The sequence below is a fragment of the Macrosteles quadrilineatus genome, unplaced genomic scaffold (genome assembly GCF_028750875.1).
Source record: "Macrosteles quadrilineatus isolate MER2022 unplaced genomic scaffold, UCM_ALF_1.0 Scaffold_5__1_contigs__length_97177068, whole genome shotgun sequence".
NCBI lineage: Eukaryota > Metazoa > Arthropoda > Insecta > Hemiptera > Cicadellidae > Macrosteles > Macrosteles quadrilineatus.
In genome coordinates this window covers 67,263,153-67,316,914 of record NW_026542598.1, presented here as the reverse complement: position 1 = coordinate 67,316,914, position 53,762 = coordinate 67,263,153, and the positions used below count along the sequence as shown (strand labels likewise).

The window sequence follows — 53,762 nt, the reverse complement described above, 5'->3', positions numbered from 1 at the left end:
CCGGTTTGTTCATGATGCTCTTGTGCTATTGGTGCTTACTATTGATTTTCGTGACCCTGGAAACTTTATTCGCTCTCCTATTGTGTCTGGTGGAAACTTCACGTTGGATCGGTTATTTGGCAGTGCTTCAAGTGGAAAAGTTTTTACTCTCTTTCATCTTGAACTACAAGCAAAGTTTCGTCGACGACTTGGTACGGGATCGCCTGTAGGAGGAAAACTCGATATGCTGCAAAGTTTGTTGCGTTTACTATTATTACTTCGCAACTTTACTGTAAAGAATAACCGAAATTGCCAGCAACATTGTGAGAGTTAACGGATTCGATGGGAATAAATTAGGCTATTGGTTTTCAAATTTAAGTAATTAAATTCCGGATAAGAAATGTTTAATCTATGACGCCTAGCATATGTGATAAGTGAGTTATTTACAACAACATATTTCTTAGTTTTTTTTTTAGCTTACAAAAATGTTATTCCTACGTCAAATCACAATGAAAACAACCTACAAAATTTGGACGGAACACATTCGTTGTACATCTAAAATCCAAGGAAAGACATAGCCAGTTTTACCTCTTGTATTCTTCTACACATTTTCGTTATTCTTTAGACCAACTATTTGAGATTTATTATTGAGGACTTTAAATTATGTTTAGAATACCGTTATACAACATTTGAAAGTTATTAAAACATTGACATATTTTATAATGTTAATTTCCTTAACAGAAAAAAATATTTACCAAGAGGCATTTTTTATGTTTAAATATTGTTTTGGAGCACCAGAGTATTAAAGTGGAACTAAAATGTTGTCTGTCTGTCATTACAAGAAGGAAAACGAAAACAACAATGTTTTAATTTTTATAACATATCAAAATTAAGCTTTGATAATAATTGAGGTGTGTAGACATCCAATTTCCAACTCAAAGTCGACAAAGTTGTAGTATTTATTGTATCACATATAAAGTCAACAAAGTTTTAGCCAGTCTTAGAATTATAATGTACATAATTAAATGAAGCCATTTACAGCGAGTGCTGCTCTCAATTGACAATCTATAATTTCAGAGACCTTTTCCATGGTAAACTGGAATAACTATAGCAAATTTTGATTCCACATAAATTTAAGTATCGAATACTATGGGAAAACATACCATTTTGACTTTTGTTAAAGCATACTTTATAAGAGGTGCATTCACATATGCTCTTTTTGAACGAAAGATTGGTTTCAGCTGGTCCAGATGTCCACCCTGTTACTATTGACTATTGGATACTGAAGTAGACATCCCATCTGTAGGGACCAGCTGTCGCCAATTTCTTTATTAATATGAACTTAGTTCAGTGAGACAGTCACTGATTGCGCTAGTGTCTACAATTTTACTTCCTACTTTATCTTTTTAGGACCTACTGAGATGGTTGACTTGTCATATAAGATGACAAAGATTATAATAAGTGGTCCTTACAGTCTGGTTTAGTTAAAAAGTCCGCAAATTTGATATAAATCAGTATAATTTAAATTAGCACAATCTGTTGGTGGCTCACTATAAATACGTCCATTTGGATTAAAAACCGGTGACAACTTCATGGGGATGGAATGTCTAACTATCAATATTTTAAAGTTATGTCCAAACGACGATGTTTTAGCTCTCATGCAGATGACCAAATTATTCTAAAGATGATAAACAAAATTTAGCTTAATGGAGATTCTCTATTCAATGTGGGGAAGTGTGAGTGTCACATTTTTGTTAATCATAACGAAACGTTCTCTACACTTTCACGGTTTCACGCAGTCACCAAAGACAAGTAAAGCAACTATTACAAATTCCAAAGCACCCGGAACAGAGTGTTACACGATAACAGCATCATGATTGACACGAACATTGCGCACCAAAACATGATTAGCCCAGTTGCGCCCGCTGTAATCCCAAGGTCGCCAAGGCCGCTAACGATAGTGTACTGGAGGCTCCAGCGGCCAGCGATACACTGGAGCTGCAGTGCTGGAGTCAGTCGTCGGCCGACCGCTCCAGCGGAACAGTGTTCAGTTCAAGTTCCTTCACCTCACAGCTCGCCGCTACACTCTCCGTACATACCATAACGTGAGTATATAATGGTACAATATCACCAAGAGTAGGTTAGCAGTTGTTATGTATTTTGTAATTTTAATATGTAAATTTCGTGATAAAAAAATAGTTTGAGTTCAATTTAGGGTCGTTTTTAATTGAATTATTATTTTTTTTACTTTTTTTCTTTCTTTATTTTACCAGGCAATGTTAGGGCCACATGTCCCTCTCTTACACTTGACCTGACTTACTGTGTTGTCTTAATATGTGACCCTTTTGCTCGTTATTTTTAATTTTATTTTGATATACATTGTTTTATTTCTGTTTGCATTTTTAGTATGGTAACTTACAGTTACACATTACAATCATTGCAGTTTTTCATGTTTTACTACGTTGTGATAAAATTTGTGTCTTTTGCTATTTACTTTATGTTTTATTTTACGTAGTTTCATTACGGTATCTAACACAAATAAAATCTACACTTATCAGTTAATTTTGTAGTTAACCAGTTGTTTTTAACTAGTTATTTTGTGTGTATTTTAAATTCGATGACGCTATAATCTTGAAAAATAACAGTTTTATCATAAATCTGCTATTATAAAGTAATTCAAATGCAATTGAAATTTTAATTTAAATCTTGCACCTGTTGAGTATTTTCTTAACTTGCATACTGACAACATGTTTTAGCAATACAGTATGCTTTAATTACAACTAGAGGTCGTCAAGTGGTCGAAAACTTGATCAAAAATATGTACTGTAATACACAGACTTCCTTACTTTCATACCACGCTGTAAATGAAACATGTGATGTAATTTCTTTAATTTGTTTTGAACTTCTGTTTATATTTTGTTGTTATTTCGTAACCAGCATGGCAGCCCATAAAGCCCAAGTTAATTTTTGATAATTCCAAATAAATTTTGTATGCTTATTCTTGAGTTTATTTTAATTTATAAAGGGATTCTGCATATCAAAAGGAAAATATATTTCGAACAGTATGCGTAGATTTTCCCTGAGATACACACGAGCTGAGAAAAAGGGTTTAAAGAAACATGCTTGCCTATTTATATATAGATAGATAGATTACTTAACTTCTTTGTAAATTAAAGTGTACATAACAAGTGGATACATTAACTTGAAGTAAAGTTAACAGTTCGTAAATGTAATTAAAAATGAATTCAAGCCCATTTTTAAGTGCTTTAATAACTACTATTTTATGAGGCATCGAATTCAATATAAGAAGAGATCAGACTAGAGAAACTTGTGTCATCTGCATTAAAAACATTTCAAAATTAAAATTAAAATGCTGTTTTTGAAATATTTATGTGTGTATAGTTATGTAATTAATTTAATTATACATATCTCTTTGGTTTTAATCTTGGAATAATTATAAAAGATATTAACGAATCTAAATTATAATTAAAAATACTGTGTCATTTTATGAAACAAATTAGTAGGCTACGTTTTTTTTTTACAATTGTTTAAAACACTAAGTAAACAATAAATTGTATTAAGTCTTGAATGAACTTATGGCTGTGAATGATACTTGCTTGTGTGTAGGCTACTTCTATATATTTATTCAATATAATTTCTATATATTCAATCTTAACAAATCCACCAATAGTTTCAAGGCAACGTTAATTTACTATGAAATATAGTATGTGCGATTGTTAATCTAAATACGTAGTTAACAGGCAGAAATGCTCATACAGTTAACATTTTAAAATAAGGTTTTGTAAGGTTTAAGAGAGATAAAAATAACTCTTCTTGCCGAAATAAGGGTAATGTTACACAAAGCGGTTCAATAACATATTGGAATCCAGCCAAGTTCATCGAGGCTTGGGATTTTCTGAAACATTTGAGATTACCTTATACTACCTCGTTCAACTACATTATAACCAGATGAAATTTTAGGTGATAGTGATTGCAGGGGTAAATATATTTAAAAATTACTGTGTTACTACAATTCCTGTTATATATTTCTGTTCTCCAGTCATTACATGTAGATGATCTAATACCATAACTGTGTAAGCAGTGTGTTGTTAACTAGCAAAGTGTTTCATCACTCTGTATTCGAAAATAACCCATTTCCATACAGCTGAGATCTACGAAACAAATAGTGAACAGCTGACTATTCCTGACATCTATATTATAATTACGCAAGGCAATTTTTTTCGTCAAAATTGTAGGCGACTGGGAAGTCGTAGAACGACGGGAAAGGGCTCAAATTAAAGGTCTCGATCCCGTGACGGGGGGAAAAATAGTAAAATTTCCAAAATTTTTACACAAAATTAGATATTACCTAAAATATTCTCCATAAGAATAGCATCAGAAGCCATTTACTGCTGATTTTTGTTTACTTCAATACAGCTGATAGTGATTTATCACTAAGCCGGTACGCAATATTAACATTTGGATTACTTATTTGCCAGTCAATTTTACAATCAACTGTATACTATATAAAACCAGGGATAACGTTACCTTTACTTTACACTAATTTCGATAAACCTTTAATATCGTATAAACTTAGAAATAATAACTGGGTCGGGATGCTTTAGCGGTTTTGACCAAGAATTAATTAAGCTTATCTCAACACACATTTATTTGCCTTTTCATATTTGACGAAGACAATTTCCAAAAGTCAAATCAGGGAAGCCTTTTTATCATCATTAACCACAAGACCAAACACCACAGCTCCTTAGTAAACCTGTATTTATTCACAAACAATTATATGTTTGCTTTTATTTTTGCACGTAATCCGTGTACGCTTGAAAATAAGTTGGTAACACTTAAAGATATTACGACTACGATCAGCTGGTGCAGCCTTTCCCATTTCGTTCAATGTTTGGATTTAACCTTGCCTAAAAACGTGTTGTACAGTGTTTGAAAGACAAATTATTTATATGATGTGTAGTAACTGTATGAAAAATATAATGTGTAACACGAGTGCAAACTTCATTTGCTGCACTCGAGAAACTTTCCACACTCGTCTACTGCTTAGCTCGTGCGTAAACATTTCTCTCTAGTGTAGCAAAGTGCCACTTCGCCCACTAGTTACACAAATAACTATTACACAACCATGTGATAGGATTATTTAATATAGATTATTTATTCTAAATCCATGCAAATGATAATGAAACGGATTTTCCATCCCGTTGCGAAGCACGGGTACAGCATTTAGTATGCTATGTACAATTCTACAAATAAAATTATTAACAAGCATAACAGGACCCTCTTTATTGCGAAACCTTACCTCATACTGAAAATTTCATATCCGCGATAAGAAAAAAATCGGATTGTATGCAAGATTCCTAAAATAATATCCCTTCCTGTTCAGCACTAAAAGTTTAAATGACAACTATGTTGGGCTCCAAGACATATAACAATAGTTTTTAATTGGATACATAAGGAGGGAGATTAACCAGGAAAGTAAACTAGCAACGTTATTTTTTCCTATCAACACGTGTGGGGGGTCTACGTGTTCAAGTCCCGTAGTTCACAGTTAACTTGAAGCCACATTATCATGTAGTGATTCACTCATTGGCCAAACTATCTAGAAAACTATCACGGGCACGTCTTCGAAACACGAAGCTTTCTCTTAATTGGGAACCATAAACAAAAACTATAATCAATTTATTGGATATCCACACGATGATAGTTTTAAAACTTGTAAGACGATTAATGGAATTTGATTTAGGAATTCCATAGTGCTCTGCGATCCAAGAGTATCTCTATCATAAAGTTTCGAAGATTTTTGTAAATTGGCAAGTAAATCAGTAAGTAAAGAGAATGTCTAAAACGGATGTCAGAGGTTAATTTCATTAGTTTAGAAAGTTCGTTAATCTATCTAAATGTAGTTTGTAGTTTCTCTATACAAGATTGATACTTCTTAAGTTCTCTGGGTTTTTAGCAATGCAAGCTCGTTCATTTATGCCAATGCTAATTTACGTATCCTATTATTTACCCAATTCATTAATTTATCCAAACTAATATAACAAAAATTAATAATGTCTATCTCGGATAATACATCTGCAAAATTCTTAGATATTAATTATTGTGCTGACGATAACGCACAGGATTTCCAGGAAACATCTGAACCATAAGTCTGAGATCATTGTTTATAACACATAAATGAAGTAATAGGTGAATTAGTATTAGTTCTTAGAGAAAATAATGGAACTAATATAAAATATACTTTATAACTCTTATTACTTCATAAACTGTTTATTTTATATTTAACGCAAAAATGTAGCTAAAAAAAACGAACGAGTGAAAAATAGCAGCCGTTCAAAGATTCAAAATGGCAGATTCAAAAGTCTTTGATCGCCTACTATTTTTGAAAAGTTGTTATTTTGAGCTCAAATTTGCGGTATATTGTATTCTACTAATAAATAACTTTGATGTGCATATCGAACTATGTTTACTATTAAGATTTCCTTCTGACTCCTTGGGGGACGTCCCTATGATATGTAAGAAAACTGAGTTCCTTCAAAAAGTAATCACCAAATCACCTTGCCACCAAATCAGGTTGATTAACCTTGGTGGTTATTGTTTCGTGTACTGTAATATTTCTGAATTGTACAGTTCTGTGTAATATTGAAACAATAAAGATTTTTCTAATATATATATATATATATATATATATATATATATATATATATATATATATATATATATATATATATAAATGAATAAGCTTGAATACAGAATAAAAAAAAGAGTAAATTTTTAGGAGTCGTGTTGATGTACCAAATCGTATTGATTTATCTGTTATCATTCAAAACATATTAAACCCGAGCGGGAAGTATGTACACCCTGTATGAGATTTAAATTAAAATAGGACACTTTTCTGTTTCTTAGAGATAAAATTTGTTCAATAATGTAAAAAAACTAAAATAGCGGTAAATATCATAAAAATAACTATAAAATTTAAGCTACCAATTAAAATTACCAATATTGAATTACTACTAATATCAATACTAGTACGTTTCACGCTCTCATCAATGAAATTTATTTTAGAATCCAAAATGTCTCCCCCCCTAACATATTACAAACTGTTTATTCACGAGACTATACACACGTAAAACCTGTTCTGCCGTAGAAACGCATTCTCCAAGAGAACTGAAGTAGCCAGTAAAGCTGTGTAACACCTAATTTGCACCCAAATTGCTGTTTTCTTTCCACACGAAGACGATATCCGCTGCTAGATGGCTGTGAGATTCTTGCTCATCTCAGTAGTAGGATGAGATGGAAGCGCAAATAACACTAACATTACGTTGTATTGTGATTGAACCTGTGTACGTGTCCTTATACATCTAGTGTGGGGCGTAGTTTGATTCATTGATGGATTCATTCACGTGGACCATGTAGTCTTGGTTATTCACATCAATGCGTCAGGGTACTATTTCAAATTGAGTACAATTGCTATCATTTCATATTGAAACACCAGGGTGTGTAGTTTGAATTATTATTCATTTCACACACAACAGTACGGTCCACGAGAGTCTACAGTTGAGGGAGGAGCCTATTTACCACGTGACTTCGAAGGAGCCAATGAGGATCGCGCGTTGTTGCCAAATCTAATAATACCAGCTGATTTAAAAATATTGTTTAGTATAATTCAATTATTGGGCCGAGTGAATAAAAACAAGTACAGCAAGTAATTACTTGCGAGTAAATAATTGCAAGTATTCATCCCTCCAAGTAAACTCTTGTGAATAAAAGCGACTCTTTACTTGCAAGTAAATACTTCCTAAATGAGAGGGTATACTCACTGATCTGAGGGTATACTTGCAAGTATTTACTACTTCCAAAGTAAACTTTATACAGTACAAATACTTGCAGCTTATTTTCCTCAAAAACAAATTTGCCTTTCTCTACTATTGAGTAAAAAAGGGTTTACCTGTGTGCTCTTGCGTGTATATATATTCACTTGTCACTAGTTAACAGCACTGCTGAAGTACGTGTGAAACTATAATAGTTGATTGTGCATACGTTCACTGCAAGGGCAGTCCTAGACCTATATTTTTAGGGGGGGATGTTGCAGGGGTAAAATGTTAACATTATGTGCTGAAATGAAAGATTTTAAAGTTATTTTGAGGCATAAAAAGATAAATTAACCTAGGCTTGATGTACAAGCATCTCATATTATTGTTGAAGGACCAAGAACGTTGTTTAAGCATGTAAATTGTGAAGGTTTTGCATTATTGAGACCTGTGGATTTTCAGTAACACAGAGCTTGAACATAACAAAGAAATAGAGTTTAACTTCAGTTGAAAAGTAAATTTTTTTTAATCTATGTTTTTGGACTCTTGAATTAAAGATCCATCTTTTCCCCATGCCTTATTTTGTGGAAATCACTCAAATCATACATAATTTAAATAAGTGTATTAAACACTATACTGAATGTGTTACATGCATTTATCAACAAGTAAACTCAAACAAGCATGGGTTACTGATAACTTGTTGAAAAAACAAGTATTTACTCTTTAGGTATAGTAAGTATTTGCTCGTGGTTATTCACACCAAATTTTTAGGTTTCTGAGGGTATACTTCCTTGGCAAGGCTTTACTAACAAGTACAAGTAAATACTCGTGTTTATTCACTTCTCTTCAAGTAAATACTCAAATTATGGAAATCTAAGAGAAGTAAACTCTTTTACTTGTTTTTATTCACTCGGCCCATTGTCGTCAACGGGCGGTCGCACTAGCCCTGTCTTGTCATTGGCTGACGCCAACTGCAGACTCTCGTTGACCCTAGCATAGTGCATGTAGTCTTGAGAATTCACATAAAAGATGAATAGATAAAGTTGATCAAATTGATTTTGATTAAGATTAATGCAAGTAAACACACCGTCTGACATTCGAAATATATGACAAATGTGATAATTCACCTGCCTTGTATCTCAAACATACCCAAACAATTTTCGGGAAAGATTATTGAAAAAAAAGAATGATACGCAGTATTTTTACGAGCTAAGACTGTAGACTTTGAAATCACTGCCTTATGGATCTGTCATCGTCATGGATGAGTTGGAAAGACATTTTAGTTATATTTCTGACGATGAACGTACAGTAGAGAGTGTTTAATTATTAATTATTTATTTCTTGTCATAACTTAACTATTTTTCTTAATAAATTGACCCATTCATAAATTGTTGCTGATATTTTGGTATTCAAAACCATAATGCCACAAATATTTTCTAATTGACCTTTTCACCTTGGTTGTAAAAGTTAATTAAGTAAGGGGTTTGTTAAAACTAGATTGTTTAAAAATATACCAAAAACTGTAAAACTTACCATAAAATTAACATAAATATTTAGTCAATGTCCAAGTAATCAGACACAAAACAAAATTGGTTTGACAACTTACGACGTAACAGTCTACTTGTGTAGGATGAAAAAAGTAAAGTCAATAATTGATTCGTTAGTATCGTCTTAGTAACTCGCTCAGTTTTCTCGCTCATTTAACCATCGACTTAGCCCCAAACGACGTACCACTGCTGATACTCTCGTAGAGACATAACGGTTGGTATCAAGTTGACATACAGGTTGAGGAGAACCCGATATGTCTGGCTAAGGAACCATGGTCTGGTGGTTCGCAACAACAACAAACCAGTGAGGTGTGGTTAGACGCACGGTCAATGTGGTTGGGGAGGAAAGATGCCTTACGCTGCACAGAGACTTCCACTACTAGCATAGTTGGTGTCTCAGAGCTATGTCAATATGGGGTAATATTTTTACAATACTAAATGCAAATCGTACTTGTTTGGATGTCTTCTGTTGGTTAAAAAGTAATACTATTGCCAACCGTTGTCATGAAAAGCAACAAATTTGATGGATTTTACCAATTTCTCAACGTACAGTAGATTCATTGTTATTCTTTTTCAAGCCCACTTTCTTGTTATTCTGTGATTTTAACAGAATTGTGTTTGAAATATGAGAAACATGTAGCTTAAGCGACTAACTGGGAGGATGATTTCTGACGGACTCATTTGAATTCGTTTTAATTTTACAAAAAGAAGAAAAAAAACAAAAAAAAAAAAAAAACATAATAATCCACTCGGTATCACTGCCCGGGATCCTAGTCAGTTTTCTAGCAGTCTATTGGTTTACTAAAGCCGACTTGGCAATTTCATTACCTACTACAGCATTTTGGTTATTAAAAGGCAAACATATCGTGTTGTTAACCACCAAAAATAGTTCAAGAGAAACAAGAACAAATTCGTCAAAAATTGGATTTGTCTCTTCAAACGGCTATAGAAATATTTTAGCTCCCTCCCCTTTTCAGCTTGTCTGGATAACACTTGTTCCTAAAAAATAAATAAGAATTTAATTTGATTGTCATGTTTGAGTTTTTTCACCAAACAATATTATTTAAGCGAATGATTATCGAATGATAAATCACATTTGAATTTATTACTGTCTTGATAAATTATATCAATTGGGTATGAATACAATAAGTTAACGGAATAAGGTTTGTTTAGAATTCTTTAACCTAAACAATCTTCAGAAGATTTCAAATTCACTAAAGTTTCTTTTCTTCTGAATCGTTTGAGATTCTTTTTGGGACTGCGCCAAAGGTCCCATTGTCTTACTTTGTATAGAATGAAAGTGTCACATTTATTATCCAGCGTTTCCAGTTCCATAAATTCTTGGACGTAGGCTTTCTAAATGTTACAGAAGCAGATTTTTATGAGAATGGTGATAGATGAATCTCCTTGGAGTCAAATATTAAAAGAAATTGAAAGCAATTTTTCAAAGTTGAAAGATTCTGTTTTGAAGTGTTATAAAAAAAAATTTAATTTGAACCAAGTTGTCATATTGTAAATGGGTAATTTAATTGATGATGCTTTTAGACAACAGGTCTATATTCAAAATACTAAAAATTTGACCGTTCCCTAACTGGCTTAAACCCATACAAAAAAATGGGTCTTAAGGAAAAAATGGTGAAAAGTAAGTGATAATTCCTTGTAAGAAGTTAGTCAATAACTGGTTAGAAGTTGGGAAAGAGAAAGGTGACTTCAGTGAGCAACGATGATGGTCAAGCTAAACAAGTCAAGTCAAGTATGTTCATCACTTTGGGGGTTTGAAAATTTTTACTCGGCTACGTCGGGAATTCGTTGGAGACTATAGTTTTCGGAAAATTACGTATAGTCCAATCATATAAGGAATTTCCCGGGAAAAAATTCCCGAAGTTTTTTTATCAGTGGTTTCTTATGTATTTTTTGACGCTGAATCCGATTTTAAACTTTGCCACATCGCCAGAGGTGAGCTAACTTCAGAAATCGCAAAAAACTAATAAAATACTGTACTTGTTTTACTTTTTTGCGTATAACTCACAAACGGAGTATTTTTTTGCAATAACTGTCATTTACTAAATTTAAGTACACTAAATTCCCTACAATATACGTATAATAACTTTATTTCTACGATGTTCCAAACTGACGCTAGAGCGCGCTCAAAATTCATCATTTTCTTTTACCTATTGTAAAACGTAGGAAACACCATTATAAATCCTTGGATTAGACACCCGACGAACTCTATTTGATGAATATTGATTAATTTATCATTATATGGTACCATTAGGTCACATTTAGTGGTAAAGAAATTTAAGTGATGTTTATAGTCGGTAACCATAGCAATAAATAAATAACAAAACAATTTTCAATTTAAACTAGAGGACCCATGCTGCTCTGCAGCGTTAAAATAAATATAATATCCGAGGAATAATCAAATTTATGATTTTTGATTGAAAAATACAGTATCTTAATCGCTTAAATAAAAGCCGATATTTCACTGAAAGTTCTTAGACCAAAATATATAGGATTATATAATTATAACTGGTGAAATACATCTTAAATTGATGTAAGAATTTGAAAATAATCAAATTATATTTTTTAGTCAAGTAATTCAGTAGGTAAATATATGCCGATGCTTGGTGTGAAACCTGTGCGTGCATACCTTCAGTTTGAGACCTCAATCATGAAAATCGGTTGGGTAGGAGAGCCAAAACGAACTCGGCAAAGAGAAACCAAATTTAACTCCCATAAGAAATACATGGAGAGCAAATTTTGTTTACATATAAGCCGAGTGGGATTATAGATAAATAAATGCCGTTGCTTGATGGCGCGTGCATACCTTCAATTTGAGACCTCAATCATGTTAATCGGTCGGGTAGAAGAGCCAAACGTAGTCGGAAAAGAAAAACTATTTTTTTTTAATATATAAGATACCTTTGAAAATTATTACTATAAATCAATGTGTCAATTATAAATATAGTTTAATATGCTGGGGCTGCAGTATAGATAACATTTTCCCCATATATGTACATTATATAGATAGTATCTTTATAAAATGTACACACTATATAAAGAAAATAGACAGAGATGTTGACTGAAATGCTATAGACGAGCTTCTATTTATTAAATTAACATGTACAACTATAACTTTTATTTTCCTATTTTCTCCTCACTTGCCGTCTTTATTTTCTTGACTGGCTATGGGTCCTCGGATGTGGGCTGAGCTTTGAGATGGATGTTCTGTAGAAGGACTTGGGATGTTGTCCTTATCCAAGGGAACATCTTCTACTTCATCTCCTACGATGGTTGGTTCGGTTTTGGAGCAGTTCCCCTTACACTTCCCACATATTTTTGAGCAAAAGAGCCTCGTCGGCAGCCGCAGTTACCTTCTTGCATGAGCATGCTACCAGTTTCAAGAGAGCATCTGGGGCTGGCTCCGTAAGGTAGTAATAGGAACAAATGAGTTTGCAGTCCTTCTCCAGCCCCAATCCTCGGGTGACAACTTCTTTCTTGAACTTGGTAAAACACCCTCTGGGAGTGTTGTTCAGCTGCAGCATCAGTTGGTAGAAGAGATAATATATTACCATTCATATTATAAGCTGATGTAATACAACTCTTGAATCGCAGCTTATTCAGCTTGTTAGTGATATGGTTACCACCATACAAGGCCACCAAGAGTCTCTCCCCTGCCTCAGTAATTTCGTTTGTTGTTGAATTGGGATTATAAAACTGACAAAGATAGGTATAGAGGTCGTTATGTCTTATAACTGTCTTATGACTCGACGTCCGCTCTATTCCAACAAGGTAAAGTAAAGGCACTAAAGACAGTCAACAAAATAAAGACGGCAAGTGAGGTGAAAATAGGAAAATAAAAGCTATAGTTGTACATGTTAATTTAATAAATAGAAGCTCGTCTACAGCATTTCAGTCAACATCCCTGTCTATTTTCTGTATATAGTGTCTCCATTTATAATGATACCATCTATATAATGTACATATATGGGGAAAATGATATCTATACTACAGCCCCAGCATATTAAACTATATTTTTAATCGACTCTATGATTTATAATAATAATTTAATTTTCAAATGTATTTAAATTGAAAATTGTTTTGTTGTTTTTTTATGCTATGGTTACCGACTATAAACATCACTTACATTTTTTTACCACTAAATGTGACCTAATGATGCCATATAATAATAAAATAATCAATATTCATAAAATAGACTTCGTTGGGTGTCTAATCCAAGGATTTATAATGGTGTTTCCTACGTTTTCCAATAGGTAAAAGAAAATGATGAATTTTGAGCGCGCTCTTGCGTCAGTTTGAAACATCGTAGAAATAAAGTTATTATACGTATATTGTAGGGAATTTAGTGTACTTTAATTTAGTAAATGACAGTTATTGCAAAAAAATACTCCGTTTGTGAGTTATACGCAAAAAAGTAAAACAAGTACAGTATTTTATTAGTTTTTTGCGATTTCTGAAGTTAGCTCACCTCTGGCGAGGTGGCAAAGTTTAAAATCAGATTCAGCGCCAAAAAATACATAAGGAACCACTGAGAAAAAAACTTCGGGAATTTTTTCCTGAAAACATAATCTTTTTTCCTCATACGCTTGGACTAGTAACAAAACGTACACAAAGACATATAAATATAAATTTGAACTCTAAACACCTAAAAAAATGAGGTTGACTTAGTTTATACTTTTCGTACAATTTGAGTGGTTGAATAGTCATTGGTTAACATAACACCATTTTGCCTTAACAATAATTGGGTGATATAAAAAATAAACTTCACTATATACTTGAACCAATAAAACTAGTTTCAGTCATTACTCTGATCTAAATGCGTAAAAAATATGCCCTGCACCAAAACAAATAAATGAAGATAACAATTTTAAGATGGACACTATAACCATTGAATAAGGAAATAAAAGTTTATTTTATCTTTGTTTCCATTGTCTGTGCTATAACTAATCTGCTAACTCGTGATGTAACATTTTTTCAAGGTTTCTGAACTATTATAGTTTGTTGATAATAATGATAACCTAAATAGGTTCAATGCTGATCTGAATGACTCATACATTTTTAATATAATGATACTTAGACACCTTTACTAGCATCAATTGTCTATGTTCGTGCATGATAAGTTTGCTACGACACTCTATGCTATGCTACCCAGTCATGCAGCACTTTTCACTTTCTCCTAAATTGACTTCAATGAATTAAAATATGTTCACTACTGTTTCTGAAAGATGATAAATCCTGCACGATCGACACTGTTACTCAGTGATGCAACAATTTTCACTCACCATTCTCTAAATTTCGATGGGTTACATTCACTTCTGTTCCTGAAAGAAACATACATCGTCAATACCCAGGTTCAAACAAACAGTCCATTCATCCTTCCTCACGTCCGCTCTTGCTACCCAGTCCTGCAGTCTTTTTCCTCTTTGAATAGAGTTTGATGAACTCTGTTCACTTGTGTCCCTCTATATGTCTTTCATATCACCATCTCCAAACACCTAGACTCGTACGTCCTTCACGGCTGCATTCGTACATGATAAGTATTCTGCTACCCAGTCCTGCAGTCTTTTTCCTCTTTGAATAGAGTTTGATGAACTCTGTTCACTTGTGTCCCTCTATATATCTTTCACATCAGCATCTCCAAACACCTAGACCGGACGTCCTTCACGGCTGCATTCGCACATGATAAGTATTCTGCTACCCAGTCATGCAGGACTTTTCACTTTCTCATTCACCAGACTTCGATGAGTTACAAGGCGTTAACTACTGTTCCTGGATGACACATAAATCGTCATATCAGACACCCAAACCATTCATCCGTCCCATACGCTCGCGTATATTCTCCTCGTGATGGCTCGAAGGCGATCACGATTGCGTGTTTTTCACACGTCACCGATCACCATAATAGAGATATTTGTTTGTTCCACACTTTCTACGACAGCCCGCGTTCAAATTACAACTTGTTTTGGCACTAATTTAATAAATTCTTGGGATTACGCGCGCGATTTGAATCTGCGTTGAATTATGCGTTCGAAACCGATTTCTACGCTCGTAGCGTTTGGGTTTGTAAATAACGTGCGATTTTGATTCAAGCGTTTGGCGTTTCCTGTTTGGATTGGAATAGTGTTGGTGTGAAATTATAGTAGGACTAGCTAGCCTGGCCTCGCTTTTAAAATCAAACGTTGACATAGATAATGAATCGTATGACGAGTGGTTTGAATTGAGCTAATCCCCAATAAAGTTTCAACAACACTGAGGCCAATCTGCCGAAAGCCGTAAAGGAATTATAATAAAAGAAAAGCTCGTTGCCGTCAACCAAGCTTCTTAAAAAACCTTCTCAAAATAAATGTTTAGGGAAAATCTATAAATATGAGTATATTTAGATATATTATTAGCATAGTTTTATTCTAGAGGCGAAAAAGCAGCTAACGAATTGCAGGTTGCTTGTCTTCTTTTCTTACTAGTTTGGATAAAATGTACTTTCGTATTTTTCTTCTTTTGATACAAAAAGTACTTAAAATAATAACCCATCTGATTTGGTTTCATCCGTGTATTGCAGACAGACTAGCCACTCTCAAAATTCATCAACTGTAAAATTTGAGTGCGAAACTCGAGACTGACTATTTCAAAGCTACATTGTAAATCATTCATTCATGCTCTGTCCAAACATTTGGTCATTTATTGCAGTGTTACTAAAGAAGGCTGTTCGTATTCGATGAATCAATCAGCAAAATATGTACTATCTTGATTAATATTTTATATATACAGTTTTGTAAGATATGCCATTCATCTTACGATAATGCCATTCAACTATAATGCATAGTCGAATAGTGATGTCAGTATATCAAGTCTATAGAATGACTAGACACTAGGCAGTGATGAGAATGAACCATTATCAGATAGTCGAAGATTGAGTCGATAAGTAGTTTAGTAAATATCAACACGTAGGCCCTACTACCGTGGTTCGGATGTTCAGTATCAATATTTTTGGTGAGTTTAAGTTTTAGTATTTTATAATAGTTTTTATGAGTGAATGATCAATTATTTTTAGAGTATGCCAAAAAGGATTAATTATTTAAGTGTCATTTAAATGACTAACAGTTTTTTGTATTAATGTTTTCATAGATGTTACATGATAGAGGTGTTTAAGTTTGTTACGCTCTCTCTAGAGCGGGAATAGATTATTCCCGCTCGCTAAATCAGCTGATATTACTGTTGTCGTTTCTAAACCAATCCTAGCCGTGGATCCGGTACCGTACGTTAAATTTAAACATGTATGCAAATTAACATAACATTGAAAGTAAAAAGCTAAATGAAATTTGATATACATATAAAAAAGTTAATCTGTGTGTTATGATAAATTAATCATGGTGATAGGAAAGATCTTGTGTGTATTACAAGCACAGTCATTGCCGCTCTCGAAATGTTCGCCATACTCAGCTGAAGTTTCGTGCGGCCATCTACAGTTCTCGAACGACAATGAAGTACTTTTGTATTAATGTTTTCATAGATGTTCCATGATATTATACAGGTGTTTAAGTTTGTTATGCTCTCCTAGGATTTGCAAATTCAATGAAATTTCATTCTGAAGTGGTATTGTCAAAGAAATATCTTATCGTAAATATTTTAAGTGTGATGTTAAATTGTGACTTGTGAGATTTTGGTTTGATGTTTATATTCACCAACTCTCATCCAACAAGTAAGTTTTCTTTTTTCAGACTACTTTTATGACGAGTTTAAATTTATAACAGTTTTTAATCAAACATTCCTATCATAGTTGAAATTAACAACAACATATTATTTGGTACTTCGGTATCATACCAACCACACAGAAAAATCGACTCCAAATAAGTTTTTAATTAGTTTAAATAACAAAACATACATTACCTAAAAAATAGTCCGCCCTTAGGTTACGTTAGGTTATAATTATTAGGTTTGCTCTGTATAATACCAAAGTACTTATTAATTTATGAAACAACTTAACCACGTTCTGTAATACTTCAATGTTTATAATACAGTAATACTCGTACAATAATAATACAATAGGCCTACTATGAATTAGTTACACATTGAAAGAATATCATGCTAATTTGGATCCATGTAAAAGTACTAATTAAAAATCCATTTTAGGTCCAATAAATAATATATTTTAGTGTAAGGAATTAATGCGAATACGGTTATGTTAAGATGTAACAACGTTAATGCAAAAATAACTATAACCGTTTATAAAAAACAACACTTTTCTGAATGTTTTATGTCAAATCAGGTAACTTGTCCATATTTATTTTACATATGGACATTGGGGCCACGTGGCCCTACTTCATATTGACAAACGTATGTTTCTTGTTTTGGCGTACAAAAAGCAGTATAATGACACCACCGCACGTAATAACATCTTGGTTTTTATTTTCCTTACTTAGAGGTTTTTAAAAAACAAAGCACATGGAGTAAACTAAGGTACAACGATTTGTAGGTATACAATTCCTTGTATATAAAATTGCGACATACGACTATCCATCTGAATGTAATATGAAGATGGTCTTCGCGTTATTAGCATATTTGTGAATGCACCATCTTAGTTCAATATCATTTTAGGCAGTGTGAAAACTGTAATAAACTGGAGAACAGCCTTTCAGGGCTTCTCGCCAAAATTTTGGGGAGAAGATGGTTACAGGAATATTCGAAATTCTCATCAATTTATCAGAGGTTACCAAGGTTAGAGGTAACTATTAGCAACAATTAGCAGGTATACCATTCTCAAAGGTTCATATTCTACTATGAGTTACTATATTATTTACAGAACAGCTTGTGGGTTGGTTAAAGTTTCTACACAGGACTTGTTAGTCAGTGTTTGCTGACAGTGTGGTCGGTGAGTCAACAGTTTAAACTAACACAGAACGTCAATCAAAAGTTCTCTTCTTATGTTTTATGTATGTTTCAGTATACACTATTTATAAGTCACAGTAAAAAGGATATTTTGTTTGTCCTTCTAGAAGAAATTTACTAAACTCTACTGGTTGAATTTTTTATCCACGTGTAAATTGTGTAGACCGTCTAAAAAAATTGTGTTCAAAACTACTTTATATTAGCATATAAACGATGTATAACGATATAAACGATTCATATAAACGGATTTCTTTAAAAATATTATTAAATGAAGATTTGAATAAAATAATGGTTAATAATGGTTATAATGGGAGAAACTGGTGAAAATTGCATAACGGATAACCAATTGTATTTCTTAAAGAATTGCTCTTGGATGTTAAGCTGCTTTAATTTGAAAATATAAAGGATTACCAATTTAATCAAGACCTAATCTTAAAAGACCTTACCATTAGGCTATTTATAAATAAGCACAATAATATCTTTCATTATAGTTTAATCTCCTGGTTTGAAAACAGCTATACACTTTATTTATCAAAGTTTAACGTAGGCTATCGTTTCAAACAAAATAACTTCTCATGATTATGTGTCGCTGTTAAAATAGGCTACCATTAATTAATTCATCTGTAACATTAGAGGTCAATCAATATCTACGCATTTACATGTGCAATTACAATTAAATATTCTTAGAGTCTTTTAATACAAAGCTATCGGATTGAGTTTTCTTCCCTGTAGATGCAGTTTTATTTCGTAATTGAAATCATTGATGTTAAATACATGATTCATTTTATGGTATAGCAGTTAGTAAACCGTCAAAATTTTTAGTTTAGTATTCTGTTACAGTTTTTCCTTTATATTCACACTTATAAGTTCAAGGGCTTTGAATTTTCATTAAAAATATAATATCCATAGGACCCAGTTTTGGAGGCGGAAGTTTCTCCAGCAGTGTCTCAAATAGCAGGCAATCATCTAGTTATTGTAGAAATACCCGCGGTTGGTGAACCGGGAAATGTAGAGCATTGCCAAAAACAACCCAGATATACCATAAAAAATATTGTAAACGAGGAAATAAAATGGGTTGTACGTTTAAAATTGCGACATACGACTATCCATCTGAATGTAATATGAAGATGGTCTTCGCGTTATTAGCATATTTGTGAATGCACCATTTTAGTTCAATATTATTTTAGGCAGTGTGAAAACTATAATAAGCTGGAGAACAGACTTTTAGGGCTTCCCAACAAAATTCTGGGAAGAAGACGGTTACAGGTGTATTCGAAATTCTCATCAATTTATCAGAGGTTACCAAGGTTAGAGGGAACTATACACGTAAGTTTAAGATTTATTCGTATGATTACTAAAAGAAAAAAAAACTATTTAAAAAGGTCTTAAGAAACATAAAATCTTTCCAGACTATATAAATTAATTTCAACCCAGTGAGAAAAATCTATGTATCCCTATTGATTTTGGGTTTATCTTTTGACCATAATTTCGTAACATACATTCTGAAGAACTCTGATAACATTATAAGTTAATTTAAGTTTCAGCTGTCTTTTTCCAATTTTGATATTAATTACCAACCTTAATGACCTATCTGGTATTTTCCACTACCAAACGTCAATAACATACTCCTTGCTTCAAATACGCAATGATATTCTGTTTTCACAATCTGTTACAAAACATCTTAAAGTTCTCTTACGAGACCTCAGCAGACTTCGATCGAGAGGCTTTTCTAATCAGCCTTTTCTGGGTAGCATTTTCTAACCAATGCCAGGTTTCAAGTAATCAGATTACTATTGGTAAACAATTCGACTCTGTAATTGAAGAAAGCAAAAGCGAAGAAGTAACCGTGGTTGGGCCAATGTAATCCCAGTTTCTCTTGTAATGGACGCTTTGTGGTTTCTTCCCCAGTGGAATCTCTTCTATTTTCGCACTTTCTTTGACTTGGGTAATCTCGGAAGGAAATTCGCTTCGGGTACATCATGTAATGAATCCAGAACTTTCGTCGTCCTTCGGTAAACGTCCTCGTGTAATTCAATCAAACAGCCTGGGAAGCTGACTTGCCTGTAATTGTCTTTTCGTTTAATTAATATGATATTCTTTTGCGGTAATTCAACACAATTTGCATTACGGATTCACGGTGTCTCTTACGAGTACGATATCATTGGATTTTATGGTATTATTTTCACGTGTAATATATCTTGGAGACCTTACCCATTATAACGTTTATCATTGGTTGCGCAACGGTTAGATACTACATTACACGCATACATACATACACATTCATTTGATACATTTGATAATGTTGGTTTTTTTAGTGTGGCCTTGGTTATACGCATACATTTGATAATTTATGTACTTAGAAGGAGTATTTTATGAGGAGTTATTTATGAACTTGTACTTAGAAAGAGAAATCCCATCTATCGGTACTGAACTGCATCATGTTTTCACTCAAGATTTAATAACTGAACGAGCCTTTCATAGAGAATGCTAAGGTTGAAGTTTTTTTCGAAGTGGCATGTATCCATAATATAATTTTACACTAAAGTGGGATGAGTCAGATGATTTTTAACTTTTTAAGGGCTAAAACAGTTGATCACGTATCCAGGTTGAATTGTTAAACTTATCAACATCACCATCCTACAATACTAAGCTAATCTGGCTTTGTGTACTATGTAAAGTGGGGAATGAATTTAGGATGAGTGATGAGTTTTAATTTTGCTCCTGGCTGAATCCAACTAAATTAGTTTTGACAGGAAGGTTAAATATAGTCATCAATCACAGCTTAATAAATATTTATTTGTCCTACCACATTGCCATACCTGTACATAGGACGCAAAATAGCTCATTTCCGCTCTAGAGCGGGAATAGATTATTCACGCTTGCTAAATCTGCTGATTTTACTGTTGTCGTTTCTACACCAATCCTAGCCGTGGATCCGGTACTGTACGTTAAATTAAAACAAGTAAGCAAATAACATAACATTAAAAGTAAAAACCTAAACGAAATTTGATTTACATCTAAAAAAGTTAATTTGTGTGTTATGATAAATTAATCATGGTGGTTGGAAATATTTTGTATGTATTATAAGCACAGTCATTGCAGCTCTCGAAAAGTTCGCCACACTCAGCTGAAGTTTCGTGTGGCCATCTACTAGTTCTTGAACGGCAATGACGTACTTTGCGCTCGTAATACACACATAGCTATTACAATATCAGCCTAAGCTATTAGCTTTAAGTAACTACTGGAGTATGTAGCGAAAACATCAATATTCATAAATAAAGGATTAACAATACCTGCTTTCGACTAAAACTAACTAATTGTGTTACCAGAATAGACTTGAGCTCCGGAGGTACTCAAGACAGATAACAACTAAATCCCTCTCTGATGTAAAACATGCACTATCAAACGTGGACTGGTCAATAGTTTATCGACAGAAATGCACAGAGGAAAAATATAATACATTCCTAAGAACCATCGTGGAAATCTTGCAGACACACATGCCAAAGACCTACAAAACCTTAAAAAATGGCAATAATGGCATAAACGAATTCATTTATGATGACAATATAAATGAACTACGACAGGAGATGAAACACTCACACCTAAAATACTTAACAACAAATAGGCCTGAGGATAAAGCTACTTTTACAGAAACAAAAAAGAAGTATGACTCCGAAATAAAACTAAAGAAAAGGTCAAAAATATCATCTAAAATTGAAGAATCAAAAAACAAAAATAAAGAAATCTGGAGAATCATAAATAAAGAAAGAAATAAAAACCCATACAACAGAGAGAACATTATGCTTAGGGAGGGAAATGAAATCATCTCGTGCCCAGAAAAAATAAGTGAACTTTTTAACGACTATTTTATCAAAATCGGAGGCTCTGCTGAAAACTCCCACAACAACAGGGAAATATCGCAAGAACAAGAAGAAATGCAAACCCCTCAAGAACCCTCACTAGGAATTCTATCAAAATTCAATACAATAAACAAAACCGAATTAAACAATATATTTAAAACTTTTGATTCAAAAAATGTCTGCGGCTTTGATGAAGTCCCCAACTCTGTTATAAAATACTGCAAGGAAGAACTAATAAACCCCCTACTAGACATCATAAACAGTTCAATCCTAAATTCACATGTACCTGATAAAATGAAAATAGCAACAATTTACCCAAAATATAAAATACCCCCGCCGCAGCAAACCTGACGCCTAAGCGAATTTCCATTTGGCTGACTTGATTTTCAATTGATCTATTTAAATAACATTAGGTTTAACGAGTACCTAGGTTTGCTGCTACAAGGAAACTAATAAAGTGTGTGTTTTAAGTAAAATAATTATTGCTTAGTATAAAATGAATATATTTGCCAAGTTTGATCAAAAGATATCCATAAACAAGCAAACTACAACATTTTACAATATTCTCCATAAGAATAACATGGGAATTTTAAATTTACCATTTTTTTAGTTTTCTCCGTAACCAATAACCGTACAAAAACACTTTGATATACTGAATTGTTTGTTTTTTTAAGCTCTTTAAGAAGGTTTAGAGAAAAATTGGGAAATTTTGTGTTTTGAGGGTCAAAAGTGAGAAAAACCAATTTTTACCCCATAAAACCCCCCATAAAACCCTGTTCCCATGGTCCGATCATGCTGGATCGCGAACTCATTCAAGTTTATCCCGCCTTACACCTTCAAACCAAATTTCATCAAAATCGGATAAAAATTACTCAAGTTATCGTGTTCACGGACACACACATATATATATATATATATATATACATATATAAAAATTTGAACGAGTGGTGTTTTTGGCCTCTGGGGACATCAAAATGAAAAAGTAAATCGGTCCCGGGGCTAAGTCTTACCATGAGACCTACGGTAATAGCTACTTCCCTATAGGGAAATTCGCTAAAAGGAGAAAAAAATTTAAAAACAAACTACAGGCCAATCTCAATACTACCCACCCTCTCAAAATATATAGAGAAAATAATTTTTAACCAGATAATGGACCATCTAAACGAAAACAACCTCCTAACTGAAAAACAACATGGTTTTAGACCTCAAAAATCCATTACTACAGCAGTATTTCAATTCTGTGACTTTATAACAAAAAACTGGGAAGAAAATAACAATGTCATTGGAATATACCTGGATATAGAAAAAGCATTTGACAGTCTAAACTGGAAAACCCTTATAAGTAAATTAAATGCACTTAACATAAAACAGGACGCTCAAAAATGGATCAAAAGTTATCTCACAAACAGAAAACAACAAGTAGAAATAGGCTACATAAAAAACAACATTGAACTTAAAACCAAATCTAGACTTCAAGATATGACCCAAGGAATTCCACAAGGAAGCATCCTCGGCCCCCTCCTATTCATCATATATATGAACAATTTTCCAGAAAACCTGCCAACAGGAACGGACTGTATTATTTTTGCCGATGACACCACAGTACTAATCCCTCGAGATCATCACCTCATAACTAACGGAGGAATAGAAAATATTTTAAAACATATCGAGCAATTCTGCAAATCAATAGACCTTAGAATCAATAACGCCAAAACTGTTACAATAGAATTTTCCTGCAAATCAAACCCAAACAAAGCCCCTCTAGGTAACTCAAACCCAAACAGATCAGACCATACCAAATTTCTGGGAATAGAAATAGACGAAAACCTAAAATGGGAACACCATATCAATTCACTGCAACAAAAACTATCTACATCAATCTATGCCATGAGAAGGATAACTAACCTAACCGACTTTACTACAGCTAAAATTGCCTACCATGCACTCATAGAATCACACCTCCGCTTTGGAATAGTTGCCTGGGGCGCAGCAAGTACAGACCTTTTCCAATCAATTTTCATATTACAAAAGGAAGCAATAAGAACCCTAAATAATACCCACTATCAAGAACATTGCAAACCATTTTTTATAAAAAACAAAATTCTCACATTAACATCCTTATACTTGATTGAAGTGATAACCCAAACAATGAAACTGAATCCCACTAAACGATCAGAAACTCATAACTACAACACCAGGAAAAAAACCGATCTGAACCTACCGCAACACAGATTAGAAAAAACAGCAAAAACCCCAACATATAGAGGGATGAAACTTTACAACTTATTACCACATCGGCTAAAAGCTATTACAGACCCGAAAAAATTTGCTAACCAACTGAAAAACTATCTCCTCGAACGACCCTACTACAGTTTAAATGAATTCCTGGATGACCATACTTTTAACAGAAGACAATAAAAAACCAAGATACAACTAAGAAGATAAAGATAAAGAAAAAGATGACGCCTCCCCCATTCTTGATGACTGCGGAGGAGAAGAACAGCAGTAAGCAGTAAGTAAGTAAGTAAGGAGGAATGAAATGTGCTTAAAGATCAAGGGAAAATCAGCTTACGATGTAACCGCGATGATTTAAAATTATTACAGCTGAATAATGCGTACTTCAACGTATTGCAAAACGGCTAAACCTCTTTGTGCTGTTTTCACAAAGAAAACCTGTTATTATAACAGGAAGAGGTAGCCTATAGATCAAAACAAATGACGTCACTGGCCCGTATCTTATACCGTACTAATGACCGTAACGTCTGGTTTGACTATTTTGACAGACCCATAAAAATAAAAAAAAACATGTTTAATTTTGAGCCAGTAGCGTAATTTGCTTATGTTATTTAAATTTGATTATTTTAAACACGTCTATGGTAAATTTACAGGTTGGTAGGATCTTCGTAAGCAGGCCTATTGAAATGGTGCATTTCAATAACAAAGAAAACATACTTGCTGCATATTATTTTCTATAAATACTTATACATTATGACAAGGGATAATCGATAAAATATGTATCTGTCAATTTTCAGGCCAAATGTTTTGAGTTAATTAGGTAGTACTCCTGAGGTATTAGGTCTATCTTCATCGGACTACATTAAATTTTCTCTCTATACCCCGTTTAATTTGAAAGATTTAAACAAACAAAAGGCAATTCAACACAAATCATCCTCGCCAGTCGCCAGAAGACAGGCAGTGGAACGGACCTTTTTCAAGTGCTACCCTCATGCACATAACCCAATGATTGCCTCTTCTTTGTGTTGTTGTTGGTGCGCAGCTGGAGTGGCTGGGATGATCCCCAAGGACAGTCGGATCCTCGGACGTGAGAGCAGAACCGGTAGCTCGTGAGGGGGCGTCCCGCGTCGCCAGGCTGCATATTGAATGTGAAAACAACACGAGTCGAGTCGTGCGAGAAAGTAAATCGAGGAGGGGCGAAGAAAGCGAAGGTAACCCTTTCACTGGGTCATCTGCCGTGTGGGAACACATTTGTGTGTGTGTGTCCCAGCACCATTGTCCGATCGGTCAGTCCGACTTCACGGCACTTACATAACTAAACGACGACCCAGATCGACAAGATACATAAACAGTTTTCTCCGACCTTGATAAATGGCCGAGGTTCAAAAGTCTCGGGACAAAAGAATAAGTGCAAATCAGACTTGGCGTGACCGTAGCAGCGTGGCCTACTGACATTGACTGTGACAACTCTGATGAGAGGACGAGATTTCCCACTCTGATTTATCGTTCCGGTTAGTTTGTCCGACATGTTTTGTCATGTCCGTCATGTAGGTAATTGGCTGATGGGAGATTGCGGGGGTTCTGGTGTAGGTTTTGGTCAAAGCCCCACCAGAAGAGGTCTCCGTGGTCTTCAAGTGTACGATAACATGAGCTATACAAGCTATTCATTCGTAACAGATTTATTTTTCTGGCAAATAATTTAACTGGACATGGTATTATTTGCGAGTAATAATGTCTGTATAACAAATTAAAATCTACATTTGATACTGAAATAATTTATAATGTGATCCATGCTATATGCAAAAGAACTTCAATTATTATTTACACCACGTCAGAAGTTGATAGAAAAATGTTTTTGATAGAAATAAGTGGCGTTTATACTACCCGATGCCTGTATAAGGTATAGAGTTCACTATAACAACATACTTTCCACAGCTCAACAAATTTACAGCTAGGAGTGATGCGATTAGACTTCAACACTTATTAAATTAATGTCAGTGATCTAGTTGATAACTTATTTGAATTCAAAATATGGATCATTGATCATGCATTTGTACAGAAGGATAATTACAGCAGGAAAACCAATTGAGGTTCTTTGTTACTCTTATTGGTGGACCAGGGAATTCACACAAAACATTATTGAGTCAAAGTTTCAGATATTTTAAAATAGTTAACTGATCTAAATCAGGGTTATAGTAACTTACTATTGCTTAACTTACCGTTATGGCCATTTATGAAAATTACATTAATTGGTAATTTTTGGTAATTTTCAATTTTCAATTACCGTTTTGACATAGGTCAAAACGGTTGTGAAAACGTAAAAAAAACATTTTACTAATCGTGTTGTCGAATACCCACAATAATCCTTCAAATAAAAAAAAACTGGTTGTAATTGATGTTTAAGTTAGTAACACATTGCACTTGTAGATATGTCAATATATTAGGCGTTGTACACATTGTAACTGGTCGTATGTGATATTACTTTACTGTAGAATCATAAACACCTCGAGGTTCAATTTGCGGCCTCTGGAAAGGTCACAGTGATTTCTATTCCCATACATGGACGCGCAGATTAAAGAGCTTTCAAGTGTAAAAGTGATTAAACAAGACTCGCATTTGTCACTTGGATCCCAACCAAATTTTAAGCTTGTCCACATCAACCGCAACCTTGAACTGTTTCACCTTTGAACCATATTTCTCTTCCGGTGAAATCTCGACCACAAATCACACCTAGTTGGTTAAACTGACAATTAGAAAGTCACCACAAACTGACAATGAATATTACAAGGGCGTTGTTCATACCCACTCGTCAGATCTACATAATCTCTGGCACAATGGGTGATTCTACCAATCGGTCGTACATTTGCCAATTACTCAGCCTTAGCAGATCAGCAGATCAAGGAACGTGACTTTCTACTTGATAGAACGAATCCATTAATAGCACACGTCGAACTATTGAACACTCCCAGTTGTTCTGAGGCAGAAACAACGGGGCAGAGGGCGACTGAAGTAGAACGAGTGTGGGTGACTGACATGAGATGGAAGAGCTGGGTTCGCGTGTGGGATCCTGGAAAACCTGACAGGGACCAATCAGGAGACAGGGTCAGTAATGTTAATTCCTCAACATTTGGCTCCGACCTGGACTTTCATCCAGGGATTGACCTACCTTCACTCCTTAATTGTTGGGGGTACAAGGTCGTAGGGGACTGTTATATCGTTTAGGTGATGAACACTTTGTTGGATTGCACTATTTGAGACAACTTGAGTCTCTTCTCCGTTAAGTCACTCATATTATTGCTGATGTGGGCTTGAATACCAATGTTCAAAATCACAATAAGTACTGTGCAAAATGTCTTGAAATGAACCACACCAAACAATAACATAACAAACTGTCAAAACTGTCAGGTACCGGTAAGGCAAAAGAGTGAGAATCATGATTCTCTACTAATGTCATTTATCTATTGGCCATGCTTCTGTCAACGTTATTCAACGTGGAGATGAAATCCACTGGGTAATTTTATGTTTTAAAAATTGTACTTATTACTATGCTGATTACAATTTGATTCTAGCCAAATAATTAATTTCATGTTGATTATTGTGTTTTATAATCAATCTAGGACCACAAAAACTAAATATATTAATTTAGTTTGATGAGAGCTGTGTTAGTTACAGGGGATGCCAGGAGATGAAACGGTTTGGACTCTTGTTGGTCGTGATCCTGACCTGCAGTGACGTCACAGGAGACCACCACGACCCCGACTGTGAGGACTGCAATGAAAACGGTAAACCTACTATCAAATCATGTTGGTGGATATTTGAAAACCTTTTGGTAACGTAGAACGGGACTTAATATTGTTGATTTCATTTATCTTGTAGTTAGATTGCCAATCTAAAGAGATGTTTTGAAGTTTAGTTACTCATTTTTGTTAGCTTATAAGTTGTATAAGGGCCTAGGATGTGATAAACTGCTTACTATTGTACAATAGTAAGCCTGAAAAAAAATCTACCTCTGCGAGTAATAGTAATTTTTCACAATATAAAATCGTTCCTCGTACCTAGGTGTGGTCATAAAATTCAAGGGTCAACCATTTAAATACCAATTAACGTTTTAGTCCCCCAATTCACTTGATTTATGTCCTACCATTCTCTAAAAATAGGCATACAGTAATTTCGTCAATTACAGCTCAAAAGCCATCATGTAGATAGATGTACATAGATTTTAACTACTATTACTGAAATCTATATCCAATTACACGAGCAACTATTTTACAGGAGTTTTTTTTTTAGCAAATAAAATCTGCTTTTTGAATTGGTTTAAGTGTTCACTGCAAGAGGAATAAAATTTATATTATCTCGTTTCGTATTATTTTATATTCATAACTTTTTTAGTATGTACCGGTATTGAATGACTGGATCGACTAGGATAAGAATGCGTACACAGTTCAACGTACTTTGTGCAAATATTGAATAGATATATTGAAATGAAATGAAAACATTTATAGTTTTTCTACCAACTTTGTTTGAATTCTATCTAGGTTTAGAATAGGATTTGGGTTAGGAAGAGTGGAACTTGAATAAAAAAAAATGTAAATGACGTATATCTAAAAAAAACCATGTCTGTTTTTCATGTTATTTTTCAAAGAATACAAACTAAATTTCGTATACTTAATTCTTATTCAACAAATTAATTTCACTGTTAGGTAGTTTTTAGAATAGCTGAAATGATAAGTTGAATGCAGCCGTTATCAATGACTTGTAATTTAAAAATCTTTTAAAGTGATTAATTGTTGACTATAAACATGGTTTAAAGTTTCATAACACAGTTAGAAAACAAGATAAGAGTTCGCTCATGGTAACATTTAATTTAGCATAACACACGGGATTGGGGCTTGTCTCGGATGATCCAATGTATTCACTGTACATATTGAAGTGGTAGAGATTTGCTTCGCCTCCAGGACGTTTTAGGCTATGATTTTATTTCTTTTGTTTTTCCATCTCATATAATAACATTCACTCGCTGGATTCAATGTAAAATTGTACAACATAAATTTGTTGGGATTGTTCAAAGATTTCTTGTGATAGTTCAACAATTTCTCTATGATATATTTTTAAATATTTTAGTTATAATAATATTCAAAGTTACTTATAATAATATAACAAATACTTAATAATGTTTTTTAACTTACTAGTAATATAATAGTTACTTATAATGATGTAACAAATACTAACGTAGTTTTTTCATAATCAATTTACTTTTTTGGATTTTTTGTTTAGGGTATTTTCTACGCTAATGATAGAAAAAATGAATGAATTGATTTATTTTACCATGTTTGTTTCATGTTGAACACAAGCATCAATTGCACTTTCAGTATACCTTGTGATCCTCTTTTCTGAAGGTATTTAAACACCCAATTAAATAAAACCTCAAATGATTTACAAGAATTACAAAAATGATTGCTCTTAAAATTAATTGTAAATTCAAAAACACGTAACAAGGAAACACATGATACATAACCCTAAAATGTTGTGTAGTGGTTTCGTCTGTTATGTTCAACATCTACATTATCCGAAATAAATTGATGGCTCTTGGAGACCGATCTTACCAATCACAGTACAGTTTTCAGCGCTGTCCCTATTTGCTCGGCAGTTACTGTAAACACCGTATCGGCAGTTTACCGCGCATGGTTTTGCTAGGCGTGTTGTTACTCTCGTTATCAAGAATGCGGGGAAAGCTCGAGCAATCGAATGTGACAAACTGACAGATCGCGTTACCATTTGATTTGCTTGGATTCGTGATTGTGAAATTATGTGAACTACGTTGTTCGATATCACGCACTATATTAACACTATTTCCGGGTTCTTTGTTTCATAACGAAACAATGTTAAAATGTTTACAGGGCATGTTTGAGTTTTTGGTGAAAGAATACATGCAGCCTTTTTCTTAATCTGTTTTGACACAAACATATACGATTGGTGGTCTTGAGGTAAACAAAGTAAAAATATTGAGTGTTTTCTTGGATTAAATTTTGAAAACGACAACAAAAGATTTTGGAAAAACCTTACAATGTTTACTTGTAGTTACTTTTAAGCGAAGGAAAGGGAATGGTGGAAATGAAGTACAAAGTGTTCATAGATAAATATAGAATTTTTTGGATAATGCATGTTGAAAAATAACCCACACGATGTACAAAAAATCCAGGATTATCTTTAAGACCAACAAGGTGTAGATGAATTTCCCATTAGTTTTTACAGTATGAATTTTCAAATATTTTACAGTTTGAATTTTTATCGACTACTTAGTTTTATTTTACTAACTATTATCACTTACTTAGTTACTAATCGTATTTAAATCTTGTTGTTAAAAGGTAATAAATCCATCTAAATGTAGGTTTTTATGGTTTATCTACAGACATTACTGTATATTTTATTAGATTTTCTTTTTAAGTTACAAAAACATAGTAATAAACTTCCAAAATGTACCAAGTTTATGGAAGTAGAGTTTCGGATGTTTGCAATAACATTGAGGAAACCGAGAGTCATTTAAATGCGAAGGGTGGGCTCAGATTATGGTAATATGATTGCGGGGAAAGTTTAATAAAAAAAAGGAAATATGCCGTGCTTTTGGTTATGGAATTGAAATTCATATACATTCATTGTATAATGTAATTCATTATATTTCCATATGATGTTAACATTTCTAAGCTATGTTTCCAGTACAGTATGTTTGCGCTAATATGTATGTATTATCTTATTACTTTAACGCTTAAAGATGCCGTCAAAGTAATACTAGTTAGATTATTGTCTCAATAAATATTTAAGTTTGTAACATAACATACAAACTTGACTAAAACTAAAACAAATTCAACAAAAATGTTAATTACTTATGCTTGACACATTTATTCGATTGGTTCAATTGGCTAGTTATATTTTGTAGGTACAAATAGGTTTGAACGGATATTTAGTGCTTTTATATAAATGTCCAATGCACCATTACAATTTTACATTTTAGCATGGATACAAATTATATAGACATTGTTTACAGCTATGAACAACGATCTTGTTAGCACAGCTATTTTTATACCGTTAATATTTAAGCCTCAAAATATTAAAAATACAGCATTTGTCAAGCAAAAGTACCCGAGTTACAAATAACCTTTTAGTGAAATTAAAAAGCGATGAAATTAATGTAACTCAACTAAATGTAATTTGTCTGGGAGTTCTAGAATTCAAGGGAATCATTAGGTTGAAACTAATTTAAATCCATCTCCAGTTAAATTTTTACAAACGTGTTTTGCATTTTTACCAATTCTAACAACAATTAGTATCTCGCTAGTAAACCTTTTCGTAAATGGATAAAATTGTAATAGTTGGTTTACTGGATATGTTAAATTAGTCCATTATTACTCTAATTTGTAAACTGGTTGCATTTAAATTATGGTTTAACAAACGTAAAATGACTCAGTTATAGTTAAAATAAAGAGACCCGTGAGAAAAACGAAAGAACTTCTTGAAAAAATAAATGTAAATGCGAGGTTACAATTGAAAACCCACAGAGGCCTAGTTGAGAATAGTAATTGGTGTTTAATATTGTGTTATTGAACGTAAAATCAATTAATTTTCAGGTGAAACCCGATATTAGAACAATCCTATCCAAAGGTATCAATTTATATGGTATAATAACCATAAATAAACATCAAACTGAACTTGTCTCTAGGGGTTGTAATTTGTATTAAATTTCCAATTTATAGTGTGTTGTTTTGCGTTATTGTTTTATTTCATTGCAAAACAAGTGAAAATTTCGTTCTTTCAACGAACATAACAGAAAATAATTTAGTTTGTTAAGGGAATAGTTTGTAACTCATGTTCTATACATTCACCGTTAGCACGTTTAAGCATAAATTAACAATATTTATTTGAGCTTGGTACAGATCAACTTAATAGTTAAAGATTGTATCTTGTATTTGTTGTATTTGTATATTTTTAGTGTATTTCGATGCTTATTATTAAAATATAGAAATTTCTATTTTGATGAAGTTTTAAAGGAGCTTCCTAAATTCAATTTACAAAATTGATATTTTTAATTAAATTATTAAAACTTTTTTTTTGTTTTCACGGGTGATATTGATCCATATTTAAGATTTTTTTCATCAGATAGAAGATATCTTTTAAGGAAACTTACATCACATTGTCAAAGTATGCAATATCCTCCTTGCATAAGATTTAGAGCTAACAGCATGATTAGAAACCAACTTGCAAACCCCGAGGGTTCACGCACTTGAAGTTTATCCATAAACTATGGGGTCAACAATTAGATTTACACCTATTATACAATAAAATGCATAAATAGTTATTTAACATTAAAATGCAACACTGTTGACAATCCCCTTAAGTTTTATTGCAAACAATTACATCTCTCGTTACTTGAAGCTTTAGTTCTTAGACATATGAACATTCCTAATTAACCTTACTAGGGTGTAGCAAATCAATTTAGTTTTAGTAAATTTTTCATGCGTTATGGAGTCAAATTGTGAATATCTAATCTCTTTTTCTTACTTTCTTTTTTGCAGCTGCTCTATTATAGTATGGCAATTGTTTGTGAGTACAAATAAAAACAAGTCATTGCTGTGGAGTTTATTAAGATTTTTTTTGTTACAGGCTCTTGGTTCCCATTGTTCCAACCATCTCAGATCATCAGTTCAGAGTTTCCTGAGCACGAACAGTACCGCTCAGGAGAGGCTCCAGCTCCCCTGACCTACGCCACGGCACGACCCCAGGTGTCACGGGAGTCGCTGTCCCACGAGTGTGAGGAGCCTCCACAGGTGGTGCACCTAGGATCCCGGGAGGTGACGGGGGTGGACACTCCGGTGCAGAACTACAACGGCGGTGGACAACACCGAGTGGAGTGGGACCACTATGGTGACGTCACCACGTTGTCAACAGTGGCCTACAACAGCCTAGAAGAACGAGGAGGAGCTCCAAGAGGTGTAAGCGGCGAGGACCGCAGTGACTACAGACAAACAGGTCCTGAACAAGACAATAGTGCTAGCGTCAAGAGCGAAGAGTTCTTCGAAAACGGGAGCTTCTTTGACGACAAACCTTCTAGAGAAAGTTCCCAAGACTTTGGTAACGAATATCCCTTTTCGGGAGAACACCATCACCACGGAAACTCCATTGAGTACGACTCACATGAAACGTACGGTAGGAAACCGGTAGCGACATCGTACGCTTCCATATCCTCCGTGTTTGAATCCCGCCCAGTTCCGAGAGCCAGGGATCTACTGCATCCTGAAATGTTCAACGAAATCCCTCACTACGTCAACCTAAAACCTGTAAGATTGAACAAGACCAGGCAATACTTCGTGCACGAGCCTCTTTCTAGAGAGGACCCTGGTGTGCTTCGCATCTCTCATACTCCAGGTCATCCCTCGGTTATGGGTAGGAACAAACCTCTAGGACCTCTGGGTCCCCGACCGTCCTCCTTTGTGCCAGTGAATCATCCTGTGTACCGTTATGTCAAGGTTCATGGAGGTTTGAACAGAAAACCCAGCCAAAGTCGCTCCACTCTCAACCTAGAGGACATCCATCCTCAACTCAGATCCAAGTTCCCGTTCAAATACCTGCACCCTCGCGTACACGTGCAGAACCAAGAGAACTTCGTACAACACGTAGTTCCCACCAAGGACCCATTCTCGGACTCGTTCTTTAAAGAGTCCCAGAAAATCGAAGACCTCAAACCACCCCCTTTGGGGCAAACACTGTACTATTATAAGAAAAAACCGAACCCAATGGAAATGAAAAACATCGCGAGAAGAAGGCATAGTCCAGGATACATGTATATTATAAGAAGGAATAATAAGAAATTGTATTGAGCATGAATGACAAATTATGTGTCGCTTTAAGTTTTTGTAAGTTCCTTCTACATCTATTGTTATTTAAAACTGTGTCAGTTCCTTTTTTGTACATTTTATTTATTTCATAGTATAAGCAAACGTATTTTACTTAACCACAAATAATTTGTACTTAGCTGTAGTTTATTGTAAAAATAACATAGATTTATGATAAAGAAACAATCAGACGTTTAGTTTATTTCAAATTTCCTAATTGTATTTTCGTGACAGTATTATCTGCTACAAATACAAAAAGTACAGCCCATCAACTAACACAACAACGAAAAATTTTAAGTTGAATATATATACAGAATAAATTTAGAATCGAATTTAGGACACTGAAATAGACATCCCCCGTCTAAATTGAACAGCTATAGCCAAATATTGAATAAAAAAGAGCATAATAAATGAACCATTCATGGATTGTGCTACAGTCAGTTTTCTCTCTTGATATTTGAAAATTTCCCCTATAGATAAAATACTACTGGTTTCTTGTGGCACGCATCCTCTGGTTAGCACAGTGTGTCTTCTATACTCTATTTTTTTAAACTTTAGTACAAGTTAAAAAAACTTCCATTATCTACATTTTCCCTCCTTCTCCCCTCCTAAAAGAATAAACCAGGAATACATGTTCAGGTAAGTTTAACTATTAGCATAGACTTAGCCACACTAAATAATATATTTGTCTAGTTCTAAGACACTATAAGATAGCAGCCTAATGATATACCAACCAACTAAATAACACTAAAGCTAAGCGAAAAAATGCCATTAGAAAATGTTGATTCTATTATCAGGAGAGGTGCCGGGCTGGGAACCGGTGTAGTGGGTTAAAAATGTTGTGGCCCTGATAAGGACCGTTTAGTAAAGAGCTCATACGTCCCTTCAAAGGAAGGCATACTCAAACTATCATTGTTCATGGACATGTACGTAATCATAATGTCGCAATGCAATCTTTTACATACAAGATGCTGAAAGTTTAAATTGAAGTTCAAATTGGAACAAACAGTCTAGTCAGCTCTTGAAGTTTTGGCTGATGTAAAGTTTCTTGTGCCTCACCTGAGGAGAAGTCAACTTCACAACGGTCAAGCGCTTCCAGAGCTGCCTCATCAGATAAAATCCACCCTCCCAACAAGATTACAGCAAACGGGTTTCTCAACAAATTGACTCAAAGTAAATTGCATGTTTACAAAGTTATTGAACTATTTGTTTACACGATTAAGTATTTTATAATTTTGACTGTCGAAATTGATGCTACCAAAGCCGGATTTTCCTAGACGCGGAAGAGGAGAGTGGAGAGCTGAAAAGCGATTAACATGGCATTCCGCTCCACTTCTAGGAAAACAGTAACATTAAATTACCTAAAGACAAGAGGAGTCCGCTCTCCGCGTTCCTCTCTCCGCGCTCCGCTTCCTCGTCTAGGAAAACCTTGGTTTAGAAAATGTTTTTATACATCTCGCTACAGGTAGAAATTAATTCTTGGGAATTTAAGGACGTAGGAATATTTGAGTAAATTACACATTGACAACAAGTGATAACTAAAACAAATATTGAAGAAGATCGTTAGTATTGAAATAATCATAATATTAAAAGACCAAGTTTTAATTAATTATGTTTTAATATATTTTAAAGTAGCCCATACTAATATTAATTTTTGTGATTGAGTATTTTTACCTTATTATTCTAAAGGTATTATGCACTCATGGAAAATAGTGTTAAGTGGCAGAGGATTTAACATTTGGTGGCCAAATCACACCCTAAGGAGCACTCTACCCTCCCCTCTCAACCCGTTCACCACATCACCCAACCCTATGGCGTTTTCTCTTGTTCAGCCTAAGTATCTTCTGGGACGGAAACCAATAACTCTTACTTTCCGAGTAACTTTTAAATACTTGAAATTAACTTAAATATTCTTAATAATTAATTCTTAATAATTAAATATTCTAAATAATTTTTGATAGTGTGTGAATAAGGAGTTTTATTTTTTAAGTGCGTAAATCATTAACTTTATTAACATCATTGACTTTCTTTTTTCCAAAATGTTTATAAAAACCTATTTGAATTTGTATGGTTTATTTCCCAAAAAACAATGTATGGGAAATAAAAGTAACCAGTTAATATTTTAAGTTAATACTTTTTAGTGGATCACTAAAAGTTTATCTACATACAGCAGATCTATAGAATAATAATATTCTCTTAAGCGTTCTCTTCCCGTTGCGAAGCACGGGTTTGGCGGCTAGTACCAAATAAAATAATAAAATAAATTACTTCAGTAGTGGTTCACGTACAGTAAATAGTTTTATTGTTTTTATTTAAATTTAAAAATATCCTCCAGACATGGAATCTTATATTTTGATTGTAAATATAAGATTTTATAAGATCTTTTCAAATCTGGAAAACACCTCCAGAAAAATTAGGTAATTCACACCTTTATAATGTGTAAAAAGGTTACATTATTCATATGAAAAATTTATTTGACAACTACCATTTTAGATGAAGGAAAACATTATAATTGAAATATTATCAGAGGGTCTTAAACATTGTGAAAGTTAAAGAGTTTTCAAAGTAGGGTAATCCCGCTTAAACAGTTTTCTCAGACAATGTCTCATTTGTCAGACTTTTAGCTAAAACAATAGAGCATCGATCTAAATTTATAATGAACCTAAGAAGAGTTGATTCAGAAATTGTCCGGACAATAGAAGAGACTGAGGCGTTTGGAGGTGGATCGTTCCATGCTATTAGACTACGATCACTCAAGCTGAAGCAGATTAATTGAACCTTCCACAGACCACTGAAATTACTGCTCGGACACGTCCAGCCTGCCAGCTGACTCAAAGACCAGTAAGTGTACTTTGTTAACATGTGAAACAAAGGGGTGAATTATACAACGCTCCATGCGTACCTTGCAGTAGGCCCACTGGTTAAATTTGGTAAATCTACTGTGTAATTTTACAGAAGCTGTGCAAGTTACAATTATTTGTTCGTTAAATGTTTCTTTTAGTTTAACTGAAATAGTATTGCCAATAAAAAATACACAACAACATAATCTGTACTTGGTTGGAAAAAAATTAAACCAACGGATTTGCTGAATTGAATTCAAAAATACAAAGTACAAAAATGATAGTATTATATGAAAGACAAGATAGAACATAAGCAATTTGAGAAATATCACAAACTATCAGCTACAAAAATAGTAAATCACACATTTTAAATTAGTAGAATAATTCAAAATGTTTAAAACTAGCTATATTTTTACTAATCAATGAAATTAAATTTATTTATGTATACTATCCCTTGTAAGACCTGAAGACAGTTGAACAATTCCAAATTCACGCATAGATCGTCAATTGTAGTGGTATGACAAAGACAGTTTAATAAAATTCAATGGTTCAATCGATTTAGATTATCCAATAAAGCTATGAATTTAAACCGTACTTATTAGAAAATGACTTTTCGTTTTCTATCAATATCCTCGATGTTGTAGGGTAAAAATCACAAAATACAGTACCCAAATCTATACAGGGTTAGTAAAAAGTGTGGAGACCCCCTGTTATTTTTTTAACAACCCATACTAGAAAAACTAAACTCGGCACACCATTATGGCATGTTATGAAGTACTTTTTGGGCATAACCGCCACTTGGTGTTCATCCCCAAAATGGGGGATTTGGGGGGAAACTCAAAAATTTCAAATAAAAAGACGCATCGAGTGACCCCTCATTTTAAAGGTCCTGGTAAAAGAAAACCAAAAACGCAAATTAGAGGTCTCTATCTCAGTTCAGTTAAAGATGGCAGCCAATTGAAATTCTCATAAGTTCCCAAACCCCAAATGGGGGATTTTGGGGGAAACTCAAAAACTTTAAACGATAAGCCCCATCGAGTGACCCCTCATTTTGAAGGTCATAATAAAAGAAAACTAACAACGCTAACTATAGGTCTCTATCTTAAAAATATGGCAGCCAATTGAATATAAAATTGCAAGTTATTACCGATTTCTAAAGATTTCAATCAGCTTCCCTTTTTTTTACTAGATTGAGAAAGAAACCTCTAGTTTGCGTTGTTACTTTTCTATTACCAGGGCCTTCAAAATGAGGGGTCATTTGATGGGGCTTATCTTTTAAAACTTTTGAGTTTTCCCCAAAATCCCCCATTTTGGGTTTGGTAAGCAAGTGGCTATTAGGCTTAAAAAGTACTTCATAGCATGCCAAAGAGGTGTGTAGAGTTTAGTTTTCTTAGTGTGAGCCGCTACAAAATTTACAGGGGGTCTCCAGACTTGGAAAGCTGTAAGTTTAATTTAACTTCTGAGAATTTCAATTGGCTGCCATTTTTTACTGGATTGAGATAAAGACCTCTAGTTTGCGTTGTTGGTCTTCTTTTACCGGGACCTTCAAAATGAGGGGATGGGTCTTTGTTTTTGAAATTTTTAAGTTTCCCCCAAAATCCCCCATTTTGGGGATGTGCACCAAGTGACGGTTATGCCCAAAAAGTACTTCATAAGATGTCATAAAGGTGTGCCGAGTTTAGTTTTTCTAGTATGGGCCGTTAAAAAAATAACAGGGGGTCTCCACACTTTTTACTAACCCTTTATATTTGTGTAACACGGTTCATCAAATGCAATAATACAAGCCATATTGCACGTCCATAACATTTTTGACTTTTTCTAGTTCCTTCTTAATTTGTTTGATCGAAACTATTTTACGAGTATGGTAAAAAAAAACTCTTATTCACGACGTACGTCTATAAAACTTATTTTTTACATTCATAATTATCAATTTATTGTTTTTGGACAAAGTCTTCGGTTAAAATGTGTTTGTTACCTCATATATGATATATATATATGTGTCTTTGTACACCCAATATAACCACGTCTTCTAAGCTACGTCAAAAAGTGTTGGCAACAAATTCTAGCAATGTCTATTGTCTAGGCGTTATGCTATCCATCAAAATTTATTTGGCATATAAAAGCAAGACATTCTCCTTTATCTATATATATATTCATAGATTGTGTTTGGTTAGTCTATGGTACAGGTACATCTTTCCTTTTTTCACGACAATCTCTTCTTTGTTAAACCTCGTAATTAAAACACACGGGAAGTCCACAAAATGTGCTCTCCTTTTCCCATTGACGTTCCTTCATTCATTACCACTAAGATTTAAACACGAAAATCAAAGTGAAACTCGCCCGTAACGAGTAAATGCACTAACGACACGGCTGACTGTTGTTTATAGCTGGTCTAATCGGATTGTGGATTAATTGACAAGTTCGCTACTTCATTAGTAGAGCGAGTTTTAACTCAATGACAGCGATAGCAGAAACTACTGCGGGACGAAACTATAATGTCATTTACACATGACTAAGGCTAGGTAATAGTTCAAGTGATCTGGAGTAGTAAGTTTGTCATTATACGCAAACTATAGATGTCGTTAATGAATGTAGTGAATTTGTAAAATATGTTAATTTAACGCGTGAAAACTGAATAATTTTAAATACCCCTGCCACATAAAAACCTGCAGAATAAGCGAATTTCCTTTTGCCAGAATTTATATACAATTAAATCACATTGATATTTGAAAAAGATTAGGTTAAACGAGTAACTTAGGTTTGCTGCTATGGGGAGGCTAATGAAGTATGTTTTTATGAAATATTAATAGCTTAGTATGAAATAAACAAATTTGCCAAGTTCGGTAAAAATATATCCTTAAACAAGTAAACTTGAACATTTTAAAATATTCTCCATAAGAATAATATGAGAATTTTAAATGTACATTTTTTTTAATTTTCTCCGTAACCAATAACCCCATAAAACACTTCAATATACTAAATTATTTGTCTTTTTAAGTTCTTTAAAATTGCTTAGAGAGAAATTGGGAAAGTTTTCATGGTAAAAAATGAGAAAACCCAATTTTTATCCCATATAACCCCCCGTAAAACCCCGTTCCCATCGTCCGATCATGCTGGTTCATGAACTCAGTCAAGTTTATCCCGCCTTACACCTCCAAACCAAATTTCATCAAAACCTAACCAAAATTACTCAAGTTATCGCGTTCACGGGCACTTATATATATGTGTATTATACATATATAAAAATTTTAACGAATAGTGTTTTTGGCCTCTGGGGACATCAAAACGAAAAAGTAAATCAGTCCCGGGCTCAAGTCTTACCATGATACCTACGGTTATAGCTACTTCCCCTATAGGGAAATTCGCTAAAAGAGTAAATTAACTCCTTTATTGGTAGAATTGAAGCCTAGGAAAAATACAATCATGAACTTAACTTTTGTTCAACACGACCACTACCTAAAACCCATTGATTTGGAATGTACATCTAGTTTAGTTGTAATTGATTTAGAGAAGAAAATATTACTAAATTTGTACAAACAAAATTTTACATAACTTATTACATCGTGTTATGAAGTGTCCTTGGAGTCCACTATAAGCTAAAAGTAGTAGCATTGCTATCACATGTTATCAGAAGCTTGACACTAGAAAGAAGTGTCCTTTGAAAATGTTGCTCGATATAATATTTTCCTTAAAATATTTATCTATGTAAGTGTAGTGTTTTACCTAAATGGGACGTATATATTGAAGACTTTAAGCTATTTATGGAAATTAATTGAAGAAAATTTACAGTAAGATTATATCCAGTAAAAATGTAACTACCTAAACTAATAATCTATAATATTAAAACGAAACAGGGTTTTTTTATTTCACGATTCTGAATCAACCACTTGACGGATTTTCATGATTTCTGTGTTGAAAGAAAGAAAATTTTGGGAACTAGGGAATGTCGAAGCCATAACTTTAGTTTATGGTCCCAGTTTTTTAGAAATTAAGTTTTAATTTTCAAAAAGTCTAGCAGCCGACGGACGAGTTAAAGTAGTTTTAACTAAAGTGGTGGTTTAACTAACAGCTGGTTTCTATCTGTCATTGAAATGTTTATGTTACAAGTTGTTTGTATACAAAAATATTGATCCAGAGTTTGCCTACACACTATTTCACTTTAAAATGCAGTTTATTACCTACCGTAAAAGATCCATGTTATCAGGAGATTGTGTAATTTTTAACTATACATTTTAAACGTATAATCAAGTTTTATCATAAATGCAATCCGTCTAATTATAAGTGCTTAATCCTTTAAGAAGGAGTGGTTTACGTGTTGATACATCTTTTTCTAGATGTTTGAATATAAGTATGGCTGCATACAGTACACATGAAAATGTCAACCGGTGTAGTAGGTCTCCAGAAAACTGACCAGTAAGCTGCAGGGTGTCAGTAGAAACCAAAATCGATTCATACCATATTATAACTATCCCAGTAGTAGCCTACTGTATGATTCAGAAACTTGATAAAGGGGTACATTCCAAAAGGCTCAGATCTCGGATGGGCTGGGCAGGCTTTGCATGGCGGAGAGAAGATACTTCAACTTTTGAAAGTGTATTCCAAGGAGTACTACAAGGTAGACGACCACTTGGAAGACCAAGTAATGAAAGGCATCTTCAGACTGTTATCTTCCTTAGAAATGGCAGGGGATAGAAGAGAACGGGAGGCCAGGATCATTTTAGAGGGTTTAGTGGCCAAGGTGGTAAAATAAGGGACGGTAAGTGATAGTATGGAAGGTGGTATGTAGCTACTGTACTCAATGCCAGTGTGTGTGAATCGGCCACCAAGTTGTAAACTAGCTGTTCTGAATCATATACAGTTTTAATGGACTACTCGATTCCCGTACGTAGGACGGGCCAAACAGCTCGTGCTAGTAATTATTCTTTTTACTGAATAAAAAATCACGTTAAATGTATCCAATTTAAATATATGTGAACCAGCGAAAGCTAGAGAAGAAGAAAATAATATCTAACAATATAGTTGACGTTTGTTAATTATGTTTGACATCAACGTGCACTATACTGTATAAATACTTTTAATAAGTTGTTAAAAGAAAATAAGATAACGAGAATTATCTCCAAGTCTAAAGGTTACTGGTCTGGTCTAAAGGTTGGACAAGGAAGTATACAAGATATTTGAGTTCATTTAGAACTGATGTTTATGTTATATTTCAAATGTTTAATATCCCTTTAGTGACTTGATTGTCACTTGATTCTAGAACAAAAAAACTGAAATACATATAACAAGTAATAAAATAATAAAAAAATATAATCTCATAAACTAATTAGGCTCACTATTTCAATGAGCTTTGTAGATATTATATGAGATATTGAGGTAATAATGAGATAATAGATGAGATTAAAATCTGTGACCCCACTTACGAAATTATAACAATTAAACCCATTTTACGGTTATAAATTTAAAAAATATCTGTTATCCCATCTATTTTATGCAATTTATAGACCTATATTAGTTCTACAAATGGACTTGTACTGTCTATTTTATTACTTTATTACAGATTAAACATCAAACTTATACTACCGAAAAGCAATTAAATAATTATCTATTAGGGATATTTAAACAATCATAAATATAATTATAGTGTCGTTGTTCTTGAATTGGAAGATTAACTAATCTTACTTATTAAGATATCGTTTATTAAAAGACATTTGATAAACTCATACCCCAGTTTAAATTACTTTTTAATTGTCACATTTTGGTCCAACTTTTGAATTGGTAAAGTTTTAATTAGTGGGTTGATTCCTGGGGCAAATTAAGTTTTTAAATTGCCATCCTCAATACAACGGCATATAAATAAGCTTGTAATGTAGACTATAACCTAGTTTCCAGTCTTTTGAGTAATTTGGCTTCATTAAAAATTTGATAGAACATTAGGTGAGTAGGCTGTTAAATTATAGCGGAAAATGTGTTTCCAATTATTAATAAGCATGTGGTATTTTTACTGATACAATTTTTTAACTTGTATATCTACTTGAAAATAATTCTACTTTTTAGAGTTGTTAAATTCAATTTGATCAGATTAAACTGTCTTAAATGAATAAAAATAAAAACAGTAACTTCAAAAGGCTTTATGAAAAATACCTAACTGTTCATCGTTAAAAGAAAATAATACTGAGCGATTCGGGTTATTACGTTTTATATTTTGGAAAGAAATATGAAATAAAAGGCGAAAGTCCAATCACTGATCAGAAATTGCTTATTTCCTGCGGTGCTTGGCCAAGGGTGGGTTGGGGGAAGACTTCAGGATCATCTTATATTATGTCTTCTTCTTCGAATCCATCAGAAATATTAGAATTTCCTAATACATGTTTTTCACTAGATAATATGTCAAGAAATAAGTCAAATTAATTATATTAGTCTTCTTTTAGTAGTCAAATGGACGAACGGTTTAGAGTAGATTCGGCTACTATGAATCATTTAATTAATTAATTTTGCATCAATAAAAAAAACCTACAAAAATTACTTCTTAAGTAAAATAAAACTAAACAAAATCATAAAAACGCAATAAGTTTTATCAGTTTTATTTGAATCTTTTACATTTTTGCGAATCTCTCTATAGTGAAGTAGCTATAGGGTACAGGGGGGTATGGGGAGGCATTAGGGCTATGGGGGGGGGGAGTAGCTTTGTAGTAACACAGGTCATAGAATATGTAATGTACACTATAGAAATTAGTAATGGTATAGTATTGTAGGTTTATTCTATAGTCTGTGGTAGTGGCATGGTAGTACAGATTGGCTTTTTCATTTTGATGCCTATAGAGGCCAAAAACACTATTTGTTTAAATTTAAATATATATATATATATCCATGAACGTGATAACATGAGTAATTTTGGTCCAATTTTGATGACATTTTGCTTGAAGGTGAAGGGTGTGATAGACTTGAGCTCGCAAACAAGCAAGATTGGGTCATAACAAATAATTATCAATAACATAAAATAAGTATTATGAGGTTTCGAAAATTGGCCTTTTCACATTTGTATCAGTAAAACATGAAAATGCCCAATTTTTATTACACTGTGACCATTGTCTAGAGCTTACAAAAACAAACAACTTTGTACATTGAAGCTTTGTTGTACAATTAAAGGTTAGGGAAAATAAATAAACTGTAAATTTAAAATTCCAATGTTATTCTTACGGAGAAAAAGGTAATATTTGTTTATGGATGTGTGTTGATCAAATTTAGCAAATTTATTTATTTTACCATACTAATAACATTTGGTCAAAAACACTTTTTACCATCTCCGTAGCAGCAAACTTATACTCTTAAAATAAAATGTTGAATAAACATGTATTGTTTATGGAAATATTTAAATAAAAATCCAATTCGACAAACTGAAATTCGCTTAGTCTACAGGTTTGCTGTAGCAAAGATATTAAAATTTTTCATGTTCAATAAATTTAAGCTATCCGAAACCATTTTAATATCAAAATTACTTTAGTAACATGTTTAAATACTCGTTGGAATAAACCCGAATAGAAATGTGTGTTATTTTAAATTTTATTGGATTAAGTTGTAAAGTTTTTTTCAATAACATATTTAATGTTTTACAGGGATTTAATTGTAATTGCCTCGCTTCTAATCGTGTTGAAATTATGTTGAATGTCTAACAGGAGTTGTAAATTTGATATACAGTGTTAAGTGTATTTCTAGAATTTATACACATAAATACAGTGGAACTCGTATTATTCGTAATAGACTTATTTTTCCATCTTGGAATGGATCACGAGTTATACACGCTTCTAAAGGCAAAATACATACAACCAGCAGGAAAAAGAACAAAACAAATGGACGATGTAAAATGAATAAATTCTGAATTTAAAGTATTTGATGGACTGATAGGTTGATCCAGGAATGATAAGACATATAAAACTAACGAAAACCAGCTGGAAGAAACATTAACACTAGTGATTAATTATGTTTTTATTGTTTTAGAAATGAGTGTAGAACATACAGTAATATCTAGAGAACCTGAATCGTATGAAACTTAGGTGTTGGACTTAAATGAACTTGAAATGGATATCTTGGAATTGTATAAGCAATGAAACTACAATATTATTAAATAAGTAATACCAGAGTGTCCTTTTTGACATTTTTATCATAATACTAACTCTCATTTACTGGCTGATTAATTCAATTAATTAGCAATCAAACAAAAGAGTACACTGTTTTATACCATAATCTCTTATCTAATCTCAAAAATGTACTCTTTAACTGTCAAGAATGTAAATGAAATCTTATTTTACATTATTTTAGGCCAACAACTAAAAATTGATTACTACACGAATGAAACTGCAATTTATAAAGTGTGCATTCATTTAAGAAAAATTATCGCCTTTAAATATTTAACCACGTACATATAAAAAATTGATGCAATATAAATATTTCTATTTGTGTGGAAAGAAAAGAAATAAAAAAATATATTACTGAGGTAATCAAAGTTATTCGGAGAAATGGAATTAATAACTTGTCAAATTTAAAAACTTGTTCAGTAAAGAAACGCCTTCAATGTTAGCAAAGCAATCAGTCTGTAATTTCTGCCCGGATATTGCTGTGGACCTTTGAAGGAAACATTTTGATTCGCTGTAGAATTTATAGCATCAAATCGAGAATCCTAACTGGATATGACAGGATAAGTTATTAAAATCTTGCTCTAAACCTTGATTTATATAAAGAAACATTTTATTTGATTAATGTCTCTTATTAAAATACCTTACTCTTATGTAAGGTGTTAAGTAGCCACGCTCCTAGTATTGCCAACTTTGTCTCAATCTCCTTTTTGGCCTTATAACACGTCTTTACTTTATACCTTGCTTACTTACTTCCTAGGCAGTTTGTACTCAAGACGTTATCTTGAAAAGTTATCGGTGTTATTTATCTTATTCCGCAATCGATATTGATCCCTTATCCTGCTTTACTTGGTCCTACTACTTGGCTTTTGTTCTTCCTATTTTCCTTCTCCGAGTGCACCTTTCAAGATTTTCTCCTTAACCAGTTTTGTATTTCTTAATCCTTACTATTTTGTCTCGTCATAAATTTGTCAAGATTTGTGTAGTTAGCCACTCTTTTAAGGCTGTAAATAATATAATCCTCTTTCCTAAGATCATCATGTTCACCGGTATATCAGGGACAATAGTCAAGAGTTGTAAGGATTACTTTTACAGTTGCTTAAACTAGTATTTTGGTAAAGTATATTAAATCTAATTTCCCCTTGGAACGACAGTAATTCATCAGCAAATTATGAAATATTTAAGGTCGTCAAATTTATATTCTAGAATTGAATTTCACTGTTATTTATTTGATTTTGAGTGATCAACGTCAAGGATTCTCCAAAGTCTTGAACAATATGTGAGAGAGTTCTTCGCCTAGTCTAACCCCACTATTACCCTAAGTTAAGTTGATTATACATTTCTAAACACCTGATCTTCCCACCATAGACTAGGTTGCTTTTCTTCTGCCGTTATCCTCAGTGCAATTGTAAACGCTTCCTTCCTATTTTCATGGTGCTTTTATTCTATCTCATATTGATCTTCTTCTGTAACTGGTAGTACAATGCAGTATAAAACTAGTGGAATTACATTTACCATGCAAAATACAATAAGCTAACAAATCGAAACATTTTTTTTCATTACATTTTAAGTAAATGGTGAATAAAAGTTAGTTTAGTTAAGATTCAAGAAGTAAGCACTATCTTAGTGAAAACATCATTTAATTTACTTCTAATTATAGTGTCTAAACAGAATCTTGTTGTATTGTTTTAGCATACACATGCTATTTGCAGTCAAATTGTTGCTGTGATTATAAAAGGGTTTGTTTTGGTATTGCTGCATTGGTGCTGGCATAACGCCTGGGAGTTTTGCTGAAGCAGGGCCTATTGTTTTGGGGATCTTGCAAATACAAGAAAATAACCTGAAACCACACGGGAATATAGCAGTAGCAAACTTGAATTCGATAAATGTGTAAAATGAAAACACAATTTTTAACCGTCAGCCTAATAATTGTGAAACCTATTTTTATGCTAAAATAAAACCAAAAATAGCCGGAGTTTGCGTTTTATGAGGGAAACAGTGAATGATTAAGCGATTTTCCCTTAAGTCAGGATCATAAAAATCATATTGATATGCTACATACTACTGGTTCCACATTGGTACATTCTTATATTTGAGCCTACTAAATATTCATTTGTTAAACAATATATTTCTGAGTTATTTGATTTGCTCATACTCCGATTTTGACTTTTATATAATTTTCTTTTACACACAACTGTTAAGCACCTAGGAAAATGTTTGGGCAAAGAGACAGCACTAAATGTCTCATAGATTAAAAACGTTTCCAGCACAAATAAGAACCAGGCCATCTTATAATTTTCAAATATAAGTACCATAAGTACCATAATATTTTTCAAGTCGTCCCATCATATAATAACTGAACTATGATGTGGTGGTATTAATGTATAGCCTTATAAATTAATGGTCATTTGGTGGAAAAAATATTTACTACATCACATAGTATGGGTGAGGTTAAATCTCAGTAATTTTGACCAAACGAATGATTTTGGTTGACAGTTGATCCGTAATAAAACTGTAGGCTACTTAAATAAAACGTAAAACTGTAACAACTCCTCCCTAGATATAAATAGACATAAACAAAAATATTATTCTCGGTATATTGAACATAAGTAGTGATTCAGAAACGTAACGCGCTGTATTTATTGAGAATTGTACTTGGAACTATGAACATCCACCTCCTACGATCAAACGACGAACAGATTTATATTTTGTCTTTACATCTCCTCTACTCAATATTTATTCAACCGAAACATAACTGAATCCTACACACTGATATGTTTTAAACGCTACAAAAATAAGAAAAGAAAATGCAATTTCTCATAATCATATTTTTAGGTATTTATAACACATATATAGCAACACATCCCCTGTTTTAAGATGCTATGATTTATACCTATTAACCAGGTTATAATTACCAATTGAATTAAGAATATTTTATATTTCTCAAATGAAATCATGTAAAACAGGGTTTTTAATATTGACAATAGCTGCATATGCAATGTACAAATAGAGCCGCTGTTAAAATAATGTTTGCTAGTTTGACTTACAACTTGATATAACTTTGTTGATAACATTGAAATGGGGAGTATTTAGTATTATATCTTTGCCACTTTGGGGAGCCCCTTTAAATATTTCACAGACAAATTCATTAAGCCCTACATATATGCTGTATGTTTTAAACGTTAATGATTCTTACTATTAGATCTAGGTAAGGATCGTGGATTATCTTACAGATTTTACTGTGTATTACCACGATCGATGAATTATATTTTTATATAAAGTAGGTTTAGGCTTATTACAATGTTAGATTTTGTTATGTCAACTGAAATCATAAAAGTTCCACAACTAGCTTGTATCAACTTTAGGAAAATAGAGGGTAAGAATAACACACAAGCTATACAAAACAAATGTAAAATAATATTGACAGATAAATATAAGCATGCATTATGTTCATGTTCATATAATCTTAGACGCAGGTTTAGAGATTTGGAAAATTGATTAGAGATACTTAACTGGATTTAAAATAGATAAGCAAAGTAAGACTCTTACAACTTTGTTACCAAAATACGAGAATTGTTTGTCCATAAATGCTGACAACTATAAATATATTTAATTAGCTAAGAGTCGTTGCAGACTACAATGTCTATTAAAGCTTTAATTCCTTTTTAATGATATTAATTTAAAACTTTAAATTGGATAACTTTTAATTAACCAAAGTACTCAGCACTTGGAAGGGGAAGTCCACGATAAACATAATCGTTTTATTGCTCAAAGTCAAGACTTTGAACGAAGTGGGGGTTAGGCGAGACGTTTGTTTCTACTACTATGAACAGTGCACAACGTAATTCAGCGTACTAAAAACATGATTCGTTTTTCAAGCTAGAAAATTGTTTAGAATGGATTGCAAAATGTTAATGTTTGATGGTAAGAAATAGGACAACCCGATTTTTACCCTACAAAAACCTGCTCTCATAATACTATTAGGCTGGTTCGCTAACTCTTGCGAAGGTAGGTTTTCACGATTGTACCAAACTACATAAATAAATTTTGAAAAATAGTCTGATGCAATTATACCTAAACCTTAACCATATTTTGATGCCAACCTGTTCACTTCCTGTTCACTGTATGTACTTCCCATATTGTATAGTAAAAAGTTATTCTATTTGGAGCGTCCAAACCTCCATTATAACGCGCCAAACTGATAAAACACATAGTTTTGTAAGGGGGTTAAAGTTTTTAAATTGCAGTTTTATTGTTTTATTAAGAATGTCGACGTGATCATGTGATTCTAAACGCAAAATAAATGCTCCAACCCGATTTAAGATTTGTTTCAGACGCACTGTGGACTGAAAATACAAAATAATCATGCCCATCTTATACAGTATATAACGAAATGGTTTTTCTTTTCCAAGTTTGTTTGGCTCTTCTACCCGACCGATTTTCATGATTGAGGTCTCAAATTGAAAGCATGCACGCCCAGATTTGCTATCAAGTATCGGCATGTATTGATCTAAAATCCCACTCGGCCTATACGTAAACGAAACTTGCTCCCCATGTATTTCTTATGGGGAGTTAATTTTAGTTTTTCATTTCCGAGTTCGTTTGGCTCCTCTACCCAACCGATTTTCATGATTGAGGTCTCAAATTGAGGTAATGCACGCAAAGATTTCACATCAAGCTTCGGCATATACTTACCTACTGTATTACTCGAACATAATTTGTATAATTTTTGAATTCTTACATCATTTAAGATGTATTTCACCAGTTATAATTATATAATCCTATATATTTTGGTCTAAGAACTTTCAGTGAAATATCGCCTTTTATTTAAGCGCTTAAGATACTGTATTAATCAATCAAAAATCATAAATTTGATTATTTCTCGGATATTATATTTATTTTAACGCTGCAAAGCAGCATGGGTCAATATTCTGATCATGTTTTTATAATAAAACTATAAATCGTTGTAATTTTAATACGTTTTTTTTAGTATTTTAAGAAGTAAATCAAATATTAGAAATATATCGATTTGAGTTTTTGAAATATATTGGCAAATATTAAGCATAGCGAAATCTATTACAAGTCGTTCCGTTCCGGAAGCGGCCTCCTCGCTCGACGAGAAACGATTGGGCCCTGGGTCAATTTTACATTACCGACTTGGATAAAAATTAAAAAAAATCTTTTGAATACAAAAATTATCTTGTTCAGAAATTAATAATATTTTAAGTGAACTTTAAGTTTGAGAATATTTGTTAATGTATTCTTTTTATTCTAGATCATAAGTGAGTTTGGGTTTTATCCCATGATTGGGCATATTAATGAATAAAAGACTATAAACAAATAAATAAATAATTTAACAAATAAATCAATAAACGAATAAGTTAACGCTTTATTACATGAATAAGTAAATGTGAAATACATCACCGGTATAGGAATTGCCTACAGTATTTAAGTATTATTTTATAAAAAACAAAATGTATACTTTGTTTTTTTACGTGGAATGATGGTTGGTTGGTTGGTGGTTGGTTCTTACATGGAATGATTAAGAAACTTATGGATACAGGTTCAGGCTATTAACACAAGCAAAATATTAGTTTTGAAGCAATTTTTGGGAATACGCATTGTGACAAAATAATAACCGTTACTGACCTCTAAGTTGATTTATTTGATCTTTTAAATTTATATTCCAATCTCAAACACTAATATCTCAGAGTAATAATACTAATAAATGAATTGCCAGACACTTATATGATCGAGAAATGATTTAATTCCTATTTAATTTTAAATGCTATGTAAGTATAACGAAACAAGTTGTTTGAGTTTTTGGATTATTAGGGAACTTAGAACAAAATAATGCTGGTTAAGGTTTAATTGGAACTTAAAGTATAAATATTCTATTTACAAATTGCAGAACATACAAGGATCACAAAAAAACTGAATAGAATTATTATTTTCATGCAATTATAGCCTACTATAGCTATTGTTAGATAGAATGCAGTGTCGTCGGAATTTATTTCCTAAATGATAAACTCATACACGTAATTTTATTACTGTTTAAAGCTTCATAACAACAGATACTACAATAAATCAATGTGGCCACTAACCTTTCGTATCATCATTCCTCTTAAACAATCTCTACCCTCTCAAACCATTGTAAATAAAACGAAACGCCATTAATGAGCCCTTTCAAGAGTCCGAAAAAGAAAATGACCACTTATAATTTTCCCCAGAAATAAAGCTATTGGTATATTGTTGAACACGGACCAACCAAAGGTTGATGCAGCTTAAGTGCGACAATTTGACGCCATCCCAAAGTATTATCTTGGATGGTTGAAGGTGGAAACAATTTCCTGCAACGTTCGACATCATCGCGTCCCCTTACTTCTCTTCTATTTCAATCGCTTACTGTCCAATAAGGATATTTTGAAGTAAATAAATAAAAAGCTGGGTGATCATTGATGGATTTAAAAAACATATTTGGTTATCGATTGGTTTATTTTTGGAAAAATTCTTAAATGTAAAAGTTTAATGATAGTAGCTTATTTACATTGGTAGAAATTCTTTGTTTGTAATTGGTAGATTTTATAGCAATAGGTCTGTCTACCTGTTGGAGTCTCCTTTGATCTTAATAGACTAATTTTCAAAGTTTTCTGGTTTGTGTTTAGTTAATTTGTAGCTGTAGTCACTGTTCCCATTTTTATTCTTTTTTAGTAATATTGAGTTGGCAAGTTTGACTCCAGATCCTGATGGGGCAACAAACTTGGATGATAGCGCAAAATTTGGCTTTATTTGTTACAGGACCGAGGTTTATATAAATCTTAGATTGGGAAGAATGCTCCGCGATATACATTAAAAAAAAACTACTATGGTTGTGCTCAGTACAGTTCGTGGTACAGTTGCAGCTACTTTCATAGTGGTTCAGCCTAAATAACCTGTTAGTTTCGATGGATAAAGAATAATCACTCTTACAAGATTAGATTACCGTAACGATCGAGAGCAAGGCTATCTCTACTGACTCATGTTAAACATATACAAACGGTGAAATAGAGAATGATTATTATTCTTTAATTATTAATTCACTTGTTTGTGGTTTTGCTAATCATACGTACAAAATAAAAAAAAACACAAAATTAGCTTAAATATGTGAAATTAACACTTACCTCATATGCCGATCGTAACTTTTCTAAACAAGAAAGTAAGTAGTATGGTTTACAGTACAATAATACATATTGGTCTAAATTTCTTCTGTTCGTTGTTTGAATCCTCTAATATAAGGCTACGAACAAACATTAGATAATAACACTTTGACCAGCTTAACACCTATAATTCTAAAAATTCTCTCTAGATCAACCAACAAAGTATTTGTTATAAACGTTGTATAGTGTGGATTTAGAAAAAAAAAAACAGTTCAGTTTAAACGCGGCATGTAACTTAGATATTTATTTTCATACACAAACCATCTTGAATAAGAGAGAAAAAACTGTTATACACTAAACCTTTTGTTTTTTCATAAATACTCTTGACATTTACTTCAAACACTAGTATCAAACTTTTAAGAATTAAGTGCGTCTAGCTACAACTGGTATTGTATCTAAACCGACAAAACTTTATATTTAATTTTCCTTGTTCCTATGGAGTTGTTCAGGGATAAACGCGTTTAAATATAAGCTACTGAAATCACTCAAGTCCCTAAACCGATCTTCTAACCACCAGTCTCGTAAGACAATTAAAATGTACGTTTAAAATTTAACCGAGATACATTTAGGTGTGAAATAGAAAATATTCATTTGGAATAAACTCGAAAAACGTAGAAAAAATAAAATATTGAAAACCGATAAATAAATGTACTGTTATCAGGATTGCTCAGGCCACCCTGTTTGTAAGGGCGGATTGTTATCATTGTTATCAGTTAGCTGCATGTTCAGGCACGCTCGCCAGTTGCGGTCAACCTATTTAATAACAACAAACACCACCGATCCGTCCGTAACTACCCGAAACGACACGAAATCGAGCCAGATATTGCTGCTGAATCTGGTGTTCAATAGCCACACCACACCGGAAAATCGTATTCTCATTATGCATGGCGATTGCTGATTTTTCTGTACTAAACATTCAAATTTTTATTTAATGTAGCTTATCATACGGCTATCATAATTAAATTATTCATTTGAATTGAAATATTATTTACACAAACCACAATGATTTCGTTTCAGAAGTATAGGGATTTCAGTTACAAATCTCTTCCAATATTTTATTTATATTAACCACCCTCACTTTGCTCTTTAAGTGAGATATATAACCATTAACAATATTAGTGTTGATAGAATAACTACCATATAAAGTTGGGTTTCTACGTTCTGGTTCCTATTAGAATAGCTACCACATTTGTATCAATAAAGTTACCTTTGAAATTGATTTGTTTTACTTTTTGTAGGAAATATTGTAATACACACCTTTACGTGGTATTAATACCACAGTTTGTTTTGAGCAAAAATAGGCTGACAAATATCACTTGTAGTGACTGTAATTCCTATTATATTTAACTACCTTAC

At 33.1% G+C, this 53,762-nt stretch overlaps 1 protein-coding gene across 1 annotated transcript; it reads left to right on the top strand.

The window, feature by feature from the left end:
• Positions 1 to 1,685: 1,685 nt before the first annotated feature.
• Positions 1,686 to 34,421, top strand: LOC128995671 (uncharacterized). Its single transcript, XM_054420689.1, has 4 exons — positions 1,686 to 1,715; positions 1,891 to 2,084; positions 28,030 to 28,139; positions 33,013 to 34,421. The coding sequence occupies exons 1-4, from the start codon at positions 1,686 to 1,688 to the stop codon at positions 34,224 to 34,226; spliced, it is 1,548 nt and encodes a 515-aa protein (XP_054276664.1). The 3' UTR covers positions 34,227 to 34,421.
• The last annotated feature ends 19,341 nt before the right edge of the window (positions 34,422 to 53,762 follow it).

Bases quoted from the DNA above. Each gene is read 5' to 3' on its own strand.
- LOC128995671 (XM_054420689.1), top strand. From the start codon at position 1,686: ATGGAGATTCTCTATTCAATGTGGGGAAGT. The intron at 2,085-28,029 runs GTGAGTATATAA...TGTTAGTTACAG, and splicing joins CTCTCCGTACATACCATAAC to GGGATGCCAGGAGATGAAAC. The intron at 28,140-33,012 runs GTAAACCTACTA...TTTTTGTTACAG, and splicing joins TGAGGACTGCAATGAAAACG to GCTCTTGGTTCCCATTGTTC.